We start from the raw sequence: 72,089 nt of genomic DNA on the forward strand, positions 1-72,089 counted from the left end.
AATACCCTAGGCTATGCATCATGTAAATACTTTGGATATTGAATATAAAGAGAGCCTTTTGTGCCTTTATATCTTTCCTTAGTCACCTTTGGTTATTTTCGGCCAAACCCTACCATCTCCACCTTGAGAGAAACAACCCTAGAAGTGGCCTTCATCATCATGAAGTGACCCAACCCTAGAGTAACCTTCTCAAGCATTTCCTCAAACACCTTCTACCCAACCTCCATTTTCGTCCATTCCATCATCATCCACCTTAAAACCTTGTGCCACCTTTGAAGAACTTGATCCTTGGAGTAGGCATCCTCTTCCTTTGGTCATCATCTCATGTTCATGCAAGTAAGGATGCCATCAAGTGGTATCTAGAGCCAAAGGTTCTTCAAGGGTAACGTTTTTGGTCTCTCATAAATACGATCATGTATAATGTGTCTTCTTTCTTGTCTTAAAAGTGTGCTTGATATATACATTCTCTTGGTCTATATGTCTTGTGTTGATCATTGATTCATGCTATAAACTTTCTTATGAATCATCCTTGTGCCTAGGATTCCTTGTGTAGGATTCGCCCATTTTTTGTTTAGGTGTGGGTGGCTAGAAAATTTTGGTGCATGCTAAGAAAATGATGATCATATGATTTTCTTTTTTTAATCTATTAAGTTTTGTCATAAGAGTATGATTCTCCCTAAATTTTCTTGAAAGAAAATTCCAAGTACATATGCCTAAACACTTTTATGATCAAAATATGATATGCATGCCTTGTGTTTGTTGAAATGGTCGTGGGGTTTAGAGTGCTTTAGAGAGTCAATCATGCATGCTAATTAGTTCTAGCATGTTCTACATCACTTACAATATCATGTGTGATTAATTTCTTTGCACATACTTGCTTCAAATTTCGGCCAATTTTGTGCATTCCTTGGTGAACTTGTATGCCTACATGATGTTTGATAATTTGAGTGTGAAATTGATTTCTATATGCCTATTTTTGCTGCTGGACATGGGCTATTAAAAACCTAAGAAAAACACTCAAATTTTGTCACATTGAGCTAGTGTAAGTTGCTAAACGAATACTCCAAAAAGTTGCTAACAAAACCACCAAAAACAAGTGTAAAACCCAAGCAAAGGAATAGTATAAAATTCAAAAAAAAAAAAAAAAAAGTGGCTGGACTTGGAACATTAAAACCAAGACTTGGACAAGCCCAAAAAGAACAAAGAAACCAAAAACAATAAAAAGTGAACCCTTTGCTAGACTTGTGGAGTCTTGGACCAACTTTCATACCATAGCACTTGGAGTTAATTCTTGGACCCTTGGACAATGCTTAATGGCCAAATGAGACAATAAATCAAACATGTTAAGTGCATAATTTTTCTTTTAAGCCTACTTGATAAATTCTATTCTAGTGTCATTCTAGGAATTACTCTTTTGTGTGCTTTCCTTTTATTAATGTGCCTTAATTTTAGTTTTTGAGTCTTCTTTCTACTCTTAAGTTTGTCTTATAAATTCCATTTGAGTTTAGCCTTTTCTTAATTGTGCCTTTTTAGTTTTTCTTTCTTGGTCTCTTGTACTCTTGGGTTGTGTTTTCTTCTTGACCTAGGTGGGGAAAACTTCTAATAAAACACTACACACTTTCTTGGTGGATTGAGTGGAGGGGTTGTTCGATTGGAGTTCAAGGAACTTTGGAGGATCACACCAATTCAAAGAGTGCAAACATCATTTCAAGAATAACATTGGTTGTTCATTGTGAAAGGGTGGAGAATTGAAGACTTGGAGGCTTCCTTTTCTACTTATTTCTTACTTGTTAAATTTTCGGCCTCTTATGTTTTGGCCTTGGTTTCATTCATTTTTTGGTTTGTAATTGGCCATTTTAAACCACTTCATCTTGGTTTTAATTTCGTGTAGTTAGAAGCTGATTTGAAAACCTTCACCTAGAAATTCGACTAGCATATGCTTTAAGTGCTTTCCTTTGCATGCTTTAAAGCTTTTGTAGTATATTTGCCTAGGACATTACTTTGTCTATTTGTTTCGTTTAGAAGGCTTCAATTTTCCTACAAGGGGGTCATGCACACTCACATAACTTTTGTGCAAAAATTATTTTGTGAGAAAAGTGTGAAAAGGCTTAGTGATTTTTACTTGATAAGGCTTGGTTATTAAGTGATTCCTAGTAGTCCACCTCCCTTTGATAGTTCAATTTGTACACTTAGGCCTTTTTCATATCAATCTTGCATCTTTGAAAACCTTTTTGTGAAAACCTTTTTTATCACTCACTCTTTGTGAAAACCTTTTAACCAACCTCTTTGAAAATAAATTTGTGAAAACCTTTTTTCTTGATCAAAGATGAGTGATCACTCTAGTGTACATGGTCATACTTCCTATAGTAGTAGACTTAGTGTTAGGGATGAGATTAGGGAGTTGAAGGAGTACATAAGAAAAAAAGAAGAGGAAAACATAAAAAGAGTGGAAGACATTAGAAAAAGAGAAAAAGACAATGCAAAGAATAATGAGGAAATAAGAAATTTACTTGCAAAGTTGGTAGAAACTAGTGGATCCAAACCTAGGATTGTTCCAACTAGATCTCAAATAGGAAAAGAAGTTAGAGTCCCTAGGAGTATGCATGAGGAAGAAAATACAATAAGAGAGGTAGGACTTAGAAGAAAAGAAAAAGAAAAGAAAATAGAAAAAGAAAGAAAAAATAAAGAAAAGTATAGAGAAAGTTCAAGAGTGGTTAGAAAATGGAAAAAAACAAACAATACTCTCACTACAAGAAAAATTATTATTATCTACGGAATTATTATATACGGAATTTTTTTCGTAACTAATGTTTAGTTATCTACGGAATATTATCTACGAAATTTTTTTCATAGATAATTTTTAGTTATCTACGGAATATTACCTACGGAATTATTTCCGTAGATAATATTTAATTATCTACAGAAATTTCCGTAGATGTTATCTATGGGTTTTTTAGTAGATAAGTTATCTATAGATTTTTCCGTAGATAACTTCACCCATAGATAAATTTTGTAGGTAAAACATTTTATTTGAAACATCAGTTAACATATTTTATTATCTTTTCATTTTAATTTATTGTAAAATAATTAAAATTTTTAAATTAGCATCATTAAAAAAATAATCATTACAAGATTTATTTTTTTTTAATTTAATTAGTTATTATAATACTTTTAGTCACCGTATTGACCAAAAAATATATTTTTGATTAAAATATTTTTTAAAATTTTAGTTAATTCATCATAATATTTTAAAATAAATATTTTTAAAAATTGACATTAGATAAGTTATCAATGAAAATTTTCGTAGATAAGTTATCCACGGAAATTTTTGTAGATAAGTTATCTACGAATTTTTCCGTAGATAACTTATCTACGGAAAAATCCATAGATAACTTATCTACGGAAAAATTCATAGGTAACTTATCTACGGAAATTTTTGTAGATAACTTTACCCGTAGATAAATTCCGTAGGTAATACATTTTATTTGAAACATCAATTAACATTTTATTATCTTTTCATTTTAATTTATTGTAAAATAATTAGAATATTTAATTTAGCATCATTAAAAAAATAATCATTATAATATTTATTTTTTAAAATTTAATTATTTATTATAATACTTTTAGTCACTGTATTAACCAAAAAATATATTTTAGATTAAAATATATTTTAAAATTTTAATTATTTCAATATAATATTTTAAAATAAATATTATTAAAAATTATCATTAGATAAGTTATCTAGGGAAATTTCTGTAGATAAGTTATCTATGGAAATTTCCACAGATAACTTATCTATGGATTTTTCAGTAGATAATTTATCTACGGAAAACTCCGTAGATAACTTATCTACGGAAAACTCCATAGATAACTTATCTACGGAAAACTCCGTAGATAACTTATCTACGGAAATATCCGTAGGTAACTTATCTGCGGATTTTTTCGTAGATAAGTTATCTACGGAAATTTTCGTAGATAACTTCACCCGTAAATAAATTTCTTAGGTTACATTTTATTTGAAACATCAATTAACATATTTTATTATATTTTTATTTTAATTTATTATAAAATAATTAGAATATTTAATTTAGCATCATTAAAAAAATAATCATTATAAGATTTAATTTTTTTAATTTAATTATTTATCATAATACTTTTAGTCACCGTATTGACCAAAAAATATATTTTTGATTAAAATATATTTTAAAATTATTTATGATTAAAATATATTTTAAAATTTTATTTAATTCATTATAATATTTTAAAATAAATATTATTAAAAATTTTCATCTTAAATTTTTTATTTTTATAAATTAATTGATGATAAAAAAAATAACATACTAATATATGTTTTTAAATTTGATATGAAAATATTATGATATAATTAGATAAGATTTTAAATTAGTATTTTATTAATGATTGATAATTAGAAAATAAAACAAGAATAAATATATTTTTTGAATTTTATATCTTAGATTTAAGATGAATAAATATGTTTTAGTCTTTTTACCTTTTTAGGTTTTGGTTATACATCTAGACTTCATGGGGAGAATCCTATCTTTCACATTACAGAGTCTAGTCCTTTTAATTTAGACAATCTTTTTAGCATTTTTAGTAGAACTCCTCTTAGGATACACTTTTCATTTCTATCATATACTATTACCTCTAATGCTTATTTTTATGTTTTTGTTGGTCATGATGCCCACCATGAGGAACCTCTTGATTTGAGGTCAAATCCTTTTCAAGAGGGAGGGAATGATGGAATAACACTAAGGTCAAGAAGTCCAAGAGGTGATGTATTGAAGGAAGCAAAAGGAATGGGTTAGTGCTGAAAAACCATATATAGGAGGAGTGAGGCCACTTTTGGACCTTAGCTCCTAAGTTTTTATTAGCATAGCATTTATTTTTATTCCTATTTTGCCCTTATCTTTGATTTCCTATTTTACCCTTGTATCTTGGGATATTTTAGTCTTAGAATTTATTTTACTTGTATTTCTAATTTTACCCTTGTATTTTGGGGTATTTTAGTCATAGGGTTTATTTTCTTTGTATTTCCCATTTTACCCTTGTATTATGGGGTGCTTTAGATCATAGGTTTTTATTTTTGGGCTAAGGTATTTGATTAGGGTGGGAACAAAAACCTAGACGTATTTTTGTGGCTATTGGACCTATTTTTGGTGTTAGAAAGGCTTAGGCCCAAGTGGAGGGCAAAGGTTGCATGGTCTTATCATGCACCTAGATGTACCCTAACTAATCCCAAAGATTTCATCATTGGCCACCAAGTTGCATCTAGGGTTAATTTGCATTTCATTTGGTGTGCATTTGGCTTGTGAATTTAAGCCATGCACTCTCCAAATGCAACCCTAGATGCCTCCCACTCCTATAAATACCCTAGGCTATGCATCATGTAAATACTTTGGATATTGAATATAAAGAGAGCCTTTTGTGCCTTTATATCTTTCCTTAGTCACCTTTGGCTATTTTCGGCCAAACTCTACCATCTCCACCTTGAGAGAAACAACCCTAGAAGTGGCCTTCATCATCATGAAGTGAGCCAACCCTAGAGTACCCTTCTCAAGTATTTCCTTAAACACCTTCTACCCAACCTCCATTTTCGTCCATTCCATCATCATCCACCTTAAAACCTTGTGCCATCGTTGAAGAACTTGATCCTTGGAGTAGGCATCCTCTTCCTTTGGTCATCATCTCATGTTCATGCAAGTAAGGATGCCATCAGTTGCAGGAATATATTTAGCAACTGATTTTTTCGTCTCTAAAAGACAAAGATAATGAAAAAATTTAGTGATCGAATATAATGACCAAAATAATAATGGAAATCAATTGATTATATTATTAGATTCCTTCAAATAGCGATCAAAATAAATGTGTCACAATGTTTGATCAATTGACAACATAAAATAGCGATCGAAATGAAAAACAAATTTCATTTTTAAAATAAAAATTTAAAATATAGCGATCAATTTTGTGACAAATATGTTGGTCACAAAGTTGTTCCCTATTACTAAAGCAACCAAAATGGTCGTGACAGATAATTTATATTTCTACAACCTAAAAGTTCAGTCGCAAACTAGCAACGTGGTGTAATTTCCATCGCTAAATGGCTTTGCAACAACATTAATTGAGTCGCTAAGTTGGTTGATAAAGTGAATAGCGACCAATCTGGACACTCTAGTGATCGAATTTATCGGTTGCTAAATCATCTTTTTTTTTTGTAGTGTACACATGTAACTCAGAAATCAAAAGAAAAGAAACATGCATCAATAACACATCAAAGAAATCATGAATTTCTTAATTTTTCATCAAAAACACCAAAACTCTAATTTCAACATGCCACCCACTTTGAAATCAATACCCACAACAATCAATCTTGGAGATTCTAACAAAATTCAGGTCATAATCCAATTAACAACTCCATTAAACAAGGATTCAAGTTTGCCTTACCTTGGAGTAGCATGGAACTGAGGTGGAAGAGGAGGAAAACAAGATTCTACACTCTTCATGGATTTGATTTAAGATTTCCACAACTTGAATCCCAACAAACAACCTAGAATTAGGTAAGAAGGAGAAGAAATATCTAAGCAAGCAGATACAAGGGAAAAAGAGTCCATGAACCTAAGTCTATCTCTCTAGAATTTTCTCTTTCTAAGATTCTGAGAACCTCATGAAGCTACGAGGCTCTATCCTAAATATAAACCTTATAAACCTCACCCCTTAGGAGGCCTTTGGTAGATGAAAAACTTTTCCATACCTATGAACCATGATTCTCAAGAATTACAAATATTGGAAATCCATGATTCTTGAGAATAACTAAAATATGTTTAGTTACTCATAAAAGTTTCTGACAATATTCATGCATGATTCATGAGAACTTAAGATTTTTATATTTGATTATAATAGTATATTCCTAGATTTATAAATATTTTTTACAAAAATATCCTGTTAAAATAAACTCATTATATATATATATATACTTAAATCTTATTACAAATATGATATTAAACTATTTTAAAAAGTTAAAGACTTACTAAAATCATTTAAATGCATAATTCAACAAAAAAAAAGGAAAAATACTACATTATAATTAAGAAGGATAAAAATATATTATTTCGTTTCATTCAAATAACAAATTAAAAAAATAAAATTGTGTTAACAAATACCATTAATATGTAGAAATAAAATATATTTTAATAATATTATTAAAATTGATAAGTTCAAGAAATAATGAGATACAAGAGAGAGAGAGAGAGAAAAAGAAATAGAGATACAAGAGGCAAAGAGAGAAAAGAGGGGGAGAACGAGGGGGAGGGAGAGAGAGGAGAGAGGAAGAAAAGGGGAGTGAGAGTGAAACATAGAGAGAAAGAGAAATAGATGGAGAGGGAGAGGGGAAAAGAGAGGGGGAATGCGAGTGAGAGAGAGAGAAAAAAAAAAGAGATAAAGAGTAATAGAAGGAGAGAGATATATTTTTTGTTTTTAAAAAACATACTGTGGTCTTTTTATATACATAAAACTTTCTCCCTAACTTGAAAAAGTTAGATTCCTACTCCCTTATGAGAATGTTTTTGTGGGAAAGTGAGATAAAAATAATTCCAAGAAACTATATTTCTGAAATTTTTTTAAAAAATATTTACCAAACATGGGAAATTAAGATTCTCACTTTAAAATTCTCAAGAATGTAAAAGCATTCCACATATCAAACACCTATTTAGATTCAATCTAGATTTTTATCCAGAGAAACTCTTAAAATCACCTAGACTCATAAGAAATGCTTGAATTCAGAGTCAATCAACACAAACATCACAACAACACATAAATTATTTAAAAACATCAACTCTAAAACTTGTAGTGTTACAAATTTCTTGTTGATATTTTATGTGCAAATGTACAATGTTTTATTGAGGTTTCTGGTAGTTATTTTTATTTTTTTTAAAAGGTTCTAGAAGTAAGCGCGGGTTATCCATAGGGGTGGGTAGATGGACGCGGGGTCCGTGGACCGGTCCGTAAGCCCGCGAATTTCACGGATAACGGACCCATTTTTTTTCAAATTTGTATAATTATGTTTGATTTTTGAGCTCGGCCCGTGAAGTCCGCGGACTTGGCAAATTTAATTTGGGGGCTCGCGGGCTAGTTCGCGGACTTCACTAATTAATATTTTTAAATATTAAGATTTTAATATTAAGTTATGTATTTAATTTTTTAAATTATTATGACATTAAAATTATATTTAGTTAGTATGTATTTGTCATTTGAATTATTTTTATGACATTTTGATGCTTTTATTATTGAAAGTTTAGTACTATTATTTAAGTATTTGTAATTATTTTTATTTTAATATTTTAATATTTAGTATTTTAAACTATTTTAACTATTGATAAATTTTATTGATAAAATTTAGCTTATAAATAAAAAAATATTTTTTTTTCTAATTTTATGTATTTTTATTTTTTAAAAATTTATTTTTTGAACTATTATTTAGGCCCGCGAACCGATTCGTTATCCGCGAATTTTGGCGGGTCAGATACGGACTTAAAAAATAAGTCCATTTATTTTACGAACCGGACTTATTTAGCCCGTATAAGACGCGGGTTTTACCACTACTAGAAAAATGTCATTTTCTTGCAAATTTTCCTGCAAAAAAATATTCGTAGATATTTTTTGCAAATTTTCCTGCAAAAAAATATTTGCAGAATTTTTTTGCGAAAAATAATTTACAGATATTTCTTACAAATTTTGCTACAATTTTAATAATCATAGATTTTTTTTCCATGGTAAAAATTTGCAGAAAATATTGTAATTGTAAGAATTTTATTTTGTTTCTTGCAGATTTTCTTACAAAAATAAATTTGCAAGTAATATTTACTAAATGTTAGAAAAATTTTGCAGATAATTTTTCCTGCGGATTTTCCTGCAAAATTTAATCCGCATGAAAAATAAAAAAAAATATTTTTAAATTTATAAGTTTAATATTTTAAAAAAAACTTCAAGTCCCACATCGATTGAAAATAAAGTAATTAAAGAGTATATAAGTTGGGGCAACACTTACCTTAGAAGCTAATTTATATGGTTGAGTGTTAGGCTTATAATCTACAATCTTAGAATTTAAAAGATTATGTATCACATGTTGGAGGCATGGAAACAAATGCTTCGGATGAATTCATTGTGAGCATTTGAAAGTTGAAAAACTATTGATAGAATTTATAGTAATTTCTTTAATTTTTTTCATAAAAAATATTCCTACAAAATTTTTTTTGCAGGAAACTTTCCTGCGAATTTTTTTCGCAAGAAATTTCGTTGGAAAATTTCCTGCAAATTTTAAAATTCGCAAAAAAATATTATCCACGAAGGCATTACCTGCAGATAAAATTTCGCAGAAAAATTTGCAGGAACAACGTTTCTTGCGAATTTTTATGAAAATTTCACAAGACAAGTCACATGTAATAAGAAAAATTCTAGTAGTGTATGGACCGAGCCTTAAACGGGCCGGACTGATCCGTATACCCACCCCTAATTATCCACCAAAGGAAATTTCATACCTAAAAATTATTAACTCCAGTTAAAAATTCTTTTAAAACGATAAATTATCAATACGACATTGTTTCTTAAATAAATTAGTAGTTCAATCATAACTATTGTAGTTTCTTCAATGATCGAGTGTAAATATAATATTAATTTAGTTAGATTTTTTTATCCTTTAATTTAGGTTATATTATATGTGATTTTGGTCTTTATATATACTTTTTCAAATCAATTAGTCTTCTATTCACTTAAAACCCTCAAATTCAAATTTTATATTAAAAAATTAGGTTATTTTTTCTTTGAAATTTCAATTTTAGTTCCTAAACAAAGATTTGACTAATCCTAATTTTTAAATCCTTTTTAATTATCAGTTTATGTCTCTGCTACCAATTACCACCATGAAGTGAAGACTTGATAACCATATTAATTGTCATGTCATCAACTAGTTTGACGTGACCATTACCATCGGTGTAGAGAAGGGATTATATATAAATTAGAACAACCCTTTTATGTAGGTTGTACAACTTATGTAGATATTAATGGTGTGATATTTGGGGTCATTTAACATCAATTTAAACCCGATGTAGATAACACCATTCTACATATTATTTTTTAATCAATGTAGAATGTACCACCATTATACATCATCTATATAATTGAGATGGAATGTTGTTAGATCCTAAATCAGTTATGATCATAACAAATGTATAATATTTAGTTATTTTTTAAAAGATAGGCTTGTTTTTTTACGGTCCCAAATATCCAAATACAATTATAATACCAAACACTTAATAATCAATCTTGATTGGTGAATGAGTTCTTAATGGACCAAATCACTACATATATATTACTAGTTATGTAATATATTATAACATAAACTAACTAGAAATGATATAAATTAACATTTATATTACATCAAAATGTTCCATATAAGATAATCATATGATAAATTAAGTAACAATATTCTAACATAATCATGTGCACGTGCAACCTAAACTAACAAGCATGGAATAAACTATTAAACTAATCCACCTTGAGTCTATTCGAAGCACATTAGAGTCATCACTCATCAAAGCAATCCTTAACCAGTTGTTTACCTCAAACACATCACTATCCACTTTGCACACTTTACACTTACCTCCTTAAACAAGTCATTGAGTACTATTTATGGGAAATTGGTTAATCTCTAATCCCCACCTAAAGTGGTTAATCCCTTCAAACATAATTTTAAAACTAAGATTGATTATCAACTCGATCAAAGTACTGAGTTAATGAGTCACTGATTGAACCAATGTCAAAAGTTAAATCGCATCAATTAATATACAATAAAATATATAAAATTATAATAATGACATACTATAAAAATAATGTAAGTCATATATTTTTAAATAAAGTTGCATAATTCATTCATATGTAAGTTTAAAGTCAAATTAGCATGGTTCAATGGAAGATTCTATCATGAACCATCTTTTAGATTATCCATTAGTGAACCTTTATCAATATCTATTAGATATAATATTAAGTTAATAAACGATAGACATTGAATGCCGTATTTCACTAAAATTACTTGTTATAATAGGTTTCAAATATATTTCCATGCGATGAAAAATTAAAAACATGTATTCTTAATGTTATGATGAAGGAAAGGTTTTTACTATGACTCAAAAAAAGAAAGCAATGAAGGAAAATGTTCAAGTCTTCTATATGAAAAAAAAATATAGTTGAGAAGAAAGACTTAACTAAAAGTGGTTAGTCAATGTAACATTGAGCTTGGAAAGGGGAAGGGATTCTAGTATGTTTGTGGTGGTTGACAAACTACATTTTTCTAAGTCTCCTTCTTCTCCCTTTAGATTCCCCGAAGATTAGATTTGTGGTTCTTATTGTTGGGAACATTCAGAGCATTTGAGACCAAGAATCAAAGTAGGCTTGGTGCAAAGCTTCCTCGGAGCTCAGAGTTCCTCTTTTCCTTTTTCTCTCATCTCCTTCTTCCTCTTCTCGTTTCAGAAGTTCAAAATTGAGGTAAGGGAAGTTAGAACTCAAATTTTGGTTGATTTATGTTGTGCATGTTGCTTGGGATTTGTTTAATCTTTATGGCTATATGGATTTTCTGAGATAAAGGATTTAATAGTATGGGGCTTTTGGTGTTCTTGGTGAAAAATGAAGAATTTGACAATCTACTTGGTGTGTTGTTGTTGGGTGTTTCTTCTTATTCAATTTTGGGGTTGCTTGTTGTTAGAATTGGAAGATTTTAGGGTTGAATGCATGGATTATTGCATAAGTTGAGAGGATTTGGAGGTTAGGTGGTGTTTATGGCTATTGGGGGTGTTCTTTATTGATGATGAAAATTTTGAGTTTTGAGGTTGAGCATGAAAATTAGAAAGTGTCTTTAGAAGGCTAAGGTTGAGCATGAGTTTCACGCTTAATGTGAGGGACGAATGTGCCTTTGGGTGGCTAAGGCTAAGTGTGAAATCCAACACTCAACATGGGAACTTGAAAATTTTCTTATATCACTACAAGAAAAACGCAAATTTCCGATGAAAAATTTCTGACGGATATGAATTCGTCGGAAAATATAAATTTTATTTTTATTTTTTTAAAAATATTTTTCTTTAATTTTATCTTTTTAAAATGACTTAAATATGTCTTTAATCATTATAAAATTAATAAGTTTTGATTTTTGTTTCTGTAAAAAAAAAATTGTTTTTCATTTTCTAAAATTGGAATTTTTATTTTTAATTCTTATTTTTTATGTAATCATTTTTAACTACTATTTTTTTTTTAAAAAAAAAAAAGATAAATAATTATCTTAGCTAGGTGTCACATACAATAATTACGTACTATTATCATATTGATATTTAACACCTCTAAATTGTTTTTTAGTTTTTTAAAATAAATATTATTTATCTACCTTAAAATAATCAAACTAGTGAATTTATATTTTAGAGGGATGAAAATCAAAGAAAAATATTTTACTCATTTTACAAGTACGAAACAATATTTATAAATCTTACAAGGATGAAAAATAAAGAAAAAAATTTACAAAGACCAAAATCAAAATCACCCATCTTTTAGGGACTAAAATATATTTAAACCTTTTAAAATTAATATTTTCAATCTTAACAATTAATATTTTAAATAAATAATATTTATTTTTAAATATTTATAAAATACTTAGAGATGTTAGTATATTGTCTTTAAAATTATAGTAAGCAAGTTCAAGTGTGAATATTTTCATATTTGTGTGTTTCATGAGTTTTCTATTAAATAATTAGTGCATATATTAGTTTATTTAATATAAATAATAGTTTTATATTTTAGAAGAAAATTTTTTTTTATTTTCTAGAAGTAATAAGCTTAAAATTACACACACACACACACACATATATATATATAATATAATATATAGGGGGTTATAATTATACCGGTGTAACTTTTACTAAGTATTACACCGCTCAATAACTTTATATTAAATGTGAATTTTGTAAATTCAACCGTTAAATTAAAAGTTCATATCACCTTATACGTGTATATCAAATTTTTTTAAAATTGAACAACAACTGGAAGGTAATCAAAGTGTTTATATTTTAGTTTATTTTGAAATGAATATGTACTAGTAGGGTTATTCGGCCACCTGGCTCTGTCACTCGGCCACCTGATAGCCGACACCCAATCGGCACCCGAGTGGCCGAACCAGGTGGCCGATTAGCCACCACATGATCCATAGATCCAGATCTCCACTAATGAAGAGTTAAGGACTCCCCCTAATTAGGGATTAAGAGTTAATCATACCAATAAGCCGATTAGAGGTGCATTACCTAATCCGGTAATCCTGTTGCAGGGCCCATGGGAATCCGGGCCCATAAATGTCAGTATAAATAGCTCATGTCACGAGGTAACGTCACTGTTCATTAATTACTATCGATACTTGTGCTTTGTCCTGACTTGAGCGTCGGAGTGCCTTTTGCAGGTACCTCCCCCCTCACCGGAATATTCGATCGGAACTCTCGTTCGGCCCACCAAATACGAGAAGATTACTAGTGTGCCCTTCAGATAGGTATAGAATATATTACATCAATTTTGTTTTTATAAAAATGAAGTATCAAATCATCTTGGATTAATATAAAATTTTGTATATATAATCTAAGAGATATGAACTTTCAATCTAACGGTTGGATTTACAAAATTCACATTTAATATAAAGTTATTGAGCGGTGTAATAATTTTATATTAAATGTGAATTTTGTAAATCCAACCGTTAAATTGAAAATTTTTTACTCTTAAATCATATATACAAAATGTTATATTAATCGAAGATGATTTCTTATAAAACAAAATTAAATCTGTCAGAAAATTTATATTTTCGATGAAATGTTTTATTTATAGGAAAGGCTATATTATTGATGGAATATTTCCGGCAAATTTATATTTGTCGAAAATGTAAGAACTGATTTTAAATTTGATATGAAAATATTATGTAATAATTAGATAAGATTTTAAGTTATTATTTTATTAATGGTTGATAATTAGAAAATAAAACAAGGATAAATACATTTTTTGAATTTTATATGTTTGATTTAAGATAACTTACAAAATAACTCTTGGTAAAGTTATTCCGCTCAATAACTCATGGTGTGTGTTGAATTTCATCGATCCATTTAATTGTTAAATTAAAAGTTATTAAATTTTACTAATAATTAATATATAAAAAATTAATTAGCTTTGGAATAAATTATTTTCTAATTAACAATATAATTGAAACATTAATTATTTTAAATTATTTAAGTAAAATCTTATTGACAATTTACTATATGATCTTAATATTTTTGTATAACTAATATCTGATTTTAAATTTGATATGAGAATATTATGATATAATTAGATAAGATTTTAAGTTAGTATTTTATTAATGGTTGGTAATTAGAAAATAAAACAAGGATAAATACATTTTTTGAATTTTATATGTTTGATTTAAGGTAAATAAATATATTAAATTAATTAATAATTTATTTAAAATGTTAAAATTTAATTTATAAGTATGTAATAAATAAATATTTATAATTTTATAAATTATATTATCATTATAAATTATAAAATTAAATAATTTAAATTATAATTTTAAATAGAAATAAGTAGATGTTAATTATAAAAGTAAGTACATATAAATAAAGAATAATTGAATATATTATTATTATTATTATTATTATTAGTATTATTATTATTATTCGTAATATAAAATTATTATATATTATTATTATAGTACAAGTATGAGATTGTATATATATTTGAGGATGACTTAAATGAATTAATTTGTACAAGTTATACTGACAACATACATATACATTTCGGTAGCTTACTCATCAGAACTTCACAGTTAAGTGTGCTTGACCTGAAGTAGTATAAGGATGGGCGACCTTCTGGGAAATATATAATTTTTGACAGAATTTTCCATTGGAAATTCCTGATGGATTTTTTTTTTCGACGCCACTTTTTTTGTCGGATTTAAATCCGTCAAAAAAAACAAAATCCGTAAAAAATTTACCTTTTTCCGTCAGAAATTAGCATTTTTCTTGTAGTGTATAACTCTTTGGAAGCCTGAGGTTGAGCATGAGATTCAACACTCAGCATAAGGACTTAGTCAAATTCTTTTATTTTCTAATTGACTTGGTATTTTACTTGATGAATGAGTTTGGTGATGAACACTTGTTATTGGAGTTGTTTTATGGCTAAATGATGATGAATATGTTGTATGTAGAGTGATGATGATAAACATTGATATATATGCTATATTTGTATAGTTGAAATGGTGATGAACATTTATATGCTTTGATGTGCTATAAATTGCATGGTTAAAGTGTTGAATAAACATTGGTATGTTATTATTGAATGAATTGTTATACATTAATGTTACTTGGATTAATTGTTAAGCATTGGTATGTTATTCTTGGTTGAGGTGTTAAGCATCGGTATGCTATAAATGATTGTGTGATTTGATCTCTATATATATGCATTGACCTGGTGGGATAATTTGTATAGAAGATGTACCTTGGGGTGTTGATGTTAAAAATGTTGTAGGTATTAAAGTATGTTGATTGGCTCAGGACTAAAGGAGAAAATGTTGTTTAGAAAGTTGAAGATCTCATATAGGGAATCTTGTTTTAGTACTCTAGGAGGTCAATTATTGTTGAAAACCCTCCTTGAATAGGTGTGAAACTCTTAGAGTGAATTTTGTTGAGTCTCCTCTAGGTCCTTAGTCAATATGGAGTAAGGTATGAAGTCAAGGACTATCACCCTTAACTGATTAATGGAAAGGTTTTGTGGTTCATTGCGAATTATTAGTAGGCTAACTCCACATGTGACTTGGTAATGCATGCCAAGGTTGTACGCCTATACCTACCTATACTATTCTTGATTATGGAATTGGACTTTCCTAGTTTAAGTGATGACATCCAAGAAACCATGTTTGTGTTGTGTATTGATATCCAAATTTGTTGTTGATCTAACAAGTCCAAAAAGATCATCTGTGTTGATTGGTTTGGTATGGTCAAACCACTTAGAATTCTCACTTGTGTTGTCGGAGATGTCCTAATTGAAGTGCATGAAAAAACATGTAGTTGTTCTATTGTGCATATGTTGTATTGTTTAAATTGTGTTGTTCATGTGCGATGCTAGTCTATGATAAAAGATGGTTGATGTGTGGAGTTTTGAGATGTTGATGTGTGTTGCTTAAGTTGCCATTTAGATCACTATATACTATGTTTCTTGAGTTGATAGTGTTGAATGTTTTGTAAGAGGAGTTGATGTTGATTTTTTTGAGAGATTATATGTTGACCATGTTGAAAGTGTTGTGAGATGTATCTGGTAAATGTGAAGAAATGATGATATACTCTGTTATTCTCCCATGTGTTGTATGTATGTTGATTTCTTTAACTTTAGCTTATCTTTACATATGTTTTCGTGTGATTGGACTATGATAATCATATGTGGTATGAAAAAGAGTAAGGATAGGTATGAGATATTGTTAAAGTGGAGGCCATTAGGCAAATGGTGGAGTGTCGCTTATGTTTTTGTACTACTACCGTGAAGTACTAATTTGTTTAAATATTTGATAACCCACAACTTAGTTTGTACAACTTACTTTTACTAGATTATTGTACCTATATTACATACATAGTTGTTTTACTTCATATGTTTGGTGTATCATACTCATTCACATATCAATATGCGTCACTAGTCATTTATGTTATTATTATTGCATGTTGAAGAGTCGTCAAGTATATGAATCATGATAGATTGCTATAGTCAAATTCTCAAATAAAGATTAATTATTAGCAAAATTAATGAATACTCATGTCATGATTAAAAAAAGGTGAGTAAGAAATTATAATTATATATACAATTTAATATAAAAATATTTTTATTTTAGAGTGTAAAAAGTTTTCCGATTAATTTAGATATTAAAATATTTTAAAGTAAACTTTTATTCAGTTAAGAGGTAAAAATAATAATTAGATGATATTTAACATAAAAAGTAAAAAATTTATATTTATTCAAGTAAAATTTACACATAAAATTTTCATTCTTTTATAATAAAGTTAGTGATTGTTAATAATCAAAGTATTAGGATAAGACGTTTAACATGTCAATAAAAGAGGATAATACGTTTAATATTCATATATATATATATATATATATATATATATATATATATATATATATATATATATATATATATAAACTGATTTCAGTTCAAGGATTCAAAACTGAGAAGAACATGAATAAAAATAGAAAACAAAGTACTGTAATAGATCGAGGCGCATTAAAATCATTACGCTTTTTTTTTTCTTTTTCTTTTTTCACATTGTCCACGCAGTAGTTAAAATTAACCATCATCGACTAATATGCACTCGATACACAGTAAAATGTAGCAATTCATATTTTATTAATATATTCCATTTATCTTAATACATCAGGCGGAATAAATTATCCCTTGAGCAACTACATACGACGTTATTTTATATATATATTTTTGAGGCAAAAAGAAAAATTTTAAATTAAAATATAAATAAAAGGTAAAGAATGAAATATGACACCCATGACCCATTCGATAGAGAAAGGTTTTTTTTTTTTTTTTTAAACGGTCAAATAAAATTATATTCTGGCTCTAGAGATGTCATAATTCTATATTTACATGTATTGGTTAGGGGTAATTTCAGTTCACTACTCAAATTATCTATTAAGTGAAGTCCCTCGTGATATGAACAAAAGTGTAGTCGATTTCTGCCACACTATACAAATTGTAGTGATGCAGTACAAAGTGTACCAAATATTGAATGCCTTTCGTTTTCTAATTTAACGCCGAGAACTTAGAAAATACATTGTAGATAAATGACAAAAACATAAATTTACCACACCAGCAACCATGTCAAGTGCATACATAGAATCTGTGGAAATGTTTATAGTTTTATAAATAAAAAACCAACATTGCTTATACACAAGCCTGGGAGACTAGCAAACTTCGCTCTTACGTTGAGAATCTACCATCTTTCCTTGAACTGACATGGCAGCCTCATCACGAGCCTGTCCAAATATTGCAGAACAAAAAGTTCACTGAACGATACATAAAGAGGATAACATCCAAATTATCAAATATAAATTTTCCTCATGTGAATGCATTGCGCACACCACTGATAAACATAAATACAACAGCAATAACTGCTCTCAACCAAACATGCACCCACTAAAAGTTTAATTCAATTGAAGGCATAAATACAGGAGAGAAAAAACCATTGGTCACAAACATTAAGAAGAAAGTCCAACATTAGAGAACATAAAGATCCTGTAGTGAGAAGGAAAAGAAGGAAAAAAAATCAAAGTTTCAATCAAGGGAACATCTATACGAATCCAAATCACAACTAATCAGACATGATTTCAAAGTTTCACTATAGTATCCTATGTTTGAACCAAACTACCTGTTTGTCAGTTCAAAGGATGTGAACCATAAGTGTTCAATAAAAGGAAGAATGGACACTCGAGCAAAACCAGAACACAATTAGAAATATCTGACACATACAAATGTTGCATCTGGTTGTATAGTTATCAATAATGTGTCATGCAAATATGTAATGTATTTCTAAAGTTTATTATTTTGGACAGCCAGGCTAAGATACAATTTAACTCAGCTTATTGAAGGCAAAAACTAGAAAAGAAAAGTATAAAACCAAACAGTCATATCTGAAATCCAAGGCATGAAAAACTAAACGAAACTCAATCTTTAGTCATAGGAGATGAATCCAAGAGCATCTGATCATTCAGTTAATTGGATCCCTGCCATATAATATCCTAATTTTTATTTTTAAATCAGTCATGACCTTATATTCACGTTATATTGTACTCACACAGCTGTACCCATATTCAGAAACATAATTGTGCTTCATGCATTTAACAATAAATCTCTCTCCTTTTGGCATGCCATCTTAATTTGCACAAGCTCAAATATACAGGCCAGATAGTTGGATAATAACAACCATAAGAAGAAAGACTATATATAGTATACAATCCAAACAAATAATGAACATATCAAAACCAATACGAAAATGAGAAAAGAGTGAAGATCTACCTTATACTCATCAATAGCATGTTGAGCAAAAGCAATATCAATGTCCATTTCCCCTAGTACATTAAGAGTGACAATTTACTTTGTATCAGTAAAACATAATAAATGTCTAATAACAATCAAAAGTTGTTGGAAAATAAATTCAAAAAAATTTCAGTGATAAATGAAAAGTCATGAACTAAGAGTTGTGAAGGAAGAATCATGAATTAAAAGTCATGAATGAATGACCATGTCATCCCTTATAAATAAAGAGACTTGTAATGAGATTAGCCACTACTTAGAAGAGTGCGTTAGCATCCAAAGGGGGTCACCGTTGAAAAAAGGTCATGATCATTCCAGGTGACGATGAAGAAGAAAAATTGACCTTGAAAAAGAAATTAGCAACACAATTTGAGATGAAATACTTGGAGAAGCTCAAGTATACCTTTGGAATTGAAGTTGTTTATTTCAAGAAGGGCATATTTATCTCCAAAAGAAAACATGTTCTTGATCTCCTTAGTAAAATAAAAAAGTTAGGATAAAGGACTTGAGAAGTTCCAATTGAAGAGAATCACAAAATTGAAGGTGAAGAAAGTACGTTAATGAAAAATATCGATATAAAAAATAAGTAGGCAAGCTAATTAATCTATCACACACTAAACTAGATATTGTTTATGTTTAGTCAATTCATGCATAACTCTCAAGAAAGGTATATGCAAGTAGTTAATAGAATCCTTCAATACTTGAAATGAAGTCCAAGGGAGAGATTACTATTCAAGAAAGGAGACACCATGTCAATGGGAATATATACTAATGCAAATTACGCAAGTCAGTCACAAATAGGAGATCTATTTCAAAATATTACATATCTTTTTTTTTGGGGTGGCGGGGGGGGGGGGGGGGTGGGAATTTGATGACTTGAAGGAATAAGAAACAGAACGTAGTTGTTAGATCTAGTACAAAAGCTGAATTCTAAGTCTTGGCACATGACATATGTGAAGGACTATGAGTGAAGATTATTCTTGATGACCTTAGAATTAAAATAGAGCTACCGGTATAAAGTTTTTTTGTGACAACAACTCAACCATCAACATGCTCATAATTTAGTTCAACATAACAAGAGCAAGCATATTGAGATAAACAAAGAGAAGTAAGATAGTATTCTTATTGTTACAGCTCACATCCCTACCAGACTTCAAGTGGCAGATATACTTACTAAAGAACTTCCTACTAGTAGATTTCAAGAGTTGACATATATATTAGTTGGGAATGATTGATATTCTTTTACCAACTTGAAAGAGAGTGTGGTAAATATTGTATCTAAGAAGATTTTGATATTTTTATAATCTTTCCTTATTTTCTTTCTTTTTGTTTATTTTCACAATTACCTATTTTAAGAACAAATGTATATCTATAATAGGATAAAAGAAATGTAATTATTGTGAAACTAATTAATAAAATCTTCTCTTTCAACTTAAAATTCTTTTAGTGATGTGCTCTTATTAGAGTGTAAAATTATTTGCTTGTAACTTGAAACAACCCCTATTGTGGGCAAGATTGTGTAATATGTCATCTCCAAAATCCTTTGTGGGAGTGTCATTCATTCATTCATTCATATATATATATATATATATATATATATATATATATATATATATATATATATGCAAGAATTTGGCCTATTTGGCTAGATTTTATAACCCAAAATCACACCTCCAAATCTTTTTATTGGTGTTTTGTTATTGTGGTTTTCTCTTATGTTTTTTTTTTTTTTTTTGTTTTTTGTTTTATTTTCTAATGATATTGATTTAATGTTGATATTGTCCGATGGTGTGAAAGCAAATGTGGTGATAGATGTTGATCCAAAGATGATGTAAAAACAAACTTAATGGTAAAAGTGTTTAGGGTTATCATAAACTCTAAATCCTCAACCCTATAAGTGTCAGTGACATCATAGAATATAAAGAATGTCATCATGCATGATCATGCTTAACTTAGTACAATCGTAATTTTGTCCTAATTGTACTTTTTGGGCTAAATCTTTGGCTTTTTCTATGGGTTACAATAAATTTCATCGTGCATACATATAGCTTGAAACAAGATCAAACTGTTCAAATAATTTACCAATTTTCCTAAATTTTAAACAAATCTCAATTTATAATTATAAGAAAAATATGGTTGATCAAAATTTTCCACATTTAAGCATTAATTTATTGTATTCAAGCAACTACCCTATTTGTAAAAACATAAATACTAATTAATTTTTCAAAGAAAGAAACATAAATACATATTTGGGTCACTTATTGTTCCTAAAGACTATTCTTTTCAAATGCCCAATTAGGTTTTAAGAACCTATTACTGACATCGCCACCATTAATGGCATCACTAGTACCATTGACAATGAAACTACTACTGTATTATCATTATTATTATCATTATCAGTATTGTTTTTGCTACCACAACTAATAGAATCGTCTCCACTACTATTTTTGTTGTCAATATTATCACTAATAATTAATGTCTTCACAATCACTACTACTAACATTGTGACTTACATTATTACCACTATAATTGGTGTCAATGTTGCTATCGTCACCATCACCACCACCACTAACACCATTATTGCTACGATCGCACAAACACACCCTTTTAACTAATTTTAATAAGATAATAAATTTTCAAATTGAGATTGTTTTAAAACTAAAAAATATATTAAAACAAACTAAAATTTAGGTTGAAGTTTTTAAAGCTTAAAACTATAAAACTACCCCCAAACGGACCCTAATATATATGTAATTTTCTATCAAAAGATATAAATAAAAAAAAGTTATTCCACTTTAATATAAGTGTTGTAGTTGTTTGATATCTGTTAGCTTCTTTTGTTTTGCCACATTACTCTGATGTCTCATTCTATCACCTTATTATATTAATAAGTCTTTGCTTATTTTTTCTATTAACATATTTCATCTCAAAATCTCAAGATGTGTCCCATTTACTTTTTCCACACGATTCATAGGTATTAAAGAGTATTGTTACTTTTCCCAAACCAAGGGATGTCATATGCCATATATCATTTTTTTTCATTAGTACAAAAGAGGTAATTTACGTCGGTTATTTTAAGCTTTTTACGTTAAAAAAAGTCTGACGTTAAAGAGGGAGACTTAAATTTACGTCAGACATTGCCAAGATCCGACGTAAAAAAGTTGTAAACAAAAAAAAAATATAATGAGTGCAAGCAGAACGGGCCGTTCTGCTTGGAGAACGGGCCGTTCTGCTTGGAGAACGGGACGTTCTGCTTGATAGAACAACCTAGCAGAAAAAGCCAACAACCCAAACAAATAGAACAACATAAAGACCGAATAGAACAAATAGTCATAATAGCAATGCAAAGCAAAAAGGTGTTAGCGATTCATACCTGAGCTGCAACAATGTGCGAACGAGTAACGAAGAGTTCACCCCATTCTACAGAAGATAGAAAAAACGATTTAGCAACAAAGGAGAGGGAGAGGGTTTATACAGAGAAGAATCTAGAAAAGTGATGAGATCCGAGTGAGTGCGTGCATGCGTGTGCCTCTCATGCACTCTTTTTATTCGCTTTCGCTACATTTTTACATCGGACCTGGTAGGGTTTGACGTAAAATGTAAAATCTACGTCGATTGTATGTTATGTCCGACGCAGATTGTACATTTTATGTTGGAACCTACCAACATAAAATCGATTATTTGGGATGAATAAGGAAAAACAACCTTCTGTAATAATCGATTATCCTTAAAATAATCGATTATTCATATCAGATTTGGTTTTTAGGTGATTTTTCTGATGCAAATAATCGATTATTTGCATAAATAATCGATTATCTGGGCGTTTTTTTTTAAATTTCCTGAAACAGTTATCTACGCGCCAACCCTTAAAACTACCCATTACCCTTATACCCAGAACGTTCTAGGGCATCAAAACACTACTCATAACCTCTCACTCTCTCATTCTCTCATTTTCTCCAAAACCCTAACCCTCTCAAATCCTCTCAAATCTCTCATCTTCTTCATTTTTCTCAAGACCCATCCATGGCATCTTCATCTAAAAGGCCAAGGAAGCTTGAAGTGAGGGGGAGAAAACGTCCTCTTCCCTCTGGGCAGCTGATTACAAAGTGGTTTGCGGATGAGAAAGCTCAAGAATACTACTTTGAGTGGTACGCCGGTCGGAGAATCATTCCTCCGAAGACCTTGAAGCTTGATTGGTTCAAGAACGAGGGGTTTAGCTTTCCAACCCTTCTAGAGCACCAGGAACTGAAGGCATTCTTGGAAATGGATGGTCCCTATTATCCTGAGTTAATCAGGTTATTTCTCTGCTTTGCCTCAACTAACGAAGGAGTTATGCAATCTGTGGTGAAGGGCAAACTGATTAAGTTGGACGGACCAACTCTGAAGGCGGCTGCGGGTCTGAGCGAGACTGGAGCAGAGAAACCCCAGCCATTCAATTTTGGAGATTTTGAAGAACTGACCACATTTCGGGACTGTCAAAGGGTTCCGTCAAACACCAACTATGAGAAATTCTTGGCGGGAGGTATGAAAAAAAACTCTCGCTTAATTTCCTTTATAATTGCCTGGATGCTGAAACCGAGGTTGCACAACCATGCTCAAATGTCACGGGACGATATTTTGCTGATGCATGTCATTAAGAAGAAAATTAAAATCGATTGGGTATCGGTTGTGAATGACTGCATATGGAAAGCAAGGAGAAAGGAAGACGGTCCAATTCCATATGCTCTTTTGCTATCCAAAATTTTTGAAAATGCTGGTGTAGATCTGACAGGTGAAAGAAAGATTGTGTTGCATGCTTCAAATAAGATTGAGAAGTCTTCTTTGCATCATATGGGGATGCTGAAGCAAGAAGACAAGTGGGTTTTTAAAGGAGATGTACCTCCTACACCGGAGCCAGCAACTGATGAGGATGGAGTTCCTTCTCATGATGAGGATCAGCCACCACAGGTGGAAGCTGAGCCTAGGGAAGGTGAACCGGAACTGAAGCCGTTCTCACAGTTTGAGCAAATCATGATCAACAAAATGGATGCAATGATGGAAATGTCTCGGAGGCATGAATCCTTGTTTTCTGGAATTCTTGACAGATTTGATGATTTGGATTATGAAGTGAGACTGATCAAGACCCAGCTTGGTATTCCGGACGATGAGGATTGATTTCTGTTTTGTTTCTTTGATTAGTTTTTAATTCTAGTTTGGAACAATTTAAGTTCAATTTGGTTGTAATGATTTTAATTCCTGAACAATTTTATTTCTTTTTGTTGTTGAACAATTTAAGTTTGATGAATTTGAAGTTTGGTTTGCTAATGTGTTGGCTTGATTTTTGATTCCAAAGTGTGATTTGGGATGCTGATGCAAAATGCTCTGTTTTTGTGAGCATATATGTTGATTAGTGTGGTTATTTTTGGTTCTAATTGGCATACTCTATTTTTGATATGGTGGACATATTTGCTTGGTTTAATTTGGTCTGAATTGTGGTTGTATAATGCACAAATGACTTGGTTTGACTTGCTGAACCAATGCTTATACTTGTTAAACTTGGCTTACTTTGTTTTTGATAATGTCAAAGGGGGAGAAATGGTATGGTGTATGGTATAGTGTGTGTTTAGTTGTTGTTTTTGCAGGTATTGTGCTTGTGTGTGTGTATTGTGCAGGTTGAAATGATTTAAAGGCACAATGGCTGATTTTTTTTAAGCACAATAGCATTGGGTTGATTCAATATGAACCATGGGTTGTCATCATCAAAAAGGGGGAGATTGTTGAGCTTAGGAGAGCTTAAAGAGCTTTGATGATCACAACATGAGAACAACAACTTGGAGCACAAAAACAAAGTCAAAGAAGAGTCAAGAAAATGCTATGAGTTGGAGCTATGTAATAGAACTTAGGATATAAATTGTTGTGAATGTGTTTCTATATTTTGTGTGCTTAGTATGCTTTGTGCATAATCAAATCTTATCTAAACCAAGTAGAGAGTATATGATGATGAGTTAAAAACATTGGAAAGTTATTTTGAGTCTTAAAATGAAGTTTTAAGAACTAACTCAAAATAATCGATTATTGTTAAATATAATCGATTATTTCAGCAAATAGGCTAAGTGGAATGCCTTGCTGTAATAATCGATTATTTGCCGAAATAATCAATTATCCCAGGAACAACTCTCTGGAATAATCGATTATCCAGCTAAATAATCGATTATATTGTTCTTGGTTGATTTCCAGAAAATCTGAAGAACAAAATAATCGATTATTCTTTAAAATAATCGATTATCTGTGTCTGAAACTTTTATAAATAGTTTGAACTTTGAGAAACTTCAGACATGAGTTATAACTGATAAACAATTTGTGAATAACGTTTTTGTGAGTCTTTGTGACATCTTGGAGAGTTTTCTTTGTGAAATCCAAGAGTGAAAACGTTTGTGAAAAGCTTTGATAGAAGATCATCATCATCATATTCTTGAAAGGGGAAGATAAAGATTTGTTCAAGAATTCCAGGTGAATTCGTTCCTTTTATTCTTTGTGAATCTTTGTGAAAAATCTTGAGAAGGGTTTCTCAAGTAATAAGGTTTCTTGTAGTGGGTTCTATAAGGGGTGCTTTCTTGGGGTCAAGAAAGTGGTTATCTTTAGTATAGAAGTATATGCATGTGTGTTTGCTTGTAAACCTTCTTGATTAAAGATAGTGGAACAAATCTTAATCAGGTGTTGATTAAGGACTGGATGTAGGTCACATGTGGAGTGGCTGAACCAGTATAAAAGACTTGTGCAATCTTCTTCTACCTTATCTCTTAATTTGAGTAATTTCTTAATTGAATATTAAAGAAGATAAAACTTGATTAACAAGTGTATGTGAATCTTGATGGTTTAAATCTGTAATTGAACATTATTGTTGAACCTCATTATATCGTAATCAAGTGAGCACATTGCATTCATATTTTCATAACAAGTCTTTAGGAGGACTTCATTTGGAAATTCTGTCATAGAAAAGTTTTGATTGAAATTAAGATCCAAAATACTCTGATAAATTTTTAAAGGGTCATTGAATCCAATTCACCCCCCCTCTTGGATTGTGCCATTCTTTTCTATCAGGCCGCCTAGCCTTCACCTTTGTTCTTGATCGAAAATTGTTACCTTCTCCTTCAAGCTTTGAAGCTTGCCTTCCAAGTTTCTAAACCTTGGTAGGTTAGGCTGACCTTACCATGGTTCTTAAGTGAACCATGGTCAAGGTTAGCTTCTCCTACAAGTTTTAGAAACCATGGATGGTTAGCTACACCTTACCATGGTTCCTAATGAACCATGGTTAAGGTTAGCTTACACTATAAGCTACCTCTCCCTATATATTTGTATTTTCTACTCTTGTATTCACTTTTGAGCATTTGAGAAATAAAACTTCAGATTTCTCTCCAAAAGTCCCTCCTAAAATCGAAGAGAACTCTCTCTCTAAGGTTTCTATCAAAGTTTCTTCAAACTTTGCCTTGGTTCCTCAAGCTTCCTTCACAAGCTAGGAAGTAACGGAACCTATTCCATTGCTTCTCCACCATTGGAGAATCCTCCAAGGTGATTCTGCCACCACAAGGAGTTCTACCTCAAGAGTTCTTCGGTCCTTTGCATGGAAAACTTGAAGAATCAACTTTCTTCTCCAAGTGCTTCCATCATGCCCAAGGCCCAATAAAACCCTAATTTACACAAAGGTACGTGCATTACTTATACGAGATCCATACATCCACAAGCACTAACTTTAGCATCGGAGTCTCTTTTGCAGGTACCGCCCCCACTTGGAACAACAATCGTACCCAGCGAAGGAGGCTCACCAATCTTGTCCAGCAGATCGTCCCCAACGACCGATCTCCGGTAAGAATAGTATCTAAATAGAATATGAATTTATCTTTCAACAAACTTATAAATTTCATTTTATTATATAAATCAACAAGTTTTATATTTAAAAAGATAAATAAAAGTATATATAATTTTAATATATTATAGTAAATTTAATATAATAATAATAATTATTATTATTATTATTTATTTTTATTCAGATAGATCAATCTTTTAAGTGTAATATAAGTTTTTTTAAATAACTTGTAGTCTATACTTTTAAACTAAATAGATTATAATAAAAATTTTAGTTTGTCCTATTTTTAAATATATGTGATTACTTTGTACGTTTATTGATTTCTTTATGTGGTTGAGTAAATTAAATTATTTTTAAAAAATATTTTATTTTTTGTTATAGACTATTTATATTATTTATAATATATTTCTACTTAAATAACAAATTTGATTCTTTCAGTAATTAAAAAAAATCATACGTAAAAATTAAATTCAATATATATATAATTTAAATAAAATTAGGTATATATGATTCTTTGGAGTTGAACATGTCTCACTTCCTCCACAACCTTATCCAATAATTGAAAGTAGTAATCAATATTTCTAGTGTCAATACTACAAGCATGAATAGATTTCAAGAAAATTGTTCCCTTACTACAATACACCAAAAAATTCATAATATATGTATGATTTACATTATTTGTCCAACCATCACAAATTATTGTTACTCCTTTTTCCTTCCATGTGGTTTTCAACTCGCTTATCCATTCCTGCATGCTTTTATATTCAACTTCTAAATACACATTAGAAACTTCATAAGGTGTAGGGTGTTTAACTAATGGGCCTGTCTCAACCACTACAACAATCAAATTATGCAACCAAGGAGAATTTGATAAATTCATAGGTAAACATTCATAAATTATAAATTTGCTTACTGCTTCTTTGAGCTTCTTTAATGTTTTCATAAGACCCCTATTTATTTTTTGTTGTTTCATACTTTTACTTCTCACAAGATCCACATTTGTAGATCTTAAAGCAAAAGTAGTATCTTTTTGTTTTGAAGCTTGACTAGCACTCGCGTGGAAGCTTCCACCTGATTCATAAATGTTATTAGATCCTCCTATTTTTTGTTTGAATCGTTGTCTTTCTTCCCACTCACGTTGTGATCTAATGTTTTCTTGTGCAACTATCCTCATCTCCTCATTACTATCTTCTTCATTGTCTTCTCTTATTCGAGATTTAAATTCTTCTTTTCTTTTTCTAAAGTCAGTTTTCTTTTCATTTCTATCTTTGAGAAGTTTCATGATATTCTCCCTAACAAAAGATGTGACTCTTGGACAACTTGCTACTTGACCTTTATCATGTGCTATGTGTTGCTTCAATTTTGTAATGCCACTTATTATTTTCTAACAAAGTTTACATTAGACATTGTTGTGATTTTCTACAATAGGTACTCCAAAATACACTTGGAGCACCTTCTAGTCTTCCTATAGGAAATTCTTCACTTGATGACATTATATATATAGATATATATATATAAATTTGAAAATACAATATCAATCAATAATTAAATTAATTATATTTCAAATTTTAGAATAATGGTTAATAAATTAGCATAAAAATAAAAATAAATATAAATAAACTAATATTAATATGCATAAAACTATGTTAAACATATTATTATATACAAAAAAATAGCAAAATATTTTAATAATCATTTGCATGTATTATAAAAATAATATTAATCTAATATAAAATAAAAAATATTAATAGTTTATCATTATAAATATGATAATTAATACTAATCATTTGCATATATTTTAAATATAAATTTTTTTGACCTAATCTAAGTATTTATAAATATTAATTATTTACATATACTATAAATAAATTTTAATATAGTCAAAGTATTTATATTTATTTATAATTTATCAATTAATAGTTAATAAAAAAAATTAATTCTTTTAATTATTTTATAACAACAAAAATTTATTCCCACCAAATGTCCATTCCGTAAAATTAACCTTCCAAAAAAAATTTGATCATCTCAGAATTTCTATATCCAAGCACCACGTCACCTAACTTCAACCACTCAAGCATCATGTCCACCAAATTCACAAAAAGCTCTCCCATTCAATTCCCAAATTTTCAATCCTGTACATGTGTCCCTCTCTACCAAGCGTTGCCAATTTCTTTCTCACCCATGTTCTCACTTTCACAAAAGCCCTCTCCCTCTCATTTCCAAATTTCCAACCCTGCATGCCCCTCTACCAAGCAATGTTGTGTGATGTGGTGCTACTCCCCCATGCCCTAACCTAAACCCATAACCATACTGTTTCCCTACTCTCAAACAGACCTAACTTGGAATCAATTTCTAGCATAGATCAACATTGACAACAATGTGAAATAGAGAGAAATAGAGATATAAGAATAAGAGAAAGAAAGCTTACACTTAGCAAGGGAAAAGCTTGGAGTCTTGGATGCGTGGTTGTTATTTGCTATAGAGGATTATCTGCACGAAAGTGAGTTTTCAAGCTTCTAAGTTATCATTTTTATTTTAAGTTGTCTTCTACATTATTGCTTTGAAATGATTCTTTGAAGATTCTCGTCAATTTTATTTTTTAAGTGAACAATGAAAGTTACGGTGTTAATTTGTTACATTACGAATGTGTTGCAAATGCAACACTGTTATGTTGCGAAAAACTTGGTAATTTACGATTTTACTACAATTACTATTAGATGTTGTTGTGGACAAGGCCAATAACTGCAACATTTCAGTTGCAATGCATTATGTAGTCTACAATTTAAAACCTTGACCAAACATAAAGTAACTCATATTTTTGGCTGATTGACCACTGTAGAGTTTTTTCAAAACAAATTACTCAAATGGGGTTTTGAAATTATTTACGCTTTTAGGGTTATTTTTAACAGTGTCGCTATGGGTCATAGTGATACCAGTGACACATGTTAATTTTTTTTTAAGAAGTCATGAACGCCATATTACAAAAGTCGCTACAGCCTATAGTGCCTCTGCTAAAGTCGTTACAGTCCATAGTGACACACAACGACTTGATGCATATTTTACAACTATTAATTAAATTTGAAAAAGAAAATATTTAAGAAATAGAAGTCGCTATGGCCTATAGTACCTTTAAGTCGCTATGGGCCATAGCGCCTCTATTATGGTTAAAAAAGCTGTATAAATTTAATTTTTAAAATATATAAAAGAAATGAAAAAGTGAAGAAAAAAATTGTATAAATAATGGGAAAAAAAAAACATTTGTAATAAATGAAAAAAATGAATTATAAAAAAGGGAAAAAATAAGAAATAGCAGTTGATATAACCTATAGCGCCTTTAGGTCGCTATGGGCCATAGTGTCTCTGTTATGATTAAAAAAAATAATGTAAATTTAATTTTTAAAATATGGTATACATAACGGGAAAAAAAAAGAAGTAGAAAAAATCAATTTTTTTTAAAAAATGGTAAATTAAATGTTTAGAATAAAAAATATTTTAAAAAAATAAAATAAAAAAGAGATCGCTAGGGCCCATAGCGACATAATGTCGCTGTGGCCCATAGTGTCTCAATTTAGCATTTAAAAATTATAAAAAAATAATTTTAAAAGTAAAAAAATGTATTAAAAAATAATTAAGTGGAAAATAAAATGTATAAATGACGGAAAAGAAAACAAGTAGTGAAAATAAATTTTTGTAAGAATAACAAGTACTGAAAAAAAAGTAGTTAAAAAAATAAATAAATAAAAAGCAAGTCGCTATGGCCTATAGTGACACAAAATTGCTATGGCCTATAGCGACATTGCTTGTTCCCACCAGGTGAACGCCAAGTGTCAAAATTACCATCCCCGTAACCAATGATTGTATGACACGTGGCATAGGCAGAGTGAAATTTTTTTTTACCAGTTTTGGCAAGGTAAATTTTTTTTTATTTTTTCAGTTACATTTTTACTTTTATTATAATTTATAGTATTTAATTTATTTTGGTTGTAACAGTTTGTATATTTTAATTTTTTCAGGTTGTTGGTGATTTATTTGAATTTCTTCATCTCAGGTATTTACTATTTTAAGTATTTTATATTTTGTATTTTGTATTTTCTTTAAAAAATTTAAAGTCACTATAAGGTATATCATTTATATAAATAATTAAATTAATAAATTTATTATATTTGTAAAATTATTTTTTTGATTCTGTGTAATTTATTTATAATTATATTTGATTTTTAAGGTTGTTACTGTTATTATAGAATTTTTAATATCAGTTTATATATATTTTTATATGCTTTAAAAATAGTGTTAACATAATATTTAAATGATAATTATTAACATTTTATAATTTTAAAGAAATTTTGTTGAAATAATTTTATTTAAATTCTAAATTTTGTAATTTGATTTTGTGTAATTTAGTTATATTTATATTTTTGTTTTTATTTTGTGTAATGGTTGAAAAGTCGTTATAGGCTATTTCATATTAATTAATTTATTTAATAAAAAAATAAATTTAAATTATAAATTTTGTAATATGATTTTGTGTAATTTATTTATAGGCTATATCTTTGTTTTTATTTTCTGTAATGATTGTAAAGTCGGTATAGAGTATATCATGTTAAATAATTAGTTTAATAAATAATTATATTTTAATTATTAATTTTATAATTTGATTTTGTGTAATTTAGTTATATTTATATTTTATTTTAGGGTTGTTAGTGTTATATTAGATTTATTTATATCAATTTATTTATATTTTTAAATGTCTTAAAAATATTGTTAACATAATATTTAAATGTTAAATATTAATTTTATAATTTTAAAGAAAATTTGTTCAAATATTTTAGTTAATCAAATTATATTTCTTAAAAAAAAGGAAAATAATTATATTTTAGTTTATTTAGTTGTTAAAATTATTAAAATTCATAAATAATGTTTTGTTATATTTTGTTATAGATGGCATCATCTTCTAGAGGTATGCGTGTGACATGTGGACCCATTGAGGATGATTTATTGACATTGCAAAATATACATGTTTCACAACATGTTTGGAATAGAGAAAATGATAGGAGATTAATAGCACGATGTGCTACTCCAACGCGTACCGGAATTTTGGGAGTTCCACCCCAAATTGTTCCGTTATTAGAAGAAGCGGGTTTCGGATGGATTGCTTGTTTAAATGATATCAAAGTTAGTCCTGTTTATTAACAGCTTTGGTAGAACGATGGAGACCAGAAACACACACATTCCACATGCCATTCGGAGAATGTACAATTACTCTTGAAGATGTTGGTATGCTTGTTGGTCTTCCAGTTGACGGTGAACCAGTATTAACTCGAGGCAGTGCTAATATATTGGAATTAGGTATTTAAATAACTTTACTTTAACTTATTTTTAAATTTATACTAATTGTTATTTATAATATTAATAATTGCTAAATAATTTGTTTTATTTTATGCAGCTCAGGATTTGTTAGGGGTTGTTCCACCTCAGTCTGAAATTAAAGGACATCGTGTTAAGTTATCTTGGTTGGCAACAAACTTTAATGACATTGCAGATGACATAATTGATCTACATCAGCTGCTTCCTTATGCTAGAGCTTGGATATTACGTTTTCTGGGAGGACTTCTTGTTCCTGATAGATCTTCTTGCTTTGTCTCATTAAGGTGGTTGGTGTTTTTACGTGACTTTCAAACTATAAAGACATATGCATGGGGTGCAGCAGTGCTTGGATGTTTGTATCGCAATTTATGCACCTCTACTGATTACAAAATGCCAAGTTGTGGTGGGTTTACACTTTTATTGCAGTTATGGGCATGGGAACGATTCCCAACCATTCTCTCTTCACCATTCCCACCTATTCCTCCAGGCAGTCCTATTGGTTTAAGGTATGAGCAAATTCAAATCTTTACATTTTGATAATTATTCAAATAATTTAAGATAATTTAAATGTTTACATTTTTTGTCAGGTGGTCCAACACAGCCAGTAAAATAAGTATGAGCGATGATATTAAATTTTATCGCAAATACTTTGACCGTTTGAGCAGAAAATCTGTAAGTAATTTAAATTTTAGCGATTTTATAAATAAATTATGTAACTTATTTGTATTTCAATATATACTAATTAAATAATTTTATTTACAGATTATTTGGCAACCATATCCTCCTATTGAACAGATGCCTGAGGATTGCACACAGGGGAGTCATATTTGGGGTTCTGTAATCCCGTTACTTTCCCTATGTATTTGTGAATGGCATCAACCAGATAGGGTCATGAGGCAATTTGGTTGTCAACAACTAATTCCAAATCCTCCGATGACTCCTAGTCATGTGCATGCATTGACCTTGTGCGGAAAGCCTGATGATGATTGGGCTACAATATTAAGTCCAGCACTAGAGCATTGGGACAATCGATATGCATATCACTTTTCACCTACTCCTCCACAGGTTGGACTATTAAGTCCAAATTCAGAATACATGAGGTGGTACCGTAGAAAAGGAAAGTTATACATTGATCCCGAAGAAATTAAAGACTCAATTGTGGTATGTGCATATTAGTACTCCTATTTTAATACACTGTTTTGTTAAATTATAAATTTGTAAACTAATTGTTTAATTTCTTTTATATGTAGAGAGATGTAACATAATGTTTGGCATACTTGACATCTCCTAATGGCAGAGCAGAATTTTCACTTGAATCAGTCACAGAGCAAACTAATCGCTTATTATCTATATTTGATGACTATGTTGCACGTTTCGTTGAGTCAGCTGAGGCAACACCCCTTCCCTCTAATTCTTGTTGATTTTGCTCGCCCTTTCCCACGCACAGATGTTGGATCTGGGACAAGTATCCAATCCTCATTAGTTGGAGGGATTAAGTCTTCATTTTTGATCGGTTCCCATAGACCAGAGTATGCTTTAAAACATAATCAGTTGTATAAACTGGATCTATAAACTAGTAGTAATCAATGCTAATAACACCACATGCAACTATAACATGAGAACAAGGATAATGAAATGCTGTAAATTTTCCGCATTGACAGTATCGTTCCTTTAAATTTACTATCCATTTCTTCCCCCCTGATTGTCTTATTGGATCAAATGCCTCTTCAACCTCAAATTTTGAAGATTGAATGTCATATCTACAAACTTGGTGGGAACAAACCTCTTCTTGATTTTTTTTGCAAAACTTCAACTAACTTTGAAACGAAAACTTTCCCGGATGAAACATCGGCTAAAACGCGACTACCACGATTACTAAAATACTGAGCGCACCTGGTATAAGTCGACTGAACTAATTTAGTGATTGCCAGATTTCTACAATCCTTTAAAATCTTGTTAACACATTCAGACAAATTCGTTGTCATGTGACCATATTTTTGACCATCTGCATCATATGTCATGCTCCATTTTTCTTTTGATATCCCTCCTATCCACCTTTCAACATCAAGGCTAGATTTACAAAATTTTTGCAAATTGCGATAAAAAATGTGTCTACACAGTGTATACCCTGCATACAGATTATGAATAATGCATAATAAAAATCTTGAAATGATTAAAAAAATTTAAAATAAGCTTTATTACCTAACTTCACAAGTTGTTGTTTTAGTTTCACATCCTTGAAGCGATTATTAATATTACTTGCAATGTGCCTAATGCAATACTTGTGATATGCATTTGGCGGTCTCCAACCAAGTGCCTATTGTCAATGGCTGATTTAATGCTACGATGTCGATCAGAAATTTAACATATTCCTTGTTTATTCGTAACGTGTAAATGCAAATGAGAGAAGAACCACGACCACGCAAGTAATGTTTCTCCTTCAACCACAGCAAATGCAAGAGGAAGAACATTGTTATTACTATCCTGTGTTGTAGCAATGAGTAATGTACATCGATACTTGCCATATAGATGAGTGTCATCAACTTGTATCAAGGGTTTACAATAATTAAATGCATCACAACACGACTTGAATGTCTAAAATAATCTGTGAAATTGACGGTAATCACGATCACAACGATTACAAACAAAAAACTCATCATGACACGGATCATAAAATGACCCTGGAGCAATTTCTTTCATCACTACAAGAAAAATCAGCATTATCTACGGAAAAAATCCGTAGATAATGATGAAAATCCGTAGATAACTGATAATTATCTACGGATTACCTACGGAAAAAAATCCGTAGATAATAAGGTCGTAGATAACATTATCTACGGAAATTTTTCCGTAGATAACGTTATCTATGGATTTTATCTACAGATACAGAATTTATCTACGGATGCGTTTATCTACGGAATATATCTACGGATGCAATTATCTACGGAAATTTCCGTAGATAAGTTACCTACGGAAATTTCCGTAGGTAAGTTATCTACGGAAATTTCCGTAGGTAACTTATCTACGGAAATTTCCGTAGATAAATTACCTACAGAAATTTCTGTAGATAACTTATCTACGGAAATTTCCGTAGATAAATTACCTACGGAAATTTCCGTAGATAATATCTACGGAAATTTCCGTAGATAAGTTATCTACGGAAATTTCCGTAGATAACTTACCTACGGAAATTTCCGTAGATAACTTACCTACGGAAATTTCCGTAGGTAACTGATTTCAACATTGCATGAATTGTTTTGTTTACCTTTCCACACCATTCTTTATAAATAGTTTTACCTGGTCAGAAATATTAATAAAATCACTTATCAGGTTTCTTTAAATATCTTATAACCACAATATGAAATCAAACATCTTTAAAATCTAAAATACCCATAGCAATTATGCATAATTAGTTTCCATGTCATAGTGTAAAATAAGACTATTTTTGCATAAAATTATACATAATAAAATATTTAAATAGTTGTGGATCCATAATCTAAAAAAAATATCTAACTAATAGTCATCTCCATAGTGTCCAGTAGGTGGTGGTTGTTGGTCATCATGGTTGTCATGAAATTGGTTATCCACTTGTTGTTGCAAAATATGTTGTGTATCAGAAGGTAGGAGAGGTAGAAAAGCATTGAACAGTGATTGAAACTGGCGTTGCAAGCGTTCATTTTGTTCCCTAGATTGACGAGCCTCCTCCCTAGATTGACGAGCCTCCTCCCTAGACTTACGGACTTGCTCTTCCAATTGAATAATTTTGTCTGAATCTTCAGTAGCACGAGCAGAAGATATATTTGTGAAGGTATCCACCAATGTCAATGGAGAAACGACTTTTCCAACCCCATAAAGTCTTCTTTTGTCTGTAACCCCACCAGCAGCAGCAATCCAACTCTTATTGCGGAGTCTTTCTTCCTGAACTGGGTCCATAGAAGACGTTTCAGAACCTCCCGTACAAGATGCAGCCTCAGACCTAGCTTGATTAAATATAGTCTCAAATTGATCCTATTTCACAAATAAAGATGTTTAGAAGTGACATTTATGAAAGATGATTAAAATTGAAAAGAATAAAGCAATAATACGAAAAAAATAACTCACATATGTTCGCTTAGATCTTTGGTCAACAAAATCACCCGTAAGCTTCCGTACATGAGTTTGGTGGAACAACTCATCAACATGTGGAAGGCGACCCAACTCTTGTGACTATAATTGTATAAATAGTTAATCATCATATTTGTAAAATTATATTAAATAAAATATATTAGTTTAATGTAATTACCATCCGCATAGCATGCTCGTGATGGGTGATGGAGCCACCTGTGTGCAGACTTCCACCTTTCTCAGATGCTCTATTTTTTTGAGCTTGGATACTCTTTGTTTTAAATTCAGGGGCCATCCACTGGGCAATCAAACTCTGCCAAACTGTATCAAACATCCAATCAGGCTTCTTGTTTATTTGACGAGCTTTCTTGAACATTTCAGAAAGCCTATGAGATGCTTTTGTGTGAAATATTTTTTTTATCTTCTCTTCATGTTCAGCTCTCCATGAAACTTTTTTCTGCATTAACAGAATAATGAAGCAATTAAATTATTCATGACTATAAAATTAGTGCATTTAACGTAATCCCTTTAGAACAGAATGATAATAAACAAATTATGTACCTTAAAACGCTGAAAGAAGATATCTTTTTGTTCTTCCGTCATTGCACCCCAAGTCATCCATGGCTCAACAAATTGTTGCTTAATAGTCAATGTGATTGCCTTAGATGCTACCCTGCTTGGATAAAACCTAATTATTGAGGGAAAAAAATTAAATCAGTTCAATGCTGGGAAAGAAAAAATAGGATTTAGAAAGCAAAAATTATAAATTTTAGCCATCATTACAAGGCTCAATCATTGGAAGAACAGACCCAGCTGGTGGATCTTCATTGTTGAATGGTGATGTATCATTGTTGGACAGTTGCTCTTCATCTCCAGTAGGAATTTCAAAAAGTCTGGAGGGTACTGACATTGGTGATGCATTGCTACTAGGTTCACAATGTGAAGCTCTAGAAGAAGGTAACTGATTTTGTTTTTGGAAGCATGTGGGTTCAACATTTTGGGTTTGGGGTAATGGGGGTGTAGCAATTTGGGTGTTAGGAGGTATGGTTCTAGCATTTTGGGTTTGGGGAGGTGTGCTCGTAGCAACTTCTGTTTGGTGAGGCATGGGTGCAGGGATTTCAGTTTGAGGAGTTATGGGCTCTAAACCTACAAGTGGCTGGGTTGTTTGTTTAGGTAGTCTAAGAACATACCTTGGTTTTTTCCCCTTTTTTCCTTTGTTGCCACCAAGTGAAGGACATTGGGGAAACTTATCAGCACCTCCTGATGCCATTATCTGCAAAAAAAACAATTTAACAAATTGTGGTCATTCAATATTTAAACATTTCACAACATAGAATTAAACATGATTATGTTACCTAATGGTTTTTAAAACATTATAATTAAATACTATGTAGCAATTAAAACAATGCAAATATCAAGTGATTACTACGAGAAACAATATATATTGGTTTTATATAAATATTAATTAAACATTGATGTTACAATTGAACATGATATTTGCCTACTCACAATTTCTATAATAGATATAATCCTAGTCAGACGAATCAGAATTCTCATTATCCATCTCCATTTCTTCATTGTCCTCTTCGGAATCATAGTCTTCAAATTCTCCTTCTTCATCATCATAATTTTGCTCCAAATCATTGTCTTCAAATTCCCCTTGTTGAATATGTTCTTCCAAATGAACAGGTTGTATCTCGGATGGTTCATCTTCTTCTTCAACAAGAATTTGTAAATCTTGGAAGCCTAAAATAGGTTCTACTTCTATGACTTCATTGACATGTGACACTTGGTCTACTTGGTACGGTACATCTTCCTCCACATGACATTCTATACGACCTCTAGGCTTTGTTTTAATTGGCACACACCAACCGCGTTTATCTATTCGTGATGTTGGATATGGGACATAATAAACTTGCCTTACATTATGAGCAATAATAAATGGATCATATGCCACATATCTTCTATCCATGCGAATATTGACAACATTATATTTGGGATCTACTCTTGTACCTCTTCGTGATGGATCATACCAGTCACAATAAAATAACATGACTTTCTTGGGAGAACTTGAACTATTGTACTCTAGTTCATATATGTGTTGGATGACCCCATAGAAGTCATCATCACCTCCTTCAGTAAGCCCTTTGACATAAACTCCACTGTTTATTGTCTTTTTACCTTGACTCCATTCATGGTTATGAAATTTATACCCATTCACATATAGTGTGTGCCATTCTTTAACCTCAATCAATGGACCAAGCGATAATTCTCTCAAGTGTTGGTTTCTGACGCTTATAGGTTCATTGTAAACCTACAATATTCAACAAAGTATTTGTTATGTTTTATATAAGTAATGTTAAAGTAAAATAAATTTTGTGCTACGTACATGATCCTTAAACCACTTGGGGAAATCATCATGTATGCGAGAAGGAGCTGTTGATTCACTTATTTGTTCTAATTGTAGGAATGAACTATCAAAAAATATGAATGAGGTGGTCAGTTCAAAAAGAAAGTTTGATTTACTATATTACAAAATCAATTGTTGGAAAATACTGACTCAAGATATGGCTTAACTTCTGTACAATTGATCAAAACATGAACATGGGCTGACTTCCATTGTTGCTGGCTTAACCAATGAGATTTTTGCTTCCCAGAATGACGAGCTGGTTGATTAAATATGGACAACGATGATGGACACCTATCACTTTCAGTTTCCAATTCATTTCTACAACTTTGCGATGACAACGTGGAGTTGTGGAAATAATGAGAACAAAAATGAGTTGTTTCGCGGTGTATGTAAGATGCACATATCGATCCTTCAACCCTCGCCTTATTTTTCACTGATCGCTTAGAATCTCCCATAAATCTATAAAATTATATGAATAGGTTAGGGTTCATAAACATTGAACAATACTAGTTATACACAATAGTATGATAATTGTAGTACCTTTCAAATGGATACATCCACCTATATTGAACTGGACCACTAAGTCGTGCTTCATATGCAAGGTGAATAGGTAGATGTTCCATTGAATCAAAGAATGCAGGGGGGAATACTCTTTCCAATTTGCAAAGAATAATTGGAATGTTTAGTTCCATCCTATCCAAATCCTCAACCTTCAATGTGGTAGAGCACAAGTCTTTGAAGAAATGACTTATTTCAGTTAGTGGATTTAAAGCATGCACTGGCAATGAACTGAATGCAATAGGAAGTAAACACTCCATGAAAACATGGCAGTCATGGCTTTTCATGCCATGCATCCTTCCCTTTTCGACATCAGCACATCTTGCCAAGTTGGATGAATAACCATCTGGAACACGGAGTTCTTTTATCCAGCGACAAAGTATCTTTGATTCCTCCATAGGTAAAGTGTAATTTGCTTTTGGCTTTAACATTTTCCCATTCAGTTGCAATTTCATTTCCAAGTCAGGTCGACTACAATACAAAGCTAGGTCCATCCGTGCCTTCTCATTGTCTTTCGTTTTACCACTGACATTCATAACAGTGTTCAATATGTTATCAAAGAAATTCTTCTCAATGTGCATCACATCAAGATTGTGTCTCAAAATATTATCTTTCCAATAAGGAAGATCCCAAAATATACTTCTTTTCCTCCAATTATGTGACTCCCCGTATCCTTGTAACCTAGGCAAGCTAGGATTTTCTGTTACTAAAGGTAAATCCCTAACTTTTTGCCAAACTTGATTAGGTGTCAATGTAGGTGGTGGTGCATCAGTTTCAACCTTGCCTTTTATAAACGCTTTTCTGTTCTTCCTGAATGCATGATTGGTGGGTAAAAACCTTCGGTGTGAGTCAAACCAACAATTTTTACCGCCATTCTCTAATGTAAAGGCTTTAGAATGCTCCATGCAATGTGGACATGCCAATTTACCTTGAGTTCCCCAACCAGACAACATGCCATATGCAGGGAAGTCATTAATAGTCCACATTAATGTTGCCTTCATCATAAAATTTTGCTTCTTTGAAATGTCATAGGTTTGGACACCAATCCACAACTTTTTAAGATCGTCAATCAATGGTTCTAGATACACATCAATAGCTGCCTTTGGATTTCGTGGACCAGGTATAAGACAAGTTAAAAACATAAATGGTTTTGTCATGCACATTTCAGGTGGAAGATTGTATGGGGTTACAATTACCGGCCAACAACAATAAGGTGGAGTTGTTGATTGAATGTATGGATTAAACCCATCTGAGCATAAACCAAGTCGTACATTGCGAGGATCGGCTGCAAAATCTGGATACACTCGATCAAAGTGCTTCCAGGCTTCACCATCTGAGGGATGACGTAAAACACCAGAGGTACTTCTATTTTGATAATGCCAACACATATGCCCAGCTGTTTGCATTGATGCAAACAGACGTTGTAACCTTGGAATTATTGGCAAATAAAACATCGTCTTCACTGGAACTAGTTTTTTTGTGCTTGATCCAGTGTTGCGATCACGATATCTTGGCATATGACAAAACTTGCACTGCAATAATGCACCATCATTTTTCCCATAATCATTGTCATAAAACAACATGCAGCCTTGTATGCAACAATCTATCTTTCTAGCACTCAGTCCCAATTTTGACACTAATCTTTTAGCGTCATAGTAATTTTTGGGCAAACATCTATTCACAGGAGTCACATCCAACAACATTTTTGTTATAAAATTGACGCATTCATCGGGAACATTCCAATTAGACTTGCATGCTAAAAGTCTTACACACATTGATAACTTAGACTCTGATGATCCCTCATACAATGGACAATTTGCCTCAGATAAAAGATTGTAAAATCTTTGTGCTTCTTCATTCGGAGGCTCTTCCACGTTATTATTTTCTAGTATGTCAAATGCCCCTTGTTGCCTAAGAGCATCACACATCATATGATGCATTGAGTTAGAGGTTTCAGTTTCGGTCGCATTTATGCCAATACTGGAAGCACCTATGAGATTATTGTCAACATTTTCCATCTCTTCACCATGATCAGTCCAAATGTAGTAGTTCGGCATGAACCCATACTTGAAAAGGTGAACCTTCACTGTATGAACACCATCAATCTTTGTGGACTGACATTTAGCACATGGACATCTAAGTTTCCCTTCATTAATATAGCTTTGTTGTTGACAAGCTATTCTTATAAACTCTTCAACCCCGTGTACAAAAGATTCCTTTAAACCTCTTCTCCCCATATACATTCTATCATACATCCATTGACGACTTGCTGGGATAGAATTCATGTTCTGTATATTTATAACATAAATATATTAGAATATGGAAAGACAAAGGTGTTGGAATGGAATTCATCTTCTATATATTAATAACATTTAAATATATTGTCATATGCCCTTTGCATACCAACGCTATATTCAAATCTGTTGGGGTAAACTGGTTTTTAACCAATTTAAAGTCATTTAGAACCATGTGCCGATGCAATTAGGCAACGCTATCCTAGTGGTCCAAAAAGAGAAAAGTATTTTTGCATTGAAAAAGTTCATGGCAGACCACCAAAGAAAAGCCACAAGAAAAGGGAAGAAAAATACCTATCATGTAGCAAGTATATGTGCAGTTAACCTATAAAACAATTCTGGTCTTCCTATTTTTAATTAGGCAATTCTGGTTTCCCAATTTTGATCCAACCATCAAAATATCTAACAACTCAGATTCGCCACAGATTAAAACATAAAATAAAAAAAATAAAAATAAAAAACAACAATTTCTCTTCGATTATCAACACAACTACACAAGCACCAGCAACACAACTCAAAAACAAGATCCAATTAGAAAAAAAAATGTAACAAAAAACTGCTTAACAATAATAAAAAATGAAAACCAGCACCAAAATATCTAATAGCAACTCAGATTCAAAACAGTCAAACAATTCAAATCAAATAAAATAAAAAAAATAAAATCCACTTCATCAATCCACTTCAACAATCAACACAATTACACAAGCACCAGCAACAAAACTCGAAAACAAAATGCAATCAGAAAAAAAAAATGCAGCAGAAAATTGCATAACAATAATGAAAAAAAAGTGTGTATAATTGTATAAGTACCTGACGAGTTGTATATACGAGGAAACCGATGAAGAATAGTACTCTGGTTTAGAAGGTGAAACTGCGAGAATGAGATATTGACATTATGCACAAAACAAAACTGAACAATTGCAATCAAGTTCACAAAAGACACAAAACAAAAGTAAAAAAAAAAAAAACAAATTCTGGGGTGATGACAATGATAAGTGTCTAAATGGTGTGATACAAACATTAATTTAAGACACTTATCTAGCACAATTTTTTGGGATATAAGGATAAAACTTTAGCAAATACATATGGAATCAAAAAGGAGTTCTTAACTGAAAACATTGTTTGGAGTGATGATTTTCTTATAGAAATTCTCTTTATTATGCAGATTTTGAAGGATAGAACAAGGAGCTGTTGCTGGGAGCAAAAGGGCTCAGCCCTTTTAAAAGGGCTGAGCGGTTTTAGGGCCGCATGCTAGCAGGAAAGCGCTCAGCAGATTAAAAAGGGCTGAGCGGTTTCTTCTCTCTAATATCATGAACACCAGATTATTCCACATTGGCCTCCTTGAATAGCAAGCCTCCTATCACTAAAGTATATGTGCAAAAGAGGGATATGGACTGTGAGAAATCAACAACATTGATCCTGCACACTTAAAGTTATATGTACAAATGAAAATGGATAGTGATTTATATACAAATTCTGGTTTCTTCTAATTCTAATACTTTTATAGTGATCAATCTAAATATTACTTTCTCATGATCCTGAATATTGTAACCAACATTAATTTAGCTATTAAACATTGATTTTCCAACACCCAATTGTAACCAACATGTGTCAATTCGAGTCAAAAAGATTTGGGTCTCTTAAACATTTGTTATTAGGTTCAATTCTGGCAAAAATACCATATGGGAGGGCTCCTGTTTTATACTAAAGGTATATCAAGGACTAATTAAGGAGGTAGCAAGTGGAAATTACTATTCTTTCTAGCACCATATATAATACTAAGAAGAAACAACACACCCCTGTGCAACTAGAAAGTTAAAAATGACAATTCTGGAATCTGGAGGATTTATGTTTCTAGAAAAAATAAAATTATAAGTTCTCCCACCTTGGCAACATCCAAAGATGTACATTGATTGACCTATTTGTCACACTATTCTATATTAACAGCTGAAATCACCAAAAAATAATGTTTAACACTATACTACCATGATCTAAAAGAACTTAAGATCATTTCCGGTTAGATGCCTCAATCAAATTAACAAATTGGGAATGGAAATTTTCACATACCAAAAGTTGGTATTCTGTTTGAGAAATCCTGCGACCTCCTTTTATTGCAAAGTGAGCACAACTACAATACTTTCCTTTTCTTCAGTACAGATCAAGGTACAGATATCCTAAGTCACCCTGAAATGATTTTGAGTCTCAATGTGAGAAATGATTAATAAATAAAAAAGAAACATTATTGGTTCCAATCATCATTATCAGAATTACAGAGAAGCATTGATTGTGATTGCAGTTTTGATTCCAATCGTGAACCACCAGCTGAATCAGAGAGAAGCATTGATTGTGATTGCAGTTTTTATACGGTCTGTCATGTTGTGAAGATGTATGTATGACTACCAAATTATTTCATATCTCTTTTCTGAAGTTATTGGGCTGTGTTTTTGTGGTGTTGTCTCTTAAATTTCCTAATTCAGTTATCTAAATCCACATATAAGTAATGTCAACATAAATTTGCAAGAAGTGTATGAGCAACTTAATGAATCCCCTTTAAGATTGATGAACTGTTTCTGTGTTTTAGGAGTCTCAAGCGCCTTAGTCTACCTAGCATACTCCCACCTCAACTGGCTAAGCTACCTTTTCTCCAAGAAGTGTATGAGCAACTTAAATACGTTACTTATAGTTTCTTACTGAAAAAAAATTGTAATGAGTTTTCACAAATTGATTTGGTTTCTTTCCAGATATAAACATTTTAAATAGTTCAGTGACTCTTTGATTTTAGAATTTCCAAAAAAATTCCTTATGTGGACAGTGATTTTGCATACAATTGGTTCACTGGTTCTATTCCAAATGAATGGGCTTCAATGAAATTAGCTTCAATGTGAGTTTGAATCTTTTCCAACTACTGCAAGCATTTAATAAATTCTTATAATTATTTAAAAAATAAGTATAAATGATTTTTACATTACATACTTTTTACTTTTATTTCCTTAACTCATTTTAGGAGTACTTATTAGCATTTTGCTTTGTATATCATGGATTCTTCAAGAATTGGAGTAGTACAAATTAAGGGAATGATTGAGTTATAAAAATTGAAAGAGAACAAAATAACTAATAAGGACAAATGAACTGCTTCAAAATAGTTCCAAAAAACAGTATCAGACAAGATAAACATCAAAATTCAATTTGATTCTGTTCATACAAGATAAAACTGTCCTACCACAAGTAATTATAGTGTAATTGAATTTCCTGAACATAAAAGTATCTTGACAAACTTACCTTGCATTTTTGCTTGTTCAGCATATAAGTTCCACCGTACACACCACTCAAACGTGCAAATGCCTTAAGGAAATCAAAGAATAAGTTAGTTCCTGAGGGTGATGATTCCATACTTTTAGCTTAATGGCTTTGAACTAGAAAATTAAGTATAAATTAATAGTCTGGTTTTTTATTGGCTATGAAATTACAATTTTAATTAAGTATTAAGTATTAGCCTTGCCTTGCAGCCTTTTCAAAAGGTTCTGCAACTGTTTCATGGCCTCAATCTTATTTTACTGGTTAATGGCCTAATCAACATCATTTTGATTCTTTTTTTTATGGTGCAGTACATCAAAGAAAAGGGAAACCCCCCATAAAAACTAGATTCTATAAAGTTACACCCCAGTGATGATTTTGATCTTGATTCCTTTACAAGTCACATCGTAAAATTCATAAAATATTAATGAGTCAATTTCAGCAAACTACTCTCAGATACTTTTAGAGTAGAATTCTTTTTTATAAACTAAAATTAATTTATACACATATTCTAATTTGTAGAAACTTATTTTTATTAATTTTTTCATAATCTTATTTCTAATTCATACATAAATTAGTTTTAATTTTTTTTAAAATTGTTTTAAATTTGTTAGGTTGTCATTTACACTTTATTATTTTTAAATTTACACTGTTATGTCTTTTATTATACCATTTTTTTTCTTCCTACATTAAGTAAGGTATATTGTCCTATCTATTCACAACTTAAAACATTGGCCAGATAGACCTATTTAAGGAATTGACATTCTCTCCACAGTTTATTTATTTATTTATTTGTGTGACTCCTATTGTAAATTATTTGTGCACAGTGCTATTAAGTATTTACATTTTTCTTACTAAACGTTATAAACATAAATGTTAATCGTGTAACTTAGGAATTAGTTTACATGATGGAACACTTACTTTATAATTGTTTTATATGGAACACTGTATAACACTTACTTTGGTCGGTCATATACTTCAGATTCACAATAGTTAACTATTCATAAATTTATCTGCCTTATTTCATTTGATGAAACACTTTGCAAATTTATTTTTCAGTCTCGAGATTTACTAAAGCAGGTTCACGTAATCAACTGAAATCTACACTCAAAAAATTAAGTAGTTTAATTTTCTGTCTAAGCAATCACAATTTGGATTCTAAAAAGGACTCCAACCAAAACTACATGCCTGGGTCGGTTCAAAACTATATACGGAATAAATAATACAAAAACACAATAACAAAAATCCAACAACTTAGGTACTCACCAATTCCAGTTTCTGAATTATCAAGATTCCCCTGCTTTTGATCTAGAGACAAGCCAGATCCTACTTTTTCCTGAAACAGTTTTTAATAAGCAAACTGAAGTCAAGGCAATACAAAATTGCATCCTCTTAACATCACATCAGATACCAAACGTAGCATGATTACCTTTATAGGATTCAAAGACACTGATGCTTTAGCATTGTCTGACTCACTATCTGAATCTGCATTCCACAATTGGAAGAAATTCAGAAAAGAATACTATATATCTACTGAATAATAAGAGCAACAAACCAACAACGAATGAATTATCAAGCAAATTTGTGAATACAATATTAAAGTAATTGAATCCTGCATTTACCTTTGGGTTCTTTGAAGCGATTCAAATCTTGTTTTCAGCTTCAACTATTCACGGTAGCTGCTCTGCTACAAATTAAAAATAAAAAGAATTGCAAGATGAAACAATTAATAGTAAAGAAAACTAATACATATTGTGATGTAATTATTTATAGTTTTCTATATGAACATTGAGACAGCAGAAAAATAAGAAGCTCTATAAGCTAAAACTAGTTTATGCATACATTAAAAATAAGACTTTGCAGAAGCTAATAAGAAAAACCTTCTACAAATTAGTATATGCATAAAGGAATCAAGGAACAGGAACAAGAACAACCTCTATCCGACCATTGCAGCAGCTACATGCAGAGGAGAGAGCCCGTGATGACCAGTGGTGTGTTCCAAGACAGTTAGGGAGATTAGGAACTGAAATGTAAAACATAAAATTAATTAACATCTTAGAAGGCAGAAATGGACATTGAGATGCATAAAATAAGAAAGGGGGAAGTCGTAATTTAGTGAATGGGAAATCAATAGTATTTGCTTTGTCTATTTTTTTTTTTTTATAATATTGACCAAAAGCGGACAAGATAGCTCGCACTGCACCATATATATTTCAATTTGAAGGAAATCAATAGGGCTTGCAGAGGGAATAGCTTCATAGATTGTAGGGTTGTCATCATCACGGGTATATTCACAATCTGTTAATCAAAAGTAATAGACCTGGGAGAATTATGTCGTCTCTGACTCTGAATGCTTTGGCCAAGCTTTGATCTTAGACTCCCAAGTGCCTTCTCAGCAGCCTAAAGAAAGAATGCATCTTAGTGCTCCAACACAATATGTGAAGAAGTTAATCAAATTAATGGAAGAAGACATGTATTCATTAATAATATTTCATAATTAAAGAAAACAACAGACCTGCGTTCTAGCCTCATCCCATGTTAATCCAATACCTTTACCAAAGATCTTGCCATCTATTTCGACCTAAGATATAGAAAACAAAATTATTTTAGATACTTCCAGAGCCAGAATTAAATAGTAAAGTCAAAATGCAAGGATAAACAAGGCGACAGAAATATATTATGGCAAAGAAAGCTTCCTAGTCATAGCTTACAAAAGATATTTGTGAAACATTGCACACGACTCCACCTGGAACATCAAACTTACCGAAAAGAAGTGCCGCCAAGATGCAGAGTGCTTCAAGAAGGTGGTGCTTCAAGGAGGTACTTCGAGGAGGTGCTTCGAGGAGGTGCTTCGAGGAGGTGGAATGAATGAGAGAGTTAGGGATTAGGGATTAGGGACTTCAAGTGAAACGCGGGACTTAAAATGAAACGCGGGACTTTCGTTTTCCAATTTGTATGTTTATAATGTCATTATTTTTTTTAAATAATATAAATATAAATATAAATTACTAATAGTCATATTAGTTTTTATTTGCTATAAATTTTCATTCTTTAATTTGTTTCTTAAGTTTAATTTTATAATTTTTATTTTAAAAAGTATTAATTAAGTTTTTATTTATTAAAATTTATTGAATTTGATTTATTTTAAAATTAAATTTACTCTTATTTTTTAAAAATAATTGAAGTTAAAAGGAAAAGAAATTTGATTAAATTAATATATTTTAAAAAATTAAAGACTCAATTGAGTATTTTCAAAATAAATTTAATATTTAAATAAGAAAATTAATTATTGAATCTTTTAAAAATAAGAGAACCAAATTTAACTTAAAAAATATTAAATAAATTATATAAATTGTTATATAATATAAGAAATATTTATAATTAATATAAATAGGAATATAAATTATTAATTGTTATATTAGTTTTTATTTGTTAAAAAAATTCAATCTTTAATTTGTTTCTTACGTTTAATAAAGTAAAACTGAATTCATCTTTTCTTTATGTTTTCCATTAAATATGGTACACAAAAGTTAAAGCTATTCATTATTCTAAATTATATTTTAATTAAAAATAATTTTTTAGTAAATAAAAAGTATTATAATAAATAATTAAACTAAAAAAAATAAATTTTATAATGATTATTTTTTTTAATGATGTTAAATTAAATATTTTAATTATTTTATAAAAACAATGTTTTACCTACGGAATTTTTTCCGTAGATAATTTCCAGTTATCTACGGAAATTTCCGTAGATAACTGGAAATTATCTACGGAAAAAATTCCGTAGATAATATTCCGTAGAAAATTAAATATTATCTACGGAAAATATTCCGTAGATAATATTCCGTAGATAATTAAATGTTATCTACGGAAAAATTTCCGTAGATAATATTCCGTAGATAATAACAATTTTTCTTGTAGTGCATGTATTTTAAATAAGCATACGATTCTTCCCAATCTCCAAAAATTTTAACAATTGCTTTTTGTTTAGCCATCCAAGCCTTTCTATAAGATATTTTAAACCTGGTTTGAGATGTTATTCTCTCTTGGATAAGGCTAATCTTGATTACTGAATCTTGGTTAACCATTCCTACATATTAAATATTAGTAATGAGTAAGATAAATTATTATTAATATAAACTATAAACTTTGGAGAACTTACCTTGTATAAATGATGCAATTAACTCAGAATCTAACTTATCATGATCTTGTGACAAAGACATGTTCAAACACGTATGACGTCTACCCCACTGAGTCACTTTCCACTTATCATATTTCTTTGACTCAATGGCTCTCATGTACCATCCACATCCATCATGTGCATTTGGATATCTAACAATCCACTTGGTCTTTTTCGACTCAATCACATAAAAACTTTGATGCATTCTCATTGCATTTTACTTTACTGTATTTTTAACCGCATCTTTATTCTCAAACTCCAACCCCACATATAAATCTTGGCCAATTGACCAACTATTACGCAGATCCATCCCTGAGATATCTTCTTCATCTAGATGATTTTAATTGATGTTAGTATAGTGGGGTAAATTACCCCAAAATTGACTTCCACCTATTTTAATAATAATAAATCTAATAATTTCAATTAAATCAATTTCAACAACATTTTTTAAAAAAATAACAAATTATTGACAAATAACAAATTATTGACAAATTTAATTTTCAGATGTTACCTTTAGTAGATGGATAAATTGAAATTGGTTCAACCATTTGACTATTAACAATAACATCCGACTCCACTTCATTATCAGATGCTTCACAATCATCAATTTCATCTTCATTGGATTCATCAATGCTTTTATATGATAATGAAACATGATAGTCTTCATCTGCTTCGTCATCTTCATCTTCATCTCTTGTCATCAATGGTGATCGTTCAATTGACAAATTTTCTAATGAAAATGTAGAAGATTCTTTCATACCTATTTCACCGTATAATTCCATTATTGGCATCACATTCTGGCTCTGAAATGCTTATATCATGCATTGTACATCATCATCGTCACTCAATTCTAATGAAGAATATATGTTCTCATCATGGTGTGAAACTACAAATCTGTAACTTACAAATAATATCACTTGATTTGACTTAAGACCAAATTTGTTGTGAATCCTTCTCTTTAATATATCCAAAGTTATACCTCGTTTAATATACATTCCTTTTCTTGGTCCATCAAATGTTACACTTTGAGAACTTTCATACATCATTCTAGTGTAAATATAAACTATAATTTGATCCATAATATCTGCAAAAAAAATTAATAATTAGTACAAATAACTATAATTTTTATTTCAACTACAACAAAATTTCACTCACAAATTTTAATAAGAGCTCCACCTATTATACTTATCGATGTGATTTCAAATGTGAACAAAACACAACTGCCACGGGGTGTATATATACTGCAAATGTCGTTATGGGTCATGCACTCACTGTGTCGGTATGGCCCATAGCGATATCATTTTTTTTATTTTTATAATAAAATTTTATACTTATTTTTGTGTGTTTTTTTTTAATTAAATCAAATAAATCTGGAAAACATGAAAATATATTAAATATCAAACGCAGAAAAATAAAACTATAAAATAAATATTAAAAATAATTTATACAATAATTATGCAAAATATAAATTAAATTAAATTAAATTAAAACACATGTCACTATGGCCCATAGCGACACAAAGTTGTTATGGCCCATAGCGACATCCCTTTTTATTTTTTTTTTAAATATTTTCTTTTTATTTTAAATAACAGTTTTTATATTTCATTTTTCATATTTAATTTATCAATTCTTTTTTAATTATTTCTTTTATACTTCTTTTTTTATTAAGTTTTTTTATTATTATTTTCTTTCACTTAATTAAAAATATAATTAATATAATATTTGTTAATAATAAAATATTATATTTTTGAAATGGGGATGGAGTCCATAGCGACTTTAGAGAAGTCGCTACAGCCTGTAGCGACTTTTACCGGCTAAATTTTAGCCGTCTTTAATTACCCAAAAAAAATCATGTGGGCCATAGCGACACCGTTGTAAAATGCTCCAAAGGTGTAAATAGTTTCAAAACAACCCCATTTACGTAAATAGTTTTTAAAAGTGCTCCAAATTGGTCAATTAGCCCATATTTTCAAGTCTTCCTAAAGAAGCATCTGTACCATTGTAATCCTCCCAACATAATTATAACCATGTATAACTTTTGGTTAGACATAGAGAATCGAGTTGAAGCACAACTAAACAATGGAATATTCAAATTGATTTTGTAGTTGATATAGCCAAGACCAATAGGTAAAAAGTATGATCTTAAGATTGTTTCTGCCAAATTGAGTTCCCCTAAAAACACAATCATTTGTAGCTCTCCAAACGCACCATGTTGTTGCACTTCAAATCACTCTCCAATTTTCAACTCTTATTTTTAGGTTTAGAGAAGCAAAATCTATAGAAAAAAAAGTGTTGGTTTCGAAACTATGGGATGACCGAGGGGCAATTTAACCAAAAGATCCATTGCTTCCATACTTCATCTACAGGTACAAAAAATGTGTGCTGCTAATTTGATTGCAAATTTACAAAACGGACAATTAGTGTATTTTTGTACCAACAATATATTCCCTTTATTTCACAAATTATCAAATGTTGGAAGACCGTTATGAAACATATGCCATATGAAAATTAAGGCTTTTAAAGAAGCCTTGCTATCCCAAACTTGAGCAAATTTATGATCAATCTGTCGACAAATCTCTCGATCTGAATGGCTTTGTATGTTGATTTCGCTTATAAGAAGACTCTAGATGGTCCAAGTCGCCAAAGTTACGAGTCTCAATCTCCTCTATGTAGACTTACACTTGTCAGAAGTTGTTGTGAAGATTCTGGTCGGCCTTCCTCCAATGAGAATCATTTCCTTCACCAAGATCCACGTACCATCAATTCACTTCCCCATTTGTTCAATTGTGTGGTGTTTATGTTCAAAGTTAAAAAAATAAAATAAAACCTAGGGTAAGATAACATTAAACTTTTATCTCTAATCCACCTATCTTGCTAAAACATGGTTTACCTTCTCTTAGTTTCCAGTTAATCAAATTATCGAACCATATGTCCTCATTATTTCCATCACACACCATCAAGAGATCTCACCACCAAATTAATTCTTTAGAACTTGTTGTTCCTAAGCATATGTTATGTTGTCCTCCGTATTTTGATTTTAAGACTTTTCCCTATAGGTTGTCTGATTGGTGGAAAATGAGTGCCACCTCCATGAGGACTACATTAAGATCATACAAGTTTTTTACACCCAATCCTCCACATGCTCTAGGTATAGTAATCCAATTCCAACTCATCTAGGAAATTTGCTCTTCCTCTTCTTTGCAGCCTAACAAGAACCTTCTTTGAATGGTCTCGATCTGTCTAGATACCACCTTTGGCATTTTGAGAAAAAAGATTGGTAGAAAAGAGGTGGAGATAATGAGATGATGTTGATTAGGCATACCCTTCCAACCATAGAAAAAGTTTTGTGTTTCTATAAAGATAGTTTTTATCATCTTATTTAGAATTAGGTTCCACGTCACCAACTTCGTTGGATTTGCTCCTAGGATTCCTAAAAGCGTAAATGGCAGAGAAACTAATTTACGGTTCAGGAGAAGAGCATAACTTTCTAAAGAATTTCTTTCAACACCCACCGCCCCAAAAATATGCTCTTGCCAAAATTAATTCACTACAAGAAAAATCAGTATTATCTACGGAAGAAATCCGTAGATAATGCTAAAAATCCGTAGGTAACTGTTAATTACCTACGAAAAAAAATTCGTAGGTAATAAGGTCGTAGATAACGTTACCTACGAAAAATTTTCCGTAGGTAACGTTACCTACGGATTTTATCTACGGATGACTTACATACGAAAATTTTCGTAGGTGAGTTACCTATGGAAATTTCTGTAGGTAAGTTACCTACGAAAATTTCCGTAGGTAACTTACCTACGGAAATTTCCGTAGGTAACTTACCTAGGCAAATTTCGTGAGTAAGTTACCTCAGGAAATTTCTGTAGGTAACTATTTTCAACAGATTTATAGCATAGATTGATGCAGTGGTAAGGTGAAAATGAGGGAGGAATCAGGAAGAGAGAGGATGAGGGAAGCAGAGAGAATAAGAGAGAGAGAGTGCTGAGTAATATTCTTCTTATCTTTCATTGCTCAATCATTACAACTATATAGAATGGAATATTGCAATAACAGAAAATGGGTAAAGGGCCCACATGGCACACAAATAACCTCACGCATATAAGTGAGGGAAATTCTCAAAACTGTCTAATCAAGTAACTTGGCAGGTTTCCTAACCACTCTGCCACTAATACGTGAGGTTCCCCCAATGACTTGCTCTTTGGTACTTCTTGCCTCAGCTTTGCCCGCATCAATTCCCTGCTCTTCAAAAACCACCTTGTCCTCAAGGTGAAAGTCAGGAAAATCCTTGGTGAACTCGTGCAGTGGTTCCCACGTTGCGTCCCCTGGACCCTGGTGCTGCCAACGGATCAGGAGTTGGGGAACAGCAGTGCCATTGTGTAAGACGCGACGAGTGTCTAGGACTTCAGCAGGGAGTAACAGAGGACAGGACCCCAAGAAATCAGCCGGAAGTGGATTGGATGCGGGTTTAGGATCCCCCAAGCAACGTTTCAGCAGAGAAACATGAAAAACGTTGTGGATTTTGGCCTCCGGTGGTAGATTCAATCTATACGCCACAGGTCCAATACGGTCAAGGATTTGGAAGGGACCGTAAAAACGTTTGGATAACTTGTGGGACTGACGATGAGCAAGTGTCGATTGCCGATAGGGCTGCAGCTTAAGAAAGACCCAATCGTTGACAGCAAATGCTTGGTCAGTGCGGTGAGCATCAGCTTGATTCTTCATTCGCAGCTGAGCGCGATCCAGATTGGACTTGAGCTGTTTAAGAATGAGAGTGCGGGTGGTCAGTAAGTCATCAATCGAAGCAACTGCTGTGGAACCCTGTAGATAATCTCGCAAGGATGGGGGTGGTCGGCCAAACACCGCCTCGAAGGGAGTCATCTTAATAGAGGAATGCCACGATGTATTATAATGCCACTCAGCCCAAGGTAAGAACTGCAGCCATAAACGAGGTTGGTCTGCTACAAAACTCCGCAGATATGTTTCAAGGCATCGATTAAGCACCTCGGTTTGGCCGTCGGTTTGGGGGTGGTAAGCACTGCTGTGAGCGAGTTTGGTACCCTGTAGCTTGAAGAGAGTCTGCCAGAAGGTACTCATGAAAACAGGGTCACGATCGGAGATGATTGTGGAAGGAAACCCATGGAGGCGGATAATGTCACGCACAAAAACCTCAGCAACACTTGGCGCAGTGAAGGAAGTGGGTAATGCCGAAAAATGAGCATGCTTAGATAACCGATCAACCACCACTAAGATTGTCGTTTTTCCGGACGAAGGGGGAAGATGGGTTATGAAGTCCATAGAGATAGAGTCCCATATATTGCCCGGAATCGGGAGTGGCTGCAACAGTCCTTGGGGAGATGTATTAAATGGTTTGATTGCTTGACAAACTGAACACGCATTGACATAAGCCTGAACATCCTTGCGCATATTGGGCCAGTAGAAGATGGAGGAGAGTCGGGCAAGGGTGCGTTGAGCACCAGCATGGCCACCAGTAGGTGAATCGTGAAACTCCGACAAAAGTAATGGATGGAATGAAGAGTCTTTCGGAACCAGTATGCGACCCTTATGTAGAATGAGGCCTTCTGATACGGATAACGAAGGGTGTGCCGCTGGGTTTGCAGAAACATCAGTTAACAAAGCTGCCGATTGAGGATTTGAGGCATAGAAATGCTTGAGGGCATCCAGAATTGCCGCAGTGGGCTTGGTGGTCTGTATATGAGCAAACGAAGGGCTGGGGATGCGTGAGAGAGCATCAGCAGGAGTGTTCTGCGAACCCGGTTTGTAAGAGATGGTGAAATCATAACCAAGCAACTTAGCCAGCCAACGTTGCTGTGCCGGTGTTTGCACGGTTTGACTGATCATTGTGCGAAGGCTTTGGTGATCTGTCTGGATTTCAAAACGACGGCCCAACAGATACTGTCTCCACTTATGAATTGCCTCCGTAATGGCATACATCTCACGATCGTAGGCTGAAGCTAATTGCAACTTGGGACTGAGGCCTTTGCTGAAATAAGCAATGGGGTGCCCTTTTTGAAGAAGGACAGCACCTACCCCACTACCAGATGCGTCTGTTTGCAGGACAAACGGGGAGTCGAAGTCAGGCAATTTAAGTACCGGGGTGTTCATTAAGGCCGATTTAAGTGAGTGGAAAGCTTGGTCAGCCTCTGGTCCCCACAGAAAAGCATCCTTGCGCAACAGATGAGTCAATGGGGCTGCTATGGAGGCAAAGTTGGCAACAAAGCGTCTATAGTACCCGGCAAGGCCCAAGAATCCGCGGAGCTGCTTGATTGAGCGTGGCACAGGCCAATCACGGATAGCAGAGATTTTGCCAGGATCAACAGATACACCCATGGAGGAGACAATGTGGCCCAAGTAAGTTAATGTGTGGTTGGCAAATTCACACTTGGATAATTTGACATGTAGCGAATTGTCCTGCAAAAGCTGTAATACATGCTGCAAGTGGCCTAGGTGAGTAGTGAAATCAGTGCTGTATATGAGAATATCGTCAAAGAACACAAGGACGTAACGACGTAAAATATGTTTGAAAATTGCATTCATAAGTGCTTGAAAAGTAGAGGGGGCATTAGACAAACCAAACGGCATCACCAAGAACTCATAATGGCCTTCGTGAGTACGAAAGGCTGTTTTGGCCACATCATTTGGATGAACCCGCACTTGATGATATGCGGATCGAATGTCAAGCTTGGAGAAAATAGTGGCACCATGAAGTTCATCCAATAGCTCATCGACGGTCGGAATCGGGAATCGATCTTTGACCGTGACCGTGTTCAATGCACGGTAGTCTACGCAAAAGCGCCAAGTACCGTCCTTCTTTTTGATGAGGAGGGCAGGAGAGGAAAAAGGGCTTTGGCTATGGCGGATGACACCAGCAGCAAGCATCTCGGCAATGAGTTTCTCTATCTCTGATTTTTGGAAATGTGGGTATCGATAAGGGCGCACATTGACTGGTGCAGTGCCGGGGAGGAGGGGGATTTGGTGGTCGATTGGGCGTGGAGGGGGAAGGGAGGTGGGAGCTGTAAACAGGGAAGGGAATTGGTTGAGTAGGGTGGTTATCTCGGGGGGATGGGAATGGGGCGAAGGAGGAGGGGTGGTGTTGGTGATTTGAAGGTGGAAGTAGGAGGCAATGCTGTTGGTGTCTACGCAGCGTTTTAGTTGGCTGCAAGTGATGGCTGACAGGGAAGGATGTGTTTGGCCCTCAAGTCTAATGGAAGACCCCTTGTAGTGAAATTCCATGTAAAGGGATTTGTAATCAAAAAGGACTGGGCCCAAATCTGCCAACCATTGTACCCCAAGAACGATATCAGCTCCATAGATAGGTAGGATTAGTAGATCCACCCTAAAGGTTTCAGGGCCCATTAATATGGGGACATTGGAGCAATGGCCCACACACCCTAGAGAATCTCCATTACCTACTGTCACTTGCAGGTGAGGTGATGGACATGCAACCAGGCCCAAGTGAGATACCAATCGGGTTTGAATGAAGTTATGGGTCGACCCCCCATCAATTAGGATAGTAACCGGGTGACCATTGACCCGACCCGAAATTTTCAAAGTCGAAGGAATAGACTGCCCCGTCAAAGCGTGGAAGGAAATTGTGGGTGTGGGTTCCGATTCCGGTGAGTCCGGGTCAGGTGGTTCCTCCGGTGTGCACGGCTCAGACAGCACCGGTGACAATGGATCCTCCGAATCAGCTAGAAGACAGAGGAATTGAGCAGGTTTGCAACGGTGGCCTGCGACGAACTTCTCGTCGCAATTGAAGCAGAGATTCTTGGAGCGACGTTCAGCCATCTCCTCCGGTGTTAATCGCTTGATCGGGAGCGATGGTGGCCGTGAGATCTGCGATGCAGCAATGGAAGTCGCAGGGCGGTGCAGAGGAGGAGGGCGTGAGAAATGAGGGCGCGACAGGGACACGCGTGTGGCGGCGAGCTTATCCTCAACCAACTTCGCCATACCAACAGCATCAGAGAGAGATTGAGGCTTGAGGAGAAGTAACTCACGCTTGATTTCTTCTTTTAGGCCGGAGATGAAGCAGTTCAAGAGGTTATCGTTGGACAGTCCCGGTGTGCGGTTGGAAATGCTCTCGAACTCCGTCATGAAAGCCGTGACGGTGGTGGTTTGTCGAAGCTTGTAGAGATGGGCTTCATAGTTCTGGAATGAGGATGGGCCAAATCTGCTTGTGATGTCGGAGGAAAAGGACTCCCAAGTGGTTAAGAGATCCTTTGAGTGCATCCAGGCAAACCACTGCAAGGCAACTCCGGTCATGTAGAAGGAAGCAATCTGGAGCCGTTGCTCCTCGGGTGTTTGATGGTACTCGAAGAAGCGCTCAATTTGGAAGAGCCATTCAAGAACACCGTCGCCGGAGAAGAGGGGAATTTCGAGCTTGGGTAGGCGGAGGTTACGGTCGGTGGGGAAGCCAGTGGATGTTGGTAGGGGAAGGAGTGGTTTGTGTTTTTCCAGACGATTGCATTTCAACAGCAAATCCTGGAGTATGGTTTGTTGGGTCTGGGCATTTTTTTGGATGGTTTGGCAAGTGTCAGAGAGTTGGTTAATGGCGGTGGTGTGAGAGAGAAGATGATCGGAAAGGGTGGAAATCTGGGCAGAGGTGGAGGAGTGTTGTTCAGTGAGTTTGGTGAGAGCTTCTTCAATGGTTTTGGAGCGGGTATGCATGTTGTCAGTCATGGAGTAAGCCTAATGAAAGCACCAATGATGCAGTGGTAAGGTGAAAATGAGGGAGGAATCAGGAAGAGAGAGGATGAGGGAAGCAGAGAGAATAAGAGAGAGAGAGTGCTGAGTAATATTCTTCTTATCTTTCATTGCTCAATCATTACAACTATATAGAATGGAATATTGCAATAACAGAAAATGGGTAAAGGGCCCACATGGCACACAAATAACCTCACGCATATAAGTGAGGGAAATTCTCAAAACTGTCTAATCAAGTAACTTGGCAGGTTTCCTAACCACTCTGCCACTAATACGTGAGGTTCCCCCAATGACTTGCTCTTTGGTACTTCTTGCCTCAGCTTTGCCCGCATCATAGATTGTTTGTTCCATAGCAGTCATTGTTCCTGCTCAAAAATATAAATAAAATCACTTTTCATATTTCTTAAAATATCCTATAACCTTATATATATCCTTCAATTAAGCAAATTCAATTAACCACAATATGAAATCAAACATCTTTAAAATCAAAATATCCATAACAATTATGCATAATTAGTTTCCATGTCATTGTGTAAAATAAGATAATTTTAAAATTGTACATAATAAAATATCAATAAAAATATTTAAATAGTTGTAGATCCATAATCTATATAAAAAAAACTAATAGTCATCCCCATAGTGTCCAGTAGGCGGTGGTTGTTGGTCATCGTGGTTGTCATGAGATTGTTGATCCACCTGTTGTTGCAAAATATGTTGTGTATCAGAAGGTAGGAGAGGTAGAACAGCATTGAACAGGGATTGAAACTGGCGTTGCAAGCGTTCATTTTGTTCCCTAGATTGACGAGCCTCCTCCCTAGACTTACGGACTTGCTCTTCCAATTGAATAATTTTCTCTGACTCTTCAGTAGCACGCCTAGAAGATATATTTATCAAGGTATCCACATCTGTCAATGGAGAAGTGACTTTTCCAACCCCGTAAAGTCGTCTTTTGTCTGTAATCCCACCAGCAGCAACAATCCAACTCTTATTGCGGAGTCTTTCTTCCTCAACTGGGTCCATAAGAGACGTTTCAGAACCTCCCATACAAGATGCGGCCTCAGACCTAGCCTGATTAAATATAGTTTCAAATTGATCCTATTTCATAAATAAAGATGTTTAGAAGTTACATTTATCAAAGATGATTAAAATTAAAAAGAATAAAGCAATAATACAAAAAACATAACTCACATATGTTCGCTTAGATCTTTGGTCGACAAAATCACCTGTAACCTTCCGTACATGAGTTTGGTGGAACAACTCATCAACATGTGGAAGGCGACCCAACTCTTGTGACTATAATTGTATAAATAGTTAATCATCATATTTCTAAAATTATGTTGAATAAAATATAGTAGTTGTTTAATGTAATTACCATACGGATAGCATGCTCGTGAGGGGTGATGGAGCCACCTATATGCAGACTTCCACCTTTCTCAGATGCTCTATTTTTTTGAGCTTGGATACTCTTTGTTTTAAATTATGGGGCCATCCACTGGGCAATCAAACTTTGCCAAACTGTATCAAACATCCAATCAGGCTTCTTATTTATTTTACGAGCGTCCTTGAACATTTCAGAAAGCCTATGAGATGCTTTTGTGTGAAATATCTTTTTTATCTTCTCTTCATGTTCAGATCTCCATGAAACTTTTTTCTGCATTAACAGAATAAGGAAGTAGTTAAAGCAAACCAAGTGCAACAATTGAACACAATAATTTCAATATACAATATGCAATCAGACCAAGTGTAACAACAAAATAGATTGAAACTGATGAAGTAAAAAGTGTACCAATGTCAATAGGGATCATTTTGTGGAATATATTGGTGTTTAATAATAAAAATTTTGTGTCTTGTTGGGGAAGTATAAACTAAATTAATTATATTATATAGTGGTCCCTTCATCCATGTAAAAGTGTACCTTAAAACGCTGAAAGAAGATATCTTTTTGTTCTTCCGTCATTGCACCCCAAGTCATCCATGGCTCAACAAATTGTTGCTTGATAGTCAATGTGATTGCTTTAGATGCTACTTTGCTTGGATAAAACCTAATTAAATTGGAAAAACAAAATTGTTAGATCAGGTCAATGATGGGGAAGAAAAATAGGATTTAGAAAGAAAAAATTATAAGTTTTACCCATCATTACAAGGCTTAATCATTGGAAGAACAGACCCAACTGGTGGATCTTCATTGTTGAATGGTGATGTATCATTGTTGGACACTTGCTCTTCATCTCCAGTAGGAATTTCAACATGCCTTGAGGGTACTGACGTTGGTGATGCATTGCTGCTAGGTTCACAGTGTGAAGCTCTAGAAGAAGGAAACTGATTTTGTTGTTGGGAGCATGTGGGTTCAGCATTTTGCCTTTGGGGTAATGTGGATGTATCAATTTGGGTGTTAGGAGGTATGGTTGCAACATTTTGGGTTTGGGGAGGTGTGCTCGTAGCAACTTCTGTTTGGTGAGGCATGGGTGCAGGGATTTCAGTTTGGGGAGTTATGGGTTGTAAACCTACAAGTGGCTGGGTTGTTTGTTTAGGTAATCTAAGAACATACCTTGGTTTTTTCCCCTTTGTTGTCCCCTTTTTTCCTTTGTTTCCACCGGGTGAAGGACATTGGGGAAACTTATCAGCACCTCCTGATGCCATTATCTGCAAAAATCAATTTAACAAATTGTGGTGATTCAATATTTAAACATTTAACAATACAAAATTAAACATGATTATGTTACCTAATGGTTTTTAAAACATTATAATTAAATACTATGTATCAATTAAAACAATGCAAATATCAAGTGATTACTACAAGAAACAATATATATATTGATTTTTATATAAATATTAATTAAACATTGATGTTACAATTGAACATGATATTTGCCTACTCACAATTTCTATAATAGTTATAATCTTAGTCAGACGAATCAGAAATCTCATTATCCATCTCCATTTCTTCATTGTCGTCTTCCGAATCATAGTCTTCAAATTCTCCTTCTTCATCATCATAATGTTGCTCCAAATCATTGTCTTCAAATTCCCCTTGTCGACTAAGTTCTTCCAAATGAACTGGTTGTATCTCGAATGGTTCATCTTCTTCTTCAACAAGAATTTGTGAATCTTGGAAGCCTAAAATAGGTTCTACTTCTATGACTTCATTGACGTGTGACACTTGGTCTACTTGGTATGGTACATCGTCCTCCACATGACATTCTATACGACCTCTAGGCTTTGTTTTGATTGGCACACACCAACCGCGTTTATCTATTCGTGATGTTGGATATGGGACATAATAAACTTGCCTTACATTATGAGCAATAATAAATGGATCATATGCCACATATCTTCTGTCCATGTGAATATTGATAACATTATATTTGGGATCTACTCTTGTACCTCTTCGTGATGGATCATACCAGTCACAATAAAATAACATGACTTTCTTGGGAGAACTTGAACTATTGTACTCTAGTTCATATGTGTTGGATGACCCCATAGAAGTCATCATCACCTCCTTCAGTAAGCCCTTTGACATAAACTCCACTGTTTATTGTCTTTTTACCTTGACTCCATTCATGGTTATGAAATTTATACCCATTCACATATAGTGTGTGCCATTCTTTAACCTCAATCAATGGACCAAGCGATAATTCTCTCAAGTGTTGGTTTCTAACGCTTATAGGTTCATTGTAAACCTACAATATTCAACAAAGTATTTGTTATGTTTTATTCAATAAGTAATGTTAAAGTAAAACAACATTTGTGCTACGTACATGATCCTTAAACCACTTGGGGAAATCATCATGTATGCAAGAAGAAGCTGTTGATTCACTTATTTGTTCTAATTGTAGGAATGAACTATCAAAAAATATGAATGAGGTGTCAGTTCAAAAAGAAAGTTTTATTTACTATACTACAAAATCAATTGTTGGAAAATACTGACTCAAGGTATGGTTTAACTTCTGTACAATTGATCAAAACATAAACATGGGCTGACTCCCATTGTTGCCGGCTTAACCAATGAGATTTTTGCTTCCCAGAATGACGAGTTGGTTGATTAAATATGGACAGCGATGATGGACACCTATCACTTTCAGTTTCCAATTCATTTCTATAACTTTGCGATGACAACATGGAGTTGTGGAAATATTGAGAACAAAAATGAGTTGTTTCGCAGTGTATGTAAGATGCACATATCGATCCTTCAACCCTTGCCTTATTTTTCACTGATCGCTTAGAATCTCCCATAAATCTATAAAATTATATGAATAGGTTAGGGTTCATAAATATTGAACAATACTAATTGTTATATACAATAGTATGATAATTGTAGTACCTTTCAAATGGATACATCCACCTATATTGAACTGGACCACCAAGTCGTGCTTCGTATGCAAGGTGAATAGGTAAATGTTCCATTGAATCAAAGAATGCGGGGGGGGGGAATACTCTCTCCAATTTGCAAAGAATAATTGGAATGTTTAGTTCCATCCTATCCAGATCATCAACCCTCAATGTGGTAGAGCACAAGTCTTTGAAGAAATGACTTATTTCAGTTAGTGGATTTAAAGCATGCACTGGCAATGAACTAAATGCAATAGGAAGTAAACATTCCATGAAAACATGGCAGTCATGGCTTTTCATGCCATGCATCCTTCCCTTTTCAACATCAGCACATCTTGCCAAGTTTGATGAATAACCATCCGGAACTCGGAGTTCTTTTATCCAACGACAAATTATCTTTGATTCCTCTATAGGTAAAGTGTAATTTGCTTTTGGCTTTAACATTTTCCCATTCGGCTGCAATTTCATTTCCAAGTCAGGTCGACTACAATACAAAGCTAGGTCCATCCGTGCCTTCTCATTGTCTTTTGTTTTACCACTAACATTCATAACAGTGTTCAATATGTTATCAAAGAAATTTTTCTCAATGTGCATCACATCGAGATTGTGTCTCAAAATATTATCTTTCCAATAAGGAAGTTCCCAAAATATACTTCTTTTCCTCCAATTATGTGACTCCCCGTATCCTTGTAACTTAGGCAAGCTAGGATTTTCTGTTACTAAAGGTAAATCCCTAACTCTTTGCCAAACTTGATCGGGTGTCAATGTAGGTGGTGGCGCATCAGTTTCAACTTTGCCTTTTATAAACACTTTTCTGTTCTTCCTAAATGCATGATTGGCGGGTAAAAACCTTCGGTGTGAGTCAAACCAACAATTTTTACCATCATTCTGTAATGTAAAGGCTTTAGAATGCTCCATGCAATGCGGACATGCCAATTTACCTTGAGTTCCCCAACCAGACAACATGCCATATGCAGGGAAGTCATTAATAGTCCACATTAATGTTGCCTTCATCATAAAATTTTGCTTCTTTGAAATGTCATAGGTTTGGACACCAATCCACAACTTTTTAAGATCGTCAATCAATGGTTCTAGATACACATCAATAGCGGCCTTTGGATTCCGTGGACCAAGTATAAGGCAAGTTAAAAACATAAATGGTTTTGTCATGCACATTTCAGGGGGAAGATTGTATGGGGTCACAATTACCGGCCAACAAGAATAAAGTGGAGTTGTTGATTGAATGTATGGATTAAACCCATCTGAGCATAAACCAAGTCGCACATTACGAGGATCGGCTGCAAAATCTGGATGCACACGATCAAAGTGCTTCCAAGCTTCACCATCTGAGGGATGACGTAAAACACCAGAGGTACTTCTATTTTGATAATGCCAACACATATGCCCAGCTGTTTGCACTGATGCAAATAGTCGTTGTAACCTAGGAATTATTGGCAAATAAAACATCGTCTTCACTAGAACTAGTTTTTTTGTGCTTGATCCAGTGTTGGATCACGATATCTTGGCATATGACAAAACTTGCACTGTAATAATGCACCATCATTTTTTCCATAATCATTGTCATAAAACAACATGAAACCTTGTACACAACAATCTATCCTTCTAGCACTCAGTCCCAATTTTGACACTAATCTTTTAGCATCATAGTAATTTTTGGGCAAACATCTATTCACAGGAGTCACATCCAACAACATTTTTGTTATAAAATCGACGCATTCATCAGGAACATTCCAATTAGACTTGCATGCTAAAAGCCTTACACACATTGATAACTTAGACTCTGATGATCCCTCATACAATGGAGAATTTGCCTCAGATAAAAGATTGTAAAATCTTTGTGCTTCTTCATTCGGAGGCTCTTCCACGTTACTATTTTCCAGTATGTCAAATGCCCCATGTTGCCTAAGAGCATCACACACCATATCATGCATTGAGTTAGAGGTTTCACATTCGGTCGCATTTATACCAATACTTGAAGCACCTATGAGATTGTTGTCAACATTCGCCATCTCTTCACCATGATCAGTCCAAATGTAGTAGTTCGACATGAACCCATACTTGAAAAGGTGAAGCCTCACAGTATGAACACCATCAATCTTTGTGGACTGACATTTAGCACATGGACATCTAAGTTTCCCTTCATTAACATAGCTTTGTTGTTGACAAGCTATTGTTATAAACTTTTCAACCCCGTGTACAAAAGATTCCTTTAAACCTCTTCTCCCCGTATACATTCTATCATACATCCATCGACGACTTGCTGGAATAGAATTCATGTTCTGTGTATTTATAACAAATATATTAGAACATGGAAAGACAAAGGTGTTGGAATGGAATTCATCTTCTATATATTTATAACATTCAAATATATTGTCATATGCCCTTTGCATACTAGCGTTATATTGAAATCTGCTAGGGTAAACTGGTTTTTAACCAGTTTAAAGTCATTTAGAACCATGTGCCTATGCAAATGGCCAATGATAAGTGTCATTGCTACTAATTCATGAACCTGAAAATCGTTATTGCTCATTCGAATCAGGCTGTTCACAAGCTAGCTATATTATTGGTAGTAGTAGAATCTAAGAAGTACTTATTTATATAACAGTTCATTTACTGCATATTCTTTTTAAATAAGAAAAGGACCAAGGTTAAACAAGGCATAAATAAAACAAAGACAAAGAATCAATAAGTTAGTTTACTTTGTTTCATTTGTATTCTATTACGTTAGAATTACTAGGATTGATTAAGGAATCTAAGTGTTATTAGGTTCTAAAGACAAAGACAATGTAACCAATTAAAATTTCTTTCGTAATAAACCCCAATTAATACACATATAGTGACAAAAAAAATCAATAAGTTAGTTTCATATAACCCTAATTACATACTCAAATAGGAATCAAATAGTTATTTATATTTAAATAAAACATAAAGCTAAAGAAATAACTTCAACAAATTAAGAAGCATAAGAATATATATTTTCACTGGAGTACCTAATAAGCACACAACAAGCTAACTAGCTAATTATCGTAATATTATTGGAAGAATGCATTATATATAGTGACTACTATTTTTCCATGTAAGGATGCAGCTCAACTACCTAATCTCCCAATCCATCAAATACATAAAACTTTTAAATGTGCACAAAAAATGCTAATTTACAAACCTTCCAAACTTCTTAGTTGTTACAGACTGACCTTCTAGTGTTCTGCAAAAAAGAGACACAAGAAAAGCTCCAGTTAGAATCACTGACATGCTAAACTGAATATATTAAACACAAGAATTATAGAAAGAAAGAAAAAAGGAATAATCATGAGCTGAAAACTTCTTAATTTTGACATTAATGAAACTTGAAGGCCAATGCTTCTCAGTTTGATCCGCTAATTTCGTGCATTTATAGTTGTAATGAAATTCCTTTTTATCCAATAGAATAGGAAAAAGAATGGCTTAGTGGTTTAGGATAAAATCTACCGATAATGATAGAATTGGATGATGAAATATCTTATTTAAGTTAATTTTATATGTGTTTGTACTAGCAATTATTTCTATTTATTTTTTATATGCGGATTTTCACCATCACATTACTTTTGAACTAGGGACCTTAGGACTCTAGTGGCTTTTGTCTTCATTAAGTTTTGTTGTGCAGGGAAAGGAATCTATTCTTTTGGGAAAATCCAGATTTTGAAAACCAAATTGGACCAATCAGCTAACGCATCACCCACTTCAATGCCCTGTTTGGTTAAGATCTTAAACCTGCTAAAGCAGCCAACCAACCACAACCAGATTTAATGGATAGACCCATGCACATGTATTAAGCATGAAGTATGGAAAACTGATAATTTTATAATATAGAATGTGAAAGAGGTTTTCATTAGAACAAGGGAAATAGTGGAAGACTGCTCAAATCCTAGCCAGTAGCCACTAATGCAATCAAATAATTAGCAGATTTAACTAAAAAATGTGATTAAAATAAAACTTATATTTATTTTTGAAGAGGAGCAATTGTATAAGGATGCTCGTGAACTCTTTCACAGTTTCACTACGTGTTTATTTTTTATCATGACATTATGTGCCAGCCAATCAGAATAAAAAATAATATTTCATCTCTTTATGCCTTCTCCAAGTTTCAAATATATTAAACTTAGAAAGACTCTAACCAAATGTTTTAACAAAGTACTAAAGGAACCGCATATGGTAGGGACAAACCAAGGAATCGCATGCAAAATATTGAAATTAAGGAACCGCATGCAGCAGATTTGATTATGACAGCAGCTGATTTTGCGCCAGAAACTGCATGCGTTTGAGAGGCCTTTACATTGCTCCATTGCTGATCATTGGCTACAACTAAGGAAGTACCAAGCGGTGCTGCAGTAGCTGTCATTTTGGCAAGGATAGCTGCAACAGGTTTCACAAAATCGGACTGCACCAAGCCAGCAGCTGAAGCAGGTGCAACCACCAAGCTACCAACCTGCTGTGCAGCAAGAGGTGTCCCTAGCCCAGCTGCGTGTTTGACATCACCTGCTGCATGTTGAACCAGATTAGCGCCAAGATGGTTTGCCTGATTTAGCTGCTTCATATTCTCATTTGGAGTATGTGCTGGCTGATCACCAAACGGTGCTGGAGCAGCTACGTTTGTGACAGCTCCTGCTGCAGATGCAGCCTTGTGTTGATCATCAACGCAATGGTCACTACTCCACCAACCTGAACATTTGGTGCTAGTCGAGCAGCTGACTCACCTACGTGCAGATCAACCTTTTGTACATCGTCCAGCTGGAAGAACCGTGCCAAGATCCTTGCTATGTTGGAACTCAAATTCAAAGTATCCACGTCCAAGAGATATGACTGTCCAGCCAGTAAGATGTGTACATAGCCAAGAGAGTTTATCTTTGAGCTCCACAAATTTCAAAGGTTTTTGGCCTTTGGCCAAGATGACTCTCCCATGAAGATGGTTGCGGCAGCGTAGGAGACCTTCTTGGTAATCTTGCTCCAGAATTTTTACAGCAATGAAGTCACCCTTCCGGCAAGGCTTAGGGAGAGGGGGATCACATGTTGAAGCCAAGTTTGTAGTCAAGATTTTAGCAAAAGATGGTGTTGACGGAGGTTGAAGAATGTTGGTTGATGGAAGGTTGGCCACACACGGCCAAGGACAAAAATTATCCACCATGCCTAAGCATGGATGGACGGAAGCACCAAGAAGTGAAAACAGTTCTTGAGTGGATCTTGGAGAGTTTCAAGACAAGTGAATTTTGTATAATGTAACAAGTGTTTGATGATTAGAATATACAATTCAACATCACAAACCCAAATTATAAATCACTTTGTAGAAAAACTCTTGTCATCACATTTTACAAATATAAGTGATCAAGTAACCATAAAAGGGATTAAATTATAACCATAAAGTTGCTCAATCACAGGGTTCATGTTTGTGTTCAAGAATACCAAATATTGGTGATGAATCTGTTTAGAGATATAAAAAAAATCCTCAGCCCCTGTATCTAGATACAACTAGTTATGCATATTCATACTCAGACAAATTGCATACATTTAAGGGTCATTAGTTCCTGAACTGAATTGGCAATTATTGTGGGACAATATGACGATATTGAAGAGAAAAAAACATCAATGGGTCTGTAGGTTGTACACAATATGCCTAAACATAAGAATATATCAAACCTTTTATAGTCTTACTAGATCTAAATTACAAAACAACGTTTCAAAATGAATGACTAGACTATGTGATGAAAACATAATACTGCAGATGAAATTAAAAAAAGAAAAAATTAACCAGAAATTACACCATATATCATAGACCTTAGCATGTGAATAATTCCAAATTACAAATTCTGCGAGTCTACACATTATGAATAGAAAAAATTAAGACCATTGTATGCATTTCACAGAAAGAGTAAATGGATGAAAAGAAAACCAAAACAGGAACAAAATCAAAGTACATTTGAAATGCAGAAAGAAGTGTCAATAGCCATCAAAGTGAAGAGCATTTTCATAACATTAGACAATGATATATCCAAAACAGAACAGTATCAGAGGCATAAATGGCTTATCAAAATGGGAAAATGTTATGAGAAACAGGAAGTGCACACCTGGCCAAGCTTAATTTCTCCCCTGTTAGGATTGTATAGCACATGAATGTTACAAACCACAACTTTACTAGAGCCTGTCAAGCTGCAGAATGTTAAATTTGTTATACTGAGAATGCAAAAATATCACATAGTAAAAAGTAGGAGATCCAACAATGGATATAAGACCTTCAAGAACCACAATATATCAATTTCCTCAGCTCAAAAAATTAAAGGAAACATCTTAATGAAAAACTCAAAAAATAGTATGTCATATTAATGAAAGGTTATGAATCAAACTCACCCCCAAGCAAGAAGCAGGACTTTCTCATAAAAAACTAGAAAGTTCAGAGTGCGCCAAGCTGCAAAGTGGTAAAAAATATCAAGCAAGGTTTAAAAAATGATAAAATACGGACCCAAGGCAATGAGAGAAAATCATAGCTGACCAAACCTTAATGCCCAAAGTCGTAGATATGAGGCTGTATTTGAAACTGAACCTAGAACAAACTCAATGGAGTGAATCAATTAGTGGACAAAGACCTCACTGAAATTGAATTCCTCACGGTGTTGCCTGGCAGAATCTGGTTCCAACTCAAGATCAACCTCAGAGCTATTAAGCATACCATAAGTGCGTCCTTGAAATCTCTATATTATCAAGATAAAAGATTAAACTTCACAAACTCCTTGGAATTTATTATTTAATAACTAATTGTAACAAAAGTATAGGACAAGGGAAACTATATATAGCTAAAAAAATGTCGGTGCAGCCAATAGAAGTTGCAAGTGATTTAAAAACAAACATGGTTTTGTCTGAAGAAGAACGGTCCTATGATGGACCTCATGAAGAATTGAAATTTCACAACCACAATAAAAGTGGACCCTCCCTTTTTTAATTTCTTCTCTCTTCATTTCATTCTTACCAAACAAACTAACTTATTTCCACACACCCATTTCCATCCCTTCCTTCCTATTTCTCATCTACTTCATTGCAACCAAACAGAGCGTTAGAATATCCATAATTCAGAGTATATAGTCAATCTAAAATCCTCTTTAGATTATACATAAAATATAAAATGAAAGGTAGTAATCATTAGAACTCGAAAATTAAAAAGAAAAACTAATACTTTTCTTTAAGTAATTAAAAGGATTATCATATTAATTAAGGAGATTTAAAAATTTTCTCTTGTAAAATTGGTGGTAAAAGCCTAAAAAGGGCAGTTTTACTGTGTTACAAATCTTGTTTTTCTGACGAATTGAGTCACCATATAAACCTTTGAATTCCAGGCTCATGATCCCAATGAAATGGACGAAATAGAAACACCACCATTGTAAAGATATTGACACCAATATATAGTGTGCCTGTGAGAATCCAACTATGATCATCCCTATTGTTACAATGAAGCACCAGAAAATAGAATGGTATAGTGTAGTAAATTTTCAAGCAAGAAAATCATACACAAGGGAGGCAAAAGTGGGACCTCGTTATCAAGCTTCCATGGAACTGCAATTAAAGCCCAAAGCAATAGCACAACCTGCATATCATGAACAGAAAGAAATTTAAAATGATATAAACAAGGAAATGGAACAACAATTATCGAGCAACAAAGCAGCAAAGCAATGAATCTTACTTGAAGTGGCCTTTGGCCCCAGAACAATTGATTTTTGCCAAGATTGTCGAAAGAGCTTAAAAACATGTAAATCATTACATGATAAAGGTCTGCCTGAGAGCCAGTACACCACTTGACAATGATGAGAAGGGAAAGATATCCAAATAGACCACTTGGTTTCTCCACTCCCCCGATAAATGTAATGCTCCAGCAGCTACCCCCTGGAATTGAATATCTATATAATCCACCTCCATTAAAAATTAAAATTAAAATTTTACTATTTTATTTTAAAATTAATTAAAACGCATCATTGAAGAAAAATCAATAATTAAAAGAGAGGGAGGGAATAATGCGTGTTAGTTTTCATTTCAACTGCGCAACATAAAACACTAACTCCAAAACCCTGAGCACAGGCGGAGTAGGCAGTGTTGGGTTAAAACCATCTTCTTTTTCATACCATAGAAACCAAACAGAAGAATAAGAATTATGGGCATATTTGAACCTTACAAAGCAGTCGGATGCATCACAAGCAGCGTCCCTTTCTCTGTTCAGAGACTCGGCACTGAAATTTATCACCCTCGTGCAAAGGACCTTCGCTCCTGGACTAGTGCGTCTCGTCGGAGCAGGAAAATCGCAACCCCGGTATAGCGTCGTCCACTGCAGCGATCGAATGGCTAAGCGTTTTGTGATGAATCGCACGAATCTGGGCAAAAGGGTCTCACTGTCTCGTTGCTCCTCCAAGAACCTCGCTCCTGGACCAGTGCGTTTCGTTAGAGCGGAAAATCGCAACCCTAATTCTAAATAATACAAAACCTCAATGTCTTCAGCAACCCCTAACTCAATGCAGTCTAAACACTGCGTTTCTTCTATTTAGTTACCTACGCAATTTTTTCCGTAGATAACCAAACTTTACCTACGGAAAAAATTCTGTAGGTAATACTCTGTAGATAACTAAAAATTACCTACGGAAAAAATTCCGTAAGTAATATTCCATAGATAACTAAAAATTACCTACGGAAAAAATTTCGTAGGTAATATTTCGTAGATATTACCAGTTTTTCTTGTAGTGATTATCAAACCAAATGTGAATTCAAAATACCTTAGGATGTTTTTAATTACTATGACATTTCTAAGGCAAGCTTCACCTAGAAAGATGGCGCCATCAACATATTACAAAATACTAACTTCTACTCAATTCTCATCGATCTTTAAACCCTTAAACAAGTTTTTTCCGATTAGCTAATCTCATCATTTTTGTGAGCCTTTTGATAATTATGTTGAGGGGGAAGGGTGCTAATGGGTCAACATGGCTCAAGCCTTGTGCATTATGAATTATTCTATAGGATTACTATTGACTAGGATAGAGACATAGGCAAACTTTAGGCAAGTCGTAATCCAATACACCCATTTGTTGCAAAATCCAATCTATGGAACATGTATAAACGAAAATCCCTACTAACTAAATCAGATGCCTTTTCACAATCCACCTTAAAAAATAGACAGGTTCTCTTCTTTCTTTTTACCTCTTTTATTGCCTTATTTTCCATTACGACACTATGAAGGAGATTTCTCCCCTCTAAGAACACGCTTTGTTTTTGGTCGATTATGGAAGGCAACACTTTTTTCAATCTATTTGCTAAAATCTTTGCCAAGATTTTATATATGGAATCCACCAGAGATATGAAACTATAATCACCTAGAGGCTAGGAAATGACAACAACATTAACAAAGGTTATTAAACCATTGATAAATTATTTGGGTTATAAAACCGTAAGTAGTTCACATATTTCCAAGGGTTAACAAAACTCCTCGATAATATGTACCCACGAATGCTATTCTGAAAGAAAAAAACAACAATCGTATGTGATATATAACTAGGGTTTAAACTGTAGCATGGTTTTAAATTGTGGTTGTGGTCGCGGTTGCGATCATGGTTGCGGTTGCAGGTATTGCAAGTATTATGATGTGGATTACGGGCGTTGCAGTGTGAAATTATTAATTATTTGCACTAAATATAAAAAATTTGTAATTATCAATATATATTTATTTTTAAATATTTATATATTTTTATTCCTTTTTTTAAAACATTTTATTATTTTAACGAATA

General features: G+C 32.9%; 4 protein-coding genes and 2 long non-coding RNA genes across 19 annotated transcripts; 1 reads left to right on the plus strand and 5 right to left on the minus strand.

Annotated features, from left to right (window-relative positions):
• Positions 1-17,784: 17,784 nt before the first annotated feature.
• Positions 17,785-19,745, minus strand: LOC109807700 (uncharacterized). The gene is made up of 3 exons (XR_002240491.3): positions 19,572-19,745; positions 19,151-19,203; positions 17,785-18,111 (listed from the first exon to the last, which is right to left on the minus strand). It is a non-coding gene; the product is annotated as an uncharacterized LOC109807700 (long non-coding RNA).
• Positions 19,746-31,949: 12,204 nt separating this feature from the next.
• On the plus strand, positions 31,950-33,947 carry LOC145949853 (serine/threonine-protein phosphatase 7 long form homolog). Its single transcript, XM_083060752.1, has 6 exons — positions 31,950-32,148; positions 32,205-32,357; positions 32,455-32,881; positions 32,963-33,047; positions 33,138-33,536; positions 33,762-33,947. The coding sequence occupies exons 1-6, from the start codon at positions 31,950-31,952 to the stop codon at positions 33,945-33,947; spliced, it is 1,449 nt and encodes a 482-aa protein (XP_082916878.1).
• On the minus strand, positions 33,391-37,165 carry LOC109792666 (uncharacterized). Its single transcript, XM_083061210.1, has 4 exons — positions 37,041-37,165; positions 36,658-36,936; positions 36,477-36,581; positions 33,391-36,383 (listed from the first exon to the last, which is right to left on the minus strand). Exons 1-4 carry the CDS (start codon positions 37,095-37,097, stop codon positions 35,889-35,891), a joined length of 936 nt encoding a protein of 311 aa, XP_082917336.1. The 5' UTR covers positions 37,098-37,165; the 3' UTR covers positions 33,391-35,888.
• A 758-nt stretch (positions 37,166-37,923) lies between these two features.
• LOC145949854 (uncharacterized) lies at positions 37,924-41,732 on the minus strand. Its single transcript, XM_083060754.1, has 2 exons — positions 39,430-41,732; positions 37,924-39,348 (listed from the first exon to the last, which is right to left on the minus strand). Exons 1-2 carry the CDS (start codon positions 41,730-41,732, stop codon positions 39,018-39,020), a joined length of 2,634 nt encoding a protein of 877 aa, XP_082916880.1. The 3' UTR covers positions 37,924-39,017.
• Positions 41,733-43,035: 1,303 nt separating this feature from the next.
• Positions 43,036-47,635, minus strand: LOC145950173 (uncharacterized). 3 transcript variants are annotated; one of them, XR_014428279.1, is made up of 5 exons: positions 47,551-47,635; positions 46,658-47,435; positions 45,021-45,083; positions 43,809-43,925; positions 43,036-43,167 (listed from the first exon to the last, which is right to left on the minus strand). It is a non-coding gene; the product is annotated as an uncharacterized LOC145950173 (long non-coding RNA). The 3 variants fall into 3 exon arrangements; XR_014428278.1 differs by having other exon boundaries at positions 43,068-43,104; XR_014428280.1 differs by having other exon boundaries at positions 43,094-43,160.
• Positions 47,636-60,454: 12,819 nt separating this feature from the next.
• LOC114915003 (uncharacterized) lies at positions 60,455-70,894 on the minus strand. Of its 12 annotated transcripts, none has more exons than XM_083061222.1 (13): positions 70,485-70,894; positions 70,004-70,203; positions 69,854-69,907; positions 69,647-69,734; positions 68,827-69,020; positions 68,680-68,737; positions 68,400-68,481; positions 65,465-65,506; positions 62,273-64,580; positions 61,880-62,188; positions 61,710-61,794; positions 60,829-61,631; positions 60,455-60,591 (listed from the first exon to the last, which is right to left on the minus strand). In XM_083061222.1, the coding sequence occupies exons 9-12, from the start codon at positions 63,745-63,747 to the stop codon at positions 61,410-61,412; spliced, it is 2,091 nt and encodes a 696-aa protein (XP_082917348.1). In that variant the 5' UTR covers positions 63,748-64,580; positions 65,465-65,506; positions 68,400-68,481; positions 68,680-68,737; positions 68,827-69,020; positions 69,647-69,734; positions 69,854-69,907; positions 70,004-70,203; positions 70,485-70,894; the 3' UTR covers positions 60,455-60,591; positions 60,829-61,409. The 12 variants fall into 12 exon arrangements, with proteins under 12 accessions (XP_082917348.1, XP_082917344.1, XP_082917347.1 ...); XM_083061218.1 differs by having other exon boundaries at positions 69,832-69,907; positions 70,485-70,893; XM_083061221.1 differs by lacking the exon at positions 69,647-69,734 and having other exon boundaries at positions 70,004-70,230; positions 70,490-70,894.
• Positions 70,895-72,089: the final 1,195 nt, after the last annotated feature.

The sequence above is a fragment of the Cajanus cajan genome, chromosome 7 (genome assembly GCF_000230855.2).
Source record: "Cajanus cajan strain Asha chromosome 7, NIPB_CcT2T_4, whole genome shotgun sequence".
In the NCBI taxonomy this organism is placed as follows: Eukaryota; Viridiplantae; Streptophyta; class Magnoliopsida; order Fabales; family Fabaceae; genus Cajanus; species Cajanus cajan.

What these genes read in the sequence shown, in the direction of transcription:
- LOC145949854 (XM_083060754.1), bottom strand. Translation starts at nt 41,732, where the DNA reads ATGAATTCTATCCCAGCAAGTCGTCAATGGATGTATGATAGAATGTAT. An exon ending in TGGATGTATCCATTTGAAAG is followed by an intron (nt 39,349 to 39,429) that starts GTACTACAATTA and finishes ATAATTTTATAG; the next exon opens with ATTTATGGGAGATTCTAAGC.
- LOC109792666 (XM_083061210.1), bottom strand. Translation starts at nt 37,097, where the DNA reads ATGACTTGGGGTGCAATGACGGAAGAACAAAAAGATATCTTCTTTCAG. An exon ending in ACGAGCATGCTATGCGGATG is followed by an intron (nt 36,582 to 36,657) that starts GTAATTACATTA and finishes ATACAATTATAG; the next exon opens with TCACAAGAGTTGGGTCGCCT. An exon ending in AAAGATCTAAGCGAACATAT is followed by an intron (nt 36,384 to 36,476) that starts GTGAGTTATTTT and finishes TTTGTGAAATAG; the next exon opens with GATCAATTTGAGACTATATT.
- LOC114915003 (XM_083061221.1), bottom strand. Translation starts at nt 63,747, where the DNA reads ATGTTTTATTTGCCAATAATTCCTAGGTTACAACGACTATTTGCATCA. An exon ending in TGGATGTATCCATTTGAAAG is followed by an intron (nt 62,189 to 62,272) that starts GTACTACAATTA and finishes ATAATTTTATAG; the next exon opens with ATTTATGGGAGATTCTAAGC. An exon ending in CCAAGTGGTTTAAGGATCAT is followed by an intron (nt 61,632 to 61,709) that starts GTACGTAGCACA and finishes TGAATATTGTAG; the next exon opens with GTTTACAATGAACCTATAAG.
- LOC145949853 (XM_083060752.1), top strand. Translation starts at nt 31,950, where the DNA reads ATGGCATCATCTTCTAGAGGTATGCGTGTGACATGTGGACCCATTGAG. An exon ending in TGCTAATATATTGGAATTAG is followed by an intron (nt 32,358 to 32,454) that starts GTATTTAAATAA and finishes TATTTTATGCAG; the next exon opens with CTCAGGATTTGTTAGGGGTT. An exon ending in AAATTAAAGACTCAATTGTG is followed by an intron (nt 33,537 to 33,761) that starts GTATGTGCATAT and finishes TCGTTGAGTCAG; the next exon opens with CTGAGGCAACACCCCTTCCC.